This window comes from Zingiber officinale, chromosome 5B, assembly GCF_018446385.1.
Source record: "Zingiber officinale cultivar Zhangliang chromosome 5B, Zo_v1.1, whole genome shotgun sequence".
Lineage (NCBI taxonomy): Eukaryota > Viridiplantae > Streptophyta > Magnoliopsida > Zingiberales > Zingiberaceae > Zingiber > Zingiber officinale.
This window is the reverse complement of record NC_055995.1, coordinates 77503658-77575746: the sequence shown is the minus strand read 5'-3', so window position 1 is coordinate 77575746 and position 72089 is coordinate 77503658. Positions and strand designations below refer to the sequence as shown.

The 72089-nt window shown below is 35.9% G+C and overlaps 1 protein-coding gene across 2 annotated transcripts; it reads left to right on the top strand.

Annotated features, from left to right (window-relative positions):
* Positions 1–24903: 24903 nt before the first annotated feature.
* On the top strand, positions 24904–50132 carry LOC121984601 (myosin-6-like). 2 transcript variants are annotated; one of them, XM_042537607.1, is made up of 39 exons: positions 24904–25446; positions 25681–25809; positions 26058–26201; positions 26292–26437; positions 26528–26684; positions 26792–26850; positions 27003–27162; positions 28670–28819; positions 28905–29041; positions 29139–29285; positions 29436–29537; positions 31171–31228; positions 31348–31449; positions 34338–34375; positions 34468–34594; positions 35245–35415; positions 35497–35628; positions 38773–38882; positions 38958–39024; positions 40076–40253; positions 40370–40575; positions 40880–40999; positions 41863–41961; positions 42198–42410; positions 44199–44359; positions 44626–44731; positions 44817–44855; positions 44944–45027; positions 45111–45281; positions 47003–47158; positions 47284–47463; positions 48138–48266; positions 48344–48414; positions 48501–48600; positions 48682–48738; positions 49113–49169; positions 49289–49369; positions 49553–49632; positions 49778–50132. In XM_042537607.1, exons 1-39 carry the CDS (start codon positions 25444–25446, stop codon positions 49890–49892), a joined length of 4542 nt encoding a protein of 1513 aa, XP_042393541.1. In that variant the 5' UTR covers positions 24904–25443; the 3' UTR covers positions 49893–50132. The 2 variants fall into 2 exon arrangements, with proteins under 2 accessions (XP_042393541.1, XP_042393542.1); XM_042537608.1 differs by lacking the exon at positions 35497–35628.
* The last annotated feature ends 21957 nt before the right edge of the window (positions 50133–72089 follow it).

Genomic DNA, 72089 nt, shown 5'->3' with positions numbered 1-72089 from the left:
GTTTTCAAATTAAAAAATATTTCATAAAGTTATTTTTATAAATTTTATATTTTAGTAAAAACTTATAATATTCTCTGTCCAATAAAATATTTTTGAAATATTTTAACTAATATTTAATTTTTTATGAATTATTTATCAAAATTCTATTTTTTAATATTAAAAATTTTCCAATATTTAATTTTCAAAAATTTAATTTTTTTTCCAAAATATACATACTCTATTACATTCTCAAAAAAATTTCAAGATTTTTAGAACCTCTAAACTATTTTTGAGCATCTTATTATCAAAAATTCATCCTTCTATAGTAAATAAATTATTACTGCTTAAATTAATGTTATTTTCTTATGAAAATTTTATTGCTACTTTGGATATGCTTGTTTAACCCTCATAAAAATTTTTAGGATTTTTCAGCAAACAAAATAATTTTCAAAATAATTTTTATTGATTTTTTTAAATTCATAATTTCGAGAATAAATTCCAAAAAATTTTCATAAGTGTAGTCATTGTTTGTACTTTCCTTATACTTGAATTTTCATTTAATTTAGAAAAACCTCTATTTTTAATGTGATCAAAGGGAGAGAGTTAGAAGTTAAGTTTAAGGGGGAGGTAATTTTTTTTCTTCAAAATATTGCATATCCCTTGCATATTCGTTTAATTTAATGTATTTTGTTACCCTAACTTAATTTAGGTTGATTCAAATTAAAAAGGGAGAGATTGTAAATACCCCATGATGGTTTTGATGTGATCAACCAAATCAAGTTAAGTCCTATTGTGGTTTGATGCCCTGTGTTTAAGTGTGCATGAACTTAGAAGCACAAGAAGTCGAGCGAAAGACGCAGCTAGCGAGAATGACGGCACGGGAGAGAGTCGGCATGCTCGGTGCGTTCGAGGGACCAGGTGTCGTGGAAGAGTACCTTGGCGGGCGAGAAGAAGGCACACGACATTTCCGAGGGATGAGAAGCCGCAGCGGAAGGTTGCTCGAAAAGGTAGGAAAATGGGTTCGGGTGAACCTTATTCTGGATGGCCAAAATCACCCAAGCAAGCGGAACCGGAGCGTAAGACTCGGACAAAAAGTCAACTAGAAGTTAACTCTGCTCTGGGTGCCCAAAGCTATTCCAGGCGCCTGGATCACCTGAGACAGCCAGGGTGCCCCGAGCTCAAGCTTGGTCGCGGGCTGGTTCTGCCCGGTCTGGGCGCTTGGACCTAGTCCAAGTGTCTGGATTAGAAAACTTATCTTTTGCCGAGCTGTCACGATCCGTTGCATTGTGGATAAAATTTTATCCACCCCCAGGCACCTGGAACCCTTCCAAGCACCCAGATCAGCGCTATAAATACAGCCTTGATTTCAGTAGTAGAACAATACTTGTAAACGATTCTCTTTTATGTTCTACTACTTGTTTGTGAGCTATCAACGTTATAAGATGCTACTCTACCCTAAGGAGTTTTTAAGTGAGTTTTAACTGCCTTGGATTAGCAATCCTCTAATTGCAAACCAAGTAACTCTTTTTGTGCCTCTGTCTTTAGTTAATTTACTTCTTATTTCTTTTTGTACAAGTGTTTGGTTTAATTAAGCTATAAGTCGAGAAAGCTTTGCTTTTATATTTTTCAGGTAAAAATTTTTCCCTCCCCTCTAGCCAGACGCCAGGGGACAAACAGAAATGAATTCATGGAAAGAGGTTATCAAGTGTGCTAATTTGGAGAAAAATGAATGGTTGTCATTGATATATGAATTGTGGCACAAGTGGCTGCCAACATATTTAGGCATGTATTTTGTACTTGAATATCTAATAGTCAGAGATTTGAATGCTCACATTTATTTTTCAAGAGGTATGTCTCAAATAAGAACTCATTAATTGATTTTATCACCTATTTCAATAGGGCACTCAGACTCCAAAGACACAATGAATTAATTGATGATTATATTGATATGAATGAGCATCCTAATATTAAGACAAACTCGACAATGAAAATTCAAATGATTAAGTTGTAAAAAAAAAAAATTGGTAGAATTTCAAAGTGAAATGAGTGAGAGTCATGGTTATTATGTGCAGCAAGCATCTATAGGAGTTGACTCAATAGTTTACCATGTGATGAATTTTCAAAGTTGTTCTTCCTTCAAACCAATGGTGCTCACGTATGACAAACAGAGGGACTATATATTATGTAGCTATAGCTAATTTGAGTTTGAAGACATTCCATATAGACATATGTTAGCTTTTTTATGTCAATTAAGTATTTGAATTGTCTGATAAATATATATTCAAACTATGGATACAAGATGCAAAGGTTGGAGTAATATATGCTATAGGGGAGGGAGCAAAATTTCATCGATGATCTAGAAAATTTTTTGATGTCAAGATATTCAAGGTTATCTTATAAAACTTCAGTATTAATTGATGATGTATCTTTAATTGATAAGGGGATAAACTTCTTGGATGAACAATTCGATTGTATCTACAACAAAATTCAAGAGATGAACATTAGTAGAACATGCGGCAATGGAAGTCAAAAGAAAAAAATCCATGGATGAGACCCCTATATTATTGATCCTTCTTCAATAAGAACTAGTGTGATCGTGCACACGCGTTGCGTGTGTAATATAATAATATATAAATTATTTGGGTCTTTGAAAATCTGAATTGTTTGGATTTTCTAGTGTCATCCTTATAAACCAAGAATTAATTATTTGGGAAAGATTCGTCAGACCCATGCAATAGTGATGCTAGAGAATCCCAGCAATAAACTATTGTAACGGGCTTCCCTATGCAAAAAATTATTTTAATTTAATATTATACTTGTCTTAGTAAAAAAAAAACTAAGAAAAGTATATTTTTTAATATTGTCGGCCTAAAATATTTATAGAAGCTTCTTTGATCATAGTGTTGTCAATTCTAAGATATGAGACTAAAGAGAACTATATTTTTTTTTATATAAAACAACCAGAGAAAATTAATGATAAGAAAAATTCATAGTAATACGCTATAGCTGAGTCTCGAACTCTAGAGCACTGATTGTTTCGCTTGTGGAATTACTAATAAACCTTGGAATTATTTTTAGTGTAAATAGAAAAAAGGACATTAACGTAAATACATTTTAGACTTTACCAAAGTTAGTTAGTAAAGAGGGGAGATTTTTAATAAAATAGTAAGATAAAGAGATGTGAGAAAAGATTGAAATCATCAAAGAAAAAGTCAACCTCAAAGTCCAGGTTATATAATGGATGCAGGCATCGAGGTATATTGTTGGTGCAATATCCCTCAGGTCAAGGCTGACCTGGTTGACCAAGCTTGAGTCTTGGTTTGGGTTTCGATGTTTGACAATGTAGTTGTTCATTTGGAGAGATTGTTTGGTGCAATTCCCCTCTGATCAGAGTCTGATCAGGTTGGTTGAAGAAGAGTCAAGTAGGTCAAGGTTGACCGGACACTTGACTGGAAGTCCTGGTGAGTGAAGCCAGGCAGAAAGAAATCCTGGTGAGTGAAGCCAGGTTAAAGACCTAGTGAGTGAAGCTAGGCAGAAGGAAAATCCTGGTGAGTGAAGCCAGGTGAAAGACCTAGTGAGTGAAGCTAGGCAGAAGGGAAGTCCTGGTGAGTGAAACCAGGCACGAGGAAATCCATATGGATCAAGGTTGATCGGGCATCTGGTGTTGGGAAGTCCAAGTGGGTAATGGAGGACCGGACACTTGGCACAAAGAGAAAGTCCAAATGAGTCAAAAGTTGACCGAAGTCTTAACGGTCGTAAGTCCAATAGGGAGTTGGCATGGAACTAGGAAGTTCGGACGTAGTAAACTTCCGAAGACCATAACTTTTGACTCGGATATCGGAATGAGGTGATCTCGGATGCGAAACGAAGCTAATTTCAAGCTCTGCACAGATTTCTACTTCCCAATCGATTGGATGATCGATTGGGGGGTTGAATCGATCAGTGGATCGATTGGTTGACGCGAATTCATGCAGAAATGGGCTGAATCGATTAGGTAATCGATTGAAACTTCCCCAATCGATCGGTCGATCGATTGGGAGAGTTTCTGAGCGAACGGTAAGCTTTTGAATCGATCAATTGATCGATTGAAGCCTCCAATCGATCGGGCGGTCGATTGGAGCGCTGGAAATCGCTCGAGAAGCCTTGAATCGATCGGGCAATCGATTCAAGGCGATTCCAGAGAGCACAGGGGCGCTCTGGATCGATCGGTCGATCGATCCAAAGTCTCCCCAATTGATTGGGAGCAATCCAATCGATTGGGATTCGACCGTTGACGCAAATATAGACGTTGGCGAGCGTTTTCTTCGACATGGCTTCCTCTCTTCTCTACAGACGAACACAGAACTTCTCCACAACGATCTTTACTTCCTCACCGCCAGTTCTTGAAGGTTCTTGGAGGCTCAACCAAGTCAAGAGGCGATTTGCAACAAGAAGAAGAAGAAGCTAGGGTTTTCATTGTAATCTTGTAAGATTCATTTGTATTTTGCTTCTTTCTTTCTCATTGTTGTATTGTGAGGTTGTAAGGCTTCTCCGCCTTCGGTAGTTACCGAGAAGGAGTGTTTTCATAGTGGAGGGTGCGTGAGTGTGTGGATCCTTGGATTAGTCACCTTTTGTGAGGTGGATACCAAGTAAAATCCATTTGTTAGTATTGTTGTAGTGTTTCTTGTATTTCCGCTGCACATCTTTGAAGAAACAAGCAACGTCAAGCACGAAGATCACACCGAGCTATTCACCCCCCCCCCCTCTAGCTACATTTTGGTCCTAACAAGTGGTATCAGAGCAAGGCCGCTCTTCACCGGAATCATCGTCGGAAGGGGCAAAGAACTAGAGGGTGAAGAAGTTGGAGCAAAATTCTTCAAGTCAACGATTTCTTCAAGCTCAGCTTCAACATGGAATTCCAATACGGACTTGGATTCGACACAAGGGTGCCTCCACCATATGTATCTACAAGCTTCGATTCTTGGAGATCAAGAATTGAAAATTTCTTGATGATGGAGATAGAGCAATGGTTTGCTCTATTGGAAGGCTTCGAGGCTCCAAGAAACTCAAAGGGCAAAATCCTCAAGAAGAGCAAATGGAGCCAAGAACAAATTCAAAGGTGTGAGGCGAATAACAAGGTAACCAAATTATTGGTTAATTTATTGCCAAGCACCATTCTTTTCAAAATTGGAGAATTTAAAGATGCAAAGGAGCTTTGGAGAAAATTGGCATCAATCCATGAGATCCCCTCCACTGTACCGAATTAAGAGGAATCCAAAGAGGGCGACTCATTCGAGCAATACCAAGAGGAGGACTCCGAAGTTGAGAGATGCTCAACTTCTGAAGAAGAAGTTCAAGACGAAGCTTCATCTTCGAGGGAATGCAATGAAGGGAACAAGGAGGGAGCATACTCCTTGTTTCATGTACAAGATGAAGATGAAGAAGTCTCCACCTCTTGGATTGAGGGGGAGCAACTTTTGGTGACACCGGATCAAGAAGAAGGAGAAGTCTCCACATCCGGGTCAAGAAGAGAAGAGGATGAAGAAGCTTCCACATCCACAAATCAAGTCATGTCTATTGGAGGAGAATCATCATCGGATCAAGAGGAAACCTCCACATCCGGATCCAAAGGAGAAGAAGTCACCCCTACACAAGAAGGTATAAATAGTTCATTTAAAAATAAAAATCATATTATATGTTTTGAGTGTAGGGAAAAAGGGCATTACAAAAGTGAATGCCCTAAATTGGTCAAGAAGAAGGGCCAAGTGGCACAAAAGGGCAAGGAGAAGCCCAAGGAGATCATCCCCAATATAAAGAAGAGCAAGGAGCACATTGTGTGCTTCTCTTGCAATAAAAAAGGGCATTACCAAAGTCAATGCCCTAAGGGGAAGAAGGCGGTCAAGGCTCAAGGAGGAAGTACAACTCAAGGGGGAGCCTCCAAGATAAAAAGGAAGGTATCATTGATTGAACCTACTGTTGGTTTCTACTCGGAAAAGCTATAGGTTCCACCGTACAAAAAATTTGTACAAAGGTCTGAACCTTTTCCTAGCTACCATGTGTTCTTTTAAATTAAATTTTGGATCGCCTGCGGAACTTAACACGTTTGATCCAAAACTTAATCTATTTGTTCTTTTAGGTTTAGACTTGGATCTCCTGCGGAACTTAACACGTTCGACCCAAATCACCTTAAGTTATTAATTCCATTAAATATTAATTTCCATAATTGGTTCCCAGTACTGACGTGGCGAGGCACATGACCTTCTTGGATATGGGAGCAACCACCACCGACTAGACAAAACCTTTTATAGAAAGTTAATATTTAATTTCCTAAAATAACTTTAGGTTAACCAAAAAGAACAATCAAATCACAAGGAAAAATAAAACAAAAGAACACAACATCGAAAAACATATTCGAAATACTAGAATCGTAAGCCTCTTGTATTTGGTATTTATTTCCATAGATAACTAGTATGATGCGGAAAAGGAAAAACTACTAGTTATACCTTCTAGAAAAACCTCTTGATCTTCAACCGTATTCCTCTTCTAACCTCGGACGTTGTGTGGGCAACGATCTTCCGAGATGAGAAACCACCAATCACCTTCTTCTTCCTTGCAAGTTTCGGCCATCAAAACATCTTCTAGGATGAAGAGGTTCGGCCACCACCACCATGCTCCAAGGGATGCTAGAAACGAGGCTTGCTTTCTCTCCTTCTTCTCCTTCCTTGATCCGGCCACTAACAAAAGCTCCACCAAGAGATATGTTTCGGCCAACAAGAGGAGAGGAGAGAAATAGGGCCGGCCACCAAAACCAAAGAGGAGAGGAAGGAAAAGAATAGAGATCATTAACTTTGAAGCCTCCTCTACCCCCTCTTTTATAATCCTTGGTCTTGGCAAATAAGGAAAATTTAATAAAAATTTCCTTAATTATTTTTCCATTGAAAAGGAAAAATTATTTAATTAAAAATAATTTCCTTTTTCAAATACAATGGCCGGCCACCTCAAGCCCCAAATCAAGGAAAGTTTTAATTAAAACAAGAATTAAAACTTCCTAATTTGTTTCCGAAAATTTATAAAATTTCTCCAAAAATTTAATCCCTTCATGATTGGTTTATAAAAAGGAAATTTAATAAATTAAAATCTTTCTTTTAAACATGTGGATAAAAAGAAAGTTATCTCTAAAAATTAAAATCTCTTTTAATCTACAAATAAGGAAAGATATCAAATCTTTTCTTAATCTCTTGTAGAAACTTATAAAAGAGAATATTTAATTTTTAAACTTTCTTTTAAATCATGAACATGATTAAAAAGGAAAGTTTTCTTAAAATTTAAAATCCTCCTTTAATCAACAAATAAGGAAAGATTTCAAATTTTAAACTCTCTTTTAAACATGTAGATGATTTACAAATAAGGAAAGTTTTTACCAAAAATTAAAACCATCCTTTTAAACTACAAATAAGGAAAGAGATTAATCTCTTCTCTTAATCTTTTATAGAAAGTTATAAAAGGAAATTTTTAATTTTTAAACTCTCTTTTAAAAATCATGATATCCACATAAGAAATAATTTTAATAAAAATCCTTTTTAATATTCTAGTGGCCGGCCACCTAAGCTTGGGACCCAAGCTTTGGCCGGCCACCTACATGACTCATCCACTTGGTCTTGGCCGGCCCTAGCTTGGGTTCCAAGCTAGCTTGGCCGGCCCCATTGGATGGGTAAGAAGGTGGGTATGCGGTGGGTATAAATCTCTATATACTAGAGGCTACGATAGGGACCGAGAGGAGGAATTGGTTTTGGTCTCCCGATAAAATTAAGCATCCCGTGTTCGCCCCGAACACACAACTTAATTTTATCAATAATAATTCATTCCACTAGATAACTATTATTGAACTACCGCACCAATCCCAAATTACATTTTGGACTCCTTCTTATTATGAGTGTGTTAGTCTCCCTGTGTTTAAGATAACAAATGTCCACTAATTAAGTAAGTTACTGACAACTCACTTAATTAATATCTAGCTCCAAGAGTAGTACCACTCAACTTCATCGTCATGTCGGACTAAGTCCACCTGCAGGGTTTAACATGACAATACTTATGAGCTCCTCTTGGGGGCATTCTCAACCTAGATTACTAGGACACAGTTTCCTTTTATAATCAACAACACACACTATAAGTGATATCATTTCCCAACTTATCGGGCTTATTGATTCATCGAACTAAATCTCACCCATTGATAAATTAAAGAAATAAATATCAAATATATGTGCTTGTTATTATATTAGGATTAAAAGTACACACTTCCATAATAACTGAGGTCTTTGTTCCTTCATAAAGTCAGTATAAAAGGAACGACCTCAAATGGTCCTACTCAATACACTCTAAGTGTACTAGTGTAATTATATAGTTAAGATAAACTAATACCTAATTACACTACGACCTTCCAATGGTTTGTTCCTTTCCATCTTGGTCGTGAGCTACTATTTATAATTTATAAGGAACCGATAACACGATCTTCTGTGTGTCACACCACACACCATGTTATCTACAATATAAATTAATTGAGCAACTATATTTATCATAAATGTAGACATTTGACCAATGTGATTCTTATTTCTAGATAAATGTTTATACCAAAAGCTAGGCTTTTAGTATACACTCTAACAATCTCCCACTTATACTAAAAGACTAAGCTGCTATATCTGCTGCCATACATCTGATTCCCAACACTTCAACATGCCCATCAAAAGCTCTTGCCTTAAGGACCTTAGTGAAAGGATCTATAGGTCATCACCTGATGTAATCTAGGCGGCAACAACTTCTCCTCGTTTATACGATTTCTCGTATTGGGTGGTACTTGCGCTCTATTGTGTTTACTTGCCTTATAGACTTATGGTTTCTTCGAGTTTGCTACTGCACCAACATTATTACAATAAATTGTAATAATCTTTGGACAAACCAGAAATCATATCTAAGTCTATCTCGAGGTTATTGAGTCATTCAGCTTTTATGGCTACCTTAGAGGCTTGCCATATACTAAGCTTCTATGGTGGAGTCCAGAAAAACACCTATGCTTATCACTCTTCCATAGTTATGACTTTACCTCCTAAAGTAAACACAAAACCCCGAGGTTGACTTATTATTGTCCCTATCCGATTGGAAGTCAAAATCCATGCAACCCACTAGGACCAAATTAACTGCCTTGTAAGCTAGCATATAATTTCTAGTGCCTCTAAGGTACTTCGATATATGCTTTACTGCAGTCCACTGTCCTTGTCCAAGGTTACTTTGATATCTGCTAACTATGTCCTTGGCAAAACAGATTTCTGATCTCGTGCATAGCATACATTAGGCTTCCGACAGTCAAAGCATAAAGAACTGCCTTTATTTCCTTAATCTACTTTGATGTCATCGGAGACATCTCTTTAGATAAAGACACTCCATGCTTAAAAGGTAAGAAACCTTTCTAGGAGTTTTGCATGCTAAAAATGAGCAAGGATTTTTCCGATGTATTAAGCTTGGGATAAGTAAAATATATATATATTTTTTCTTGCGATCCCTTATTACTTTGATTTCAAAAATATATACATTCTCCCAAGTCCTTTATATCGAATTATTTGGACAACTATACCCTTACTTCTGACAATATTTTGATATTGTTTCCAACTACCAAAAATGTTATCTTCGTATAGTACAAGAAATACCACCACGTTTCCATCACACCTTTTGTATACACAAGACTTATCCGTTTACTCAATAAATCCATAGGTTTGGATTAATTTGATAAACTAGATGTTCCAAGACCTTGAAGTTTTGCCTCAGTCCATAGACTGATTAAACTTGCACATAAGATGCTCTTAGCCCATTACAATGAACCCTTCTGGTTGCTTTATATGGATGCTTTCTTCAAGACTTCCATTAAGGAATGCTGTCTTGACATCCACTTGCCAAATAGATAAAAGAATCCAGATAGACTTAAGCATGACTACCAGTGAAAAAGTTTCCTTTTTCATCAAGCCTTACTTTGAAAGTTTCTACCTTCCTGTCTATCCATCTTTTCCTATTGTAGACTTATTTTCACCGAAAGGCTTTTACACCATCTGGTGGTTCTACAAGCTTCCAGATTTTATTAGAATACATATATATTCTAATTCTGTTATTCATTACTCTTTGCCAAGATGTTGTATCTTTATCTTGGAGTGCTTCGTCATATGTCCGGAGATCAGGTTCATGTCCTCCAGGGATCGAGTCCAAAAACTCTCCCAAAACATGAATCTTTTTAGGTTGCCTAACAACCCTCCCACTACGACGAGACACTTTCTGCAATTGTATATCATTTGTGATACATGTTGCAGTTTCCTTGTGGTATCTCATCTTGTACAGTTGGTACTAGATTAGACATGTCTTTTATTATTTCCTTAAGAACAAATTTTCTTATGGGCACATGGTTTATTACATAGTCCTTTTCTAAAAATCGATCATTGATGCTAATAGTGACCTTTTGATTTTTAAGACTATAAACCTACTTTCATTTCTCTAGGATAACCCACAAACAAGTGAATTCTTGTCCAACTTATCATTGTCTCTCTTCAGCATAAGTGCTGGACTACCTGAATCCGAATATGCTTCAAAATAGGCTTACGCCTATTCAGCAATTCTATATGAGTAGAGAGTTATGACTTTGGAAGGTACTACGTTCACTTCCGTTTGCAGAGCTTATCCTTAAAATGAATTTGGTAATTCATCATCAATCTCCTTATTTCTATAAGAGTCTTATACCTTCTTTTTACTACACCATTCTGTAGGCATGTAACAGGTGCAGTTAGTTGGGATTGAATCCCTACTTCTGATAAGTGACTCCTAAATTCTCCCAAGAGGTACTTGCCACTACGATCTTACCATAGTGTCTTGATACTTTTACTTTGTTGTTTCTCCACATCAGCCTCGTACTCTTTGAACTAATCAAAGCACTTAGACTTGCGGCACATCAAGTAAATGTATCCGTATCTCAAATAGTTGTCTATAGACAAAATATTTGAAACAACATCTTGCCTGGATAGTCAAAAGTCTTCACAAATCAGAATGAACCTATTCCTATATATCTTTGGCTCCAAACCCCTTAGACTTAAAAGCTTCTTGGTTATTTTTCCTTCCAAGTAAGACTCACAGGTTGGAAAGATTTCCACTACCAATGAACCCAAAAGTTCATCAGCTACCAATGAATTCTACTCAAGTTAATATAACCTAGCCTTAGATGCCAAAGATATAATTGGTTCATTTCCGAAGGTTACTTTCTCTTAAAGTTAGAAGATGTGTTACTAATTTCCATTTGTTGCATCGTGAGAGTTATTGGATTTATAAATTGTCAACCAACATACCAGAACAGATGACTTCCCTCTTTTTCTTAATAACAACTTTGTTATTAAAAGGGGCAGAATATCAAGTTCTTTGAATAGTTTAGAAACTGAAAACTAGTTCTTTCTAAACTTGGTGCGTAAAGACAATTACTCAAAAATCCATGTTTTATTCTTATCAAAAGATAAACATCTCCCACTGCAACAGATACCATTTTTACAGTAGTGCCCATGTGGACGGTGTTTTAATTTTCATTTAGTTGCCGGGTTTCCTGGAACCCTGCAATGAATTGCGGTCATGATTAATGGCATCTGCATCTACACTCCAGGTTCTGGTAGATAACACCACTAAACATGTTTCAACTAATGAATTAAATACACCTATGTTGTTCTTAGTTCTAAGAAGACAGTCTACCTTAATGTCCAAGTCCTATTTCCAATCATTACAATTGGAACTACTAAGCCTTTTCTATAGTATGACTACTAGGGGATTGACAAATATTTAAATCCTAAGAATCACAAAAATATTTGGTCAAGATCAACTCCTTAAAATCCCCATGAATTTTGTATGCCACGATAGTGTGGACGTATACAAAATCAAAGAGGAGATTTTTATTCATTAATTTTATTATCTCGTCAACTTTACTTTATGACGAATAAAATTAATAATTGATCTGTCTTTGATTAAATATTTGGTCAAAAACTTTTGAATTTTAAAAAAATATTGATTCCTCAAACAATATTATTTAAATTCACCAACACCTCAAACACCGTGAATTTTGCATGCCACGTTAGTGTGGACGTATACAAATTCAACATTTGTAAAAGGAGGGTTTTAACCCATTAATTTTATTATCTTGTCAACCTAACTTTTTGACAAATAAAATTAATAGTTGGTATCATTTGGTCACACAAATAATAGCAGTGGCTCCGATGGGGAGGATACTATTAGATGTGTCTAAGTGTATACCATTACTTGACACTAAGTCCATTAATAAGATTATGCCCCTTCCGTTGGGGAAGATCACACGCTCTTAATTAACTTCCTATAGTCATCCAAAATGGAAGTCTGTTCTAGTGATCCACAAACAAGCTCATCCGTTATGGAGGAAGGCACTCGAGCCAACGCGCAAGCTTATTTGCATCACTTACAAACCAATAATGGAGACCATGGGATTTACTTAAAATCCCTCTCCCACTTAGTTATTTATAAATGAGGAATTTTAACTATGCTAGCCTACTAAATATGTAAACTAACATGCACAAGACAATATAAAAGCAATAAATAGAAAATCTAATTTTCAACTATTATGGCTTTTATCTCTAGTTGTCCTCCGTGTGTTGTCATCCCAAGTTGCTGCCATATTTGGCCACCGCCACCGGGTCTAGTTGTCATCCATCTTGCTCCTAGTTCCGCTGCGCCTCTGGTCCATAGAAGGTTCCACGCTTTGCAAGATTCGATCCGCGACATAAATAGAATTTTACATTTTTGATCCTATATTCCATAAAAGGAATGTACATGTATCTAGATCAAAAATAAAATCCTAATAAAACTAAATACAGCTCCTGCTGTATTTTAATACAATCATGCACACACATATAAATGCCCTTGACATGTCCAAGGGTCCAATCACACACATAATAATTAAAATCCATAATAGTTGGATCCTGCATCCACAAAGTTAGCACATCCTACTATTAACCTGCCTAAATTATGTATGACAAGTGCATAATTAACCTAATACCAAATACACAGAGGCAAATCCCTAGCTCTGATACCAAATGTTGGTTGCTACTCGGAAAACCTATAGGTTCCACTGTACAAAAATTTTGTACAAAGGTCTGAACCTTTTCCTAGCTACCATGTGTTCTTTTAAATTAAATTTTGGATCGCCTGCGGAACTTAACACATTTGATCCAAAACTTAATCTATTTGTTCTTTTAGGTTTAGACTTGGATCTCCTGCGGAACTTAACACGTTCGACCTAAATCACATTAAGTTATTAATTCCATTAAATATTAATTTCCATAATTGGTTCCCAGTACTGACGTGGCGAGGCACATGGCCTTCTTGGATATGGGAGCAACCACCACCGACTAGACAAAACCTTTTATAGAAAGCTAATATTTAATTTCCTAAAATAACTTTAGGTTAACCAAAAAGAACAATCAAATCACAAGGAAAAATAAAACAAAAGAACACAACATCGAAAAACATATTCAAAATACTAGAATCGTAAGCCTCTTGTATTTGGTATTTATTTCCATAGATAACTAGTATGATGCAGAAAAGGAAAAACTACTAGTTATACCTTCTAGAAAAACCTCTTGATCTTCTACCGTATTCCTCTTCTAACCTCAGACGTTGTGTGGGCAACGATCTTCCGAGATGAGAAACCACCAATCACCTTCTTCTTCCTTGCAAGTTTCGGCCATCAAAACATCTTCTAGGATGAAGAGGTTCGACCACCACCACCATGCTCCAAGGGATGCTAGAAACGAGGCTTGCTTTCTCTCCTTCTTCTCCTTCCTTGATCCGGCCACTAACAAAAGCTCCACCAAGAGATATGTTTCGGCCAACAAGAGGAGAGGAGAGAAATAGGGCCGGCCACCAAAACCAAAGAGGAGAGGAAGGAAAAGAATAGAGATCATTAGCCTTGAAGCCTCCTCTACCCCCTCTTTTATAATCCTTGGTCTTGGCAAATAAGGAAAATTTAATAAAAATTTCCTTAATTATTTTTCCATTGAAAAGGAAAAATTATTTAATTAAAAATAATTTTCTTTTTCAAATACAATGGTCGGCCACCTCAAGCCCCAAATCAAGGAAAGTTTTAATTAAAACAAGAATTAAAACTTCCTAATTTGTTTCCGGAAATTTATAAAATTTCTCCAATAATTTAATCCCTTCATGATTGGTTTATAAAAGGGAAATTTAATAAATTAAAATCTTTCTTTTAAACATGTGGATAAAAAGAAAGTTATCTCTAAAAATTAAAATCTCTTTTAATCTACAAATAAGGAAAGATATCAAATCTTTTCTTAATCTCTTGCAGAAACTTATAAAAGAGAATATTTAATTTTTAAACTTTCTTTTAAATCATGAACATGATTAAAAAGGAAAGTTTTCTTAAAATTTAAAATCCTCCTTTAATCAACAAATAAGGAAATATTTCAAATTTTAAACTCTGTTTTAAACATGTAGATGATTTACAAATAAGGAAAGTTTTTACCAAAAATTAAAACCATCCTTTTAAACTACAAATAAGGAAAGAGATTAATCTCTTCTCTTAATCTTTTGTAGAAAGTTATAAAAGGAAAATTTTAATTTTTAAACTCTCTTTTAAAAATCATGATATCCACATAAGAAATAATTTTAATAAAAATCCTTTTTAATATTCTAGTGGCCGGCCACCTAAGCTTGGGACCCAAGCTTTGGCCGGCCACCAACTGACTCATCCACTTGGTCTTGGCGGCCCTAGCTTGGGTTCCAAGCTAGCTTGGCCGGCCCCATTGGATGGGTAAGAAGGTGGGTATGCGGTGGGTATAAATCTCTATATACTAGAGGCTACGATAGGGACCGAGAGGAGGAATTAGTTTTCGTCTCCCGATAAAATTAAGCATCCCGTGTTCGCCCCGAACACACAACTTAATTTTATCAATAATAATTCATTCCACTAGAGAATTATTATTTAACTACCGCACCAATCCCAAATTACATTTTGGGCTCCTTCTTATTATGAGTGTGTTAGTCTCCATGTGTTTAAGATAACAAATGTCCACTAATTAAGTAAGTTACTGATAACTCACTTAATTAATATCTAGCTCCAAGAGTAGTACCACTCAACTTCATCGTCATGTCGGACTAAGTCCACCTGCAGGGTTTAACATGACAATCCTTATGAGCTCCTCTTGGGGACATTCTCAACCTAGATTACTAGGACACAGTTTTCTTCTATAATCAACAACACACACTATAAGTGATATCATTTCCCAACTTATCGGGCTTATTGATTCATCAAACTAAATCTCACCCATTGATAAATTAAAGAAATAAATATCAAATATATGTGCTTGTTATTATATTAGGATTAAGAGCACACACTTCCATAATAACTGAGGTCTTTGTTCCTTCATAAAGTCAGTATAAAAGGAACGACCTCAAATGGTCCTACTCAATACACTCTAAGTGTACTAGTGTAATTATATAGTTAAGATAAACTAATACCTAATTACACTACGACCTTCCAATAGTTTGTTCCTTTCCATCTTGGTCGTGAGCTACTATTTATAATTTATAAGGAACCGATAACACGATCTTCTGTGTGTCACACCACACACCATGTTATCTACAATATAAATTAATTGAGCAACTACATTTATCATAAATGTAGACATTTGACCAATGTGATTCTTATTTCTAGATAAATATTTATACCAAAAGCTAGGCTTTTAGTATACATTCTAACACCTACCCCCTTAAACAATGGTAAAAAGCATGATAGTTCTAATCTATATCATTTTAATGTTATTTACCATGAAAATAGGAGGCATGATGTTATCAAAGAAAATTATGTGGCTCTCCATGCTAAGACAACCAAACCTAGGTCTAGGAAGGTAGGTAAAAGTCTAGGCAATAACACTAAGGATTTTAGCTACAAGCCTAGAAACCAAAATGCTCATGGACTTAATGGGAAACCAAAAACTAAGAACTTAGCAATGGAGAATCAAGTCTTGAGATCAAGACTTGACAAACTAGAAAAGACCCTAAAAAGGATGGAAAATATCCTTAAAGGGCAAAATGAGCAAAATCTAGGTTTAGGGCAACAAGGGTCATCCAAGGGCCATAGAGGTTTGGGATACAAACCTAAAACCAAAAAGGATGTACCTACTTATCATAGAGTTCCATTAGTTATGGAACAAACCCTAGGTCTAGTGGTCAAGTCAAGAATACTAGGGAGGTCATCCCTAAGAGTATTTTTACAACAAACGTGTCTAAGACTTCTAAGAAGTCTAAGAGAGTTACAAAGAAGGTCACAAGGGAAGCAATCCCTAGGGTTGACCTAGAAAAGGTGACCAAGGCTTCTAAGAAGCCAAACAAGGTCACTAGGAAGGTATCTAGGGAAGTTATCCCTAGTGAGTACCTAGAGCATCCAAGGAGCACCAATAGATTTTGGGTTCCTAGGAGCATCTTCTCTACCCCATAGATGAGTTAGAGAGTGTCAACTCTAAGAAGAAGGGTAGTTAACCCAACTTTGAAGAAATTGACACTCAAGAAGTATTTTCAAGGTTATTATTAACCCTTTGAAAATGAAATGGGTTTATGATTTACTCTTTGAAAGAGTAAAATGTGTCAAATTTGAGAAGTATTGATTTTATTTTTAAATGACACAATTTGGGAAAGCATAAGAAATACCAAGTTGGGGCGTTGGTATTTTCTTAGTAATTTAAGGCAAATCTAAGCCTTAATTAAATGTGCTACTCTTGTGGAAAAATGAAATATGCCAACACTTGAGGAATATGCTTAATTTCAATCGGCATAAATTTTGTCAAGAGAATTAAAAATGTCAATTTAGATTTTGACATTTTCTTGGAGCGTTTAGAGGGCAATCTAGGTTAGATTTTAAGTTAGCTAAGGTTTAAGGACACTTAGATAGGTAATCTAGGTATTTTATCTATGCTAAACCTTGCCATGATTGTTTGCTCACTATATGCCATGACATCATGATTATTTTTGCATTCGTACCTTATGATGAAAAACACAAAAATACCATGTCATGACATACATACATCATGTAGTTATAGGAAATTTTCTTTTGAAAATTATTTCTTTTTGATGTATGCCATAACATTATCATGCATTATGTTTATTTCCTTAAAATTAAGGACAAATGGCATTTATCAACAGGTGGATGTCCAATATCTACAAAATGCCTAGATAAATATGCATGATCCCTAGATTAGGGCAAAACCAAACTTTACATCTCACAAAGACCTATAAGATGACTTGTATGTGTTTTTTGCACTTTAGATACAAGTGAGATGTTAGGATGATGAACAAAACTCAAGATGTTGATTTAGTGTATTCTTTTGGGTTTTGAGTTCATCAAAACACATAGTTATGTGTTTTCCCATCATTGGGAAAACTAATGTACAAGTCATGTGCATTAAGCCCAAGGAATATGATGGGATATTGATTTTGAAAAGGTTTTTAACATGATTTTGGAAAATCTTGGTGAACGCTATCTTTTGATAGTAATCACTATTGAATAGTTAGACACAAACTTGAAGAAAACACTAAAGTTTATGCAAGTTTTCAAGTTTGTGTCAATCTTTGAAAATATGATGTATTTTCATAGAAAACTATCTTTCCTTGAAAATATATACCCTAAATAATGTCTACACAAATTTTCACGATTTTTTGAATTTTGTAGAATTTTCTAGGGATTTCTGAAATTGGCTGAAATTGAATTTCAGCAATTTCAGGCCTTCAATCGATCAGTGGATCGATTGGAGTGCCTCAATCGATCAGCCGATCGATTGAGAAGGCATTTCTCGCGAGCAGAAGCTCGCTGGATCGATCAGCTGATCGATCCAAGAAGACTTAATCGATCAGTGGATCGATTCAGCAGGGTTCAATCGATTGGAACCCAACTCCAATCGATCGAAGATGCTGATTTTGGCTGGGAAAGCTTATTTTCAGCATTTTGAACCTATTTTAGTTTAGGTAACCATTCCTAACCCCTCAAAATACATGTGTATACATAAAAAGGGTGTTTTCATGTTAAAAATAAGGATGGATTGGTTAAGGAAGACTAAATTGAAGTTTAGGTTGAGGTTGTTTCAATATTGAATTTTTGAACCTCAAAACTTCAAAATTTGGGTTTCCTAAAGGTTTAGGAATTCCAAGTCATTGTTGGTGCAATGACAGAAGGTACGATCATGTCTTTAGGGGGAGTTACTCTTTAAGGACATGAAAATTATTTTTCATACACCTTGGGAGGTGGTTAACCTTCTTTTAGAGAACATGCTCAAGGTTGGGCATTGAAATTAATGGGGAGTGGATATCCTCATTGTTTAATTGGAGTTTGCTCATGGATGAGCATTTGATAAAAAATGAAGGGTATGAGACCTTCATTTGGGTTATTCAAGTGGTTAATGCTCAAGGGTGAGCATTGATGATAATGAAGGGTATGTGATCTTTATTATCGTGTTGATCACAACGAGTGAAGTTGTGAACAATGATAAGCAACTCTTCAGGGGGAGAGGTTGTGGTTGAGGTGTGCCCAAAGTTGGGGGCATGTTTATGATGTGTGTCAATAGGGGGAGAATGCATGGTTAAGTTAGGCCTTCAGTACCTAAAGAGGGAGTTTGCCCTCTAGAAAAGGAGAAGAATGGAGGGAACCATCATTCAGATATTGACATGAAAGGAGGTTGAGGCTATGGGATTAGCCTAACTTAAATGCGGTATTGTCAAACATCAAAAAGGGGGAGATTGTTGGTGCAATATCCCTCAGGTCAAGGCTGACCTGGTTGACCAAGCTTGAGTCTTGGTTTGGGTTTCGATGTTTGACAATGTAGTTGTTCATTTGGGGAGATTGTTTGGTGCAATTCCCCTCTGATCAGGGTCTGATCAGGTTGGTTGAAGAAGGTCAAGTAGGTCAAGGTTGACCGGACACTTGACTGGAAGTCCTGGTGAGTGAAGCCAGGCAGAAAGAAATCCTGGTGAGTGAAGCCAGGTGAAAGACCTAGTGAGTGAAGCTAGGCAGAAGGAAAATCCTGGTGAGTGAAGCCAGGTGAAAGACCTAGTGAGTGAAGCTAGGCAGAAGGGAAGTCTTGGTGAGTGAAACCAGGCACGAGGAAATCCATATGGATCAAGGTTGATCGGACATCTGGTGTTGGGAAGTCCAAGTGGGTAATGGAGGACCGGACACTTGGCACAAAGAGAAAATCCAGATGAGTCAAAAGTTGACCGAAGTGTTAACGGTCGTAAGTCCAATAGGGAGTTGGCATGGAACTAGGAAGTTCGGACGTAGTAAACTTCCGAAGACCATAACTTTTGACTCGGATATCGGAATGAGGTGATCTCGGATGCGAAACGAAGCTGATTTCAAGCTCTACATAGATTTCTGCTTCCCAATCGATTGGCTGATCGATTGGGGGGTTGAATCGATCAGTGGATCGATTGGTTGACGCGAATTCATGCAGAAATGAGCTGAATCGATTGGGTAATCGATTGAAACTTCCCCAATCGATCGTTCGATCGATTGGGAGAGTTTCTGAGCGAACAGTAAGCTTCTGAATCGATCAATTGATCGATTGAAGCCTCCAATCGATCGGGCGATCGATTGGAGCGCTGGAAATCGCTCGAGAAGCCTTGAATCGATCGGGCAATCGATTCAAGGCGATTCCAGAGAGCACAGAGGCACTCTGGATCGATCGGTCGATCGATCCAAAGCCTCCCCAATCGATTGGGAGCAATCCAATCGATTGGGATTCGACCGTTGACGCAAATATAGACGTTGGCGAGCGTTTTCTTCGACACGGCTTCCTCTCTTCTCTACAGACGAACACAGAACTTCTCCACAACGATCTTTACTTCCTCACCGCCAGTTCTTGAAGGTTCTTGGAGGCTCATCCAAGTCAAGAGGCGATTTGCAACAAGAAGAAGAAGAAGCTAGGGTTTTCATTGTAATCTTGTAAGATTCATTTGTATTTTGCTTCTTTCTTTCTCATTGTTGTATTGTGAGGTTGTAAGGCTTCTCCGCCTTCGGTAGTTACCGAGAAGGAGTGTTTTCATAGTGGAGGGTGCGCGAGTGTGTGGATCCTTGGATTAGTCACCTTTTGTGAGGTGGATACCAAGTAAAATCCATTTGTTAGCATTATTGTAGTGTTTCTTGTATTTCCGCTGCACATCTTTGAAGAAACAAGCAACGTTAAGCACGAAGATCGCACCGAGCTATTCACCCCCCCCCCCCACCCCCCTCTAGCTACATTTTGGTCCTAACATGTCACATGACAAGAACAGCTGTCCAATTTTATAGCAAGGGTATGTGTCGATTAATTCTGCAATTGCATTATATTTTTGTTTGCAAACCAATAAATTTTATTAAATTTTGTTAATATGACTATGTGTTGATTGTCATATCAACTATATATAATCATCAAGCAGCGATAATGGCACATGTATATGAATAAGATTTGACATCTATAGCTGGTACTATCTAAGTTTTATTTTATTAAATTATAGTGGTTGATTAAGGAATTGAAGTTAATAATTGTCTTTATTATTGTAGATTCTAACAGCATGCACTTGCACTTGGATGAATGAAGGTTTATCAAACAACTATTATTATTACAGATGGATTTGATGTACTTGTTAAAATTGTATTCGTTCTTATATATTAGTATATTATACTAGAGTCTATATATTTACCGGGGAGATGCCCTGATTAATTGTATTATGGTATTTCTGCGTTATATTTCTATTCTAGCCAGTGAGACTATGCATGCAGCATGTTGACCTTTTCTATCATTGGCCAGTGCAGTATTGTTGTTGTTGTGGTTGATGGTTGAGCTATTGGACTTCTATTTTGAGTATGTATTTTGATTCTGCGTTGTTATGATTTTACTGTATGTTCTATTTATGAGAAGGTCATGCCGGAATTTCTATATAATTCAAACTTAAATTTTTAAATATATATGATCATTATTTCAATGCATCCATTTTTCACCTCCCACACACCAAGAATTGTCAACAATATAGACTATAAATACAAGTTCCTGAAAGGATTTGTTTCTTAGATGGTTTTGGATTGGTCCTATGCATAAAAAGTATCAATTTGCAACTAGTTTCAAGTTTGAGAATGCATGGATTCTTCAGAAGCTGTTAGGTGTTTTTGAAACCTGATACAAGTTCCTCTAATAAACCATCTGCTTCAGAAATGAGCTATTTGAAATGTGCTAGTTTGTTCAACATCTTTAAATGTGAGACTTTGATTGACTGAAATTTAATCTTGTAAATTAGAGAAAAATCAACATTATTTTCCACTAGCAAGTCTATTTACTTTTATTTATTTATTTATTTTTTTTTTGCCAATCCACCGACTCTCTTGCATTCTAACAATTAGGGATGTAAATGAACCAAACGGTTCGCGAGCTATTCGAAATTCGATTTGGTAAAAAAACTCGTTCGAGTTCGTTTGTTTATCTTATCGAGCCGAGCTCGAGCTCGATTTCGAGCTCGACAGTTTTGTCGAGCTGAGCTCGAGCTTAAGGATATTCAGCTCATGAGCTCGCGAACATGTTCGTTTATAGGCTCGCGAGCCAAAAAAACAAGTCTTAAAACGAGCCTTAAACCGAGCCAAAAAACGAGTTCTAAAACCAGCAAAAAAATGAGCTATAAAACGAACCTTAAAATGAGCCAAAAAACGAGCTCTAAAACGAGCCCGAGCTCACTTAACGAGTTAAGCTCGTTAACTTTGATAATCGAGCTAATAACGAGCCGAGCTCGAATTGTTCGCGAGCTTGATAATTCTAAACGAGTCGAGCTCGAGCCTTGTGATAAAAACTCGATTCGAGTTCAAGCCGAGCTCGAGCCCGAATATAACTTAAATGAGCCGAACTCGAGCCCGAATATAACTTAAACGAGCCGAGCTCGAGCTACTGTTCGGCTCGGTTCGGCTCGTTTATATCCCTACTAGCAATTCACTTTTGCTTGGTTTGAATCTTATTAAACTTTAGTACTCCGGTTACCAATTGAACAAATCTAAAAAGACTTGAGAATCCTGTGCAATAATTTCATTGGCCGCTGGCAACATGGGTTCTTCATCCAAAGTGTTAGATTCCTACATTCACAATGCCCTTATCTGAAATGGCCTCCACCACTTCTTCACCCCTGATAAGCTTCATTTGGTTCATTAATTCCTTTCATTTGATTACATTAATTCCTTTCCTTTTATTCTTTTTTGAGCTATCTGAAATTCCTATTATAGCTTGGATTCACATATTTCACTTTCTTTTTGTTATCCCCACGGATTTATATAATTAGTACTTATATAAGTATTTGCTCCAATAGATCTTCTCCTAATGATGTAAAAGCTGTCTTAAGAACAGTAGATATGGTCACCGAAAGGATCGTAGTAACATAAGCTAGAGCATTGTTTCGAGTAGGTGAAACACAAATAAAATAAATAAGCTAAAACAACTCAGATAAATCATTATTTCAAGTATAAATAAAACAACATGTCTAATCATTACCACTAATATGTATAAAATCAAAATAAGACTTCATCTTTTTCGATACATCTTTTAACTTAGTTAACTTTTCAGACTATGAAATTCTTCTCCCTAAATTTGAACTTGAAGCAACACATAAACTTTCATTTCCACTCGATGTAAAAGAAGTGGGTGCATATTTTTTATCTAGGTGTGTCCGAAAATCTCTTTTTGCCTCCTCTTTACTCATAAAAGACTAGTGTATAGTATCCTTAAAACTATTAACTTTACTAGATGCTTCAGCTCAAATGTCATAAACACTAACATACATTTTTCTCTATATTAAAAGCAACGTTTAGAATACTGTATAAACAAAAGGTTATAATTCGAGTGAATTAAAATTTAAAATGAAATGACTTATTATTCAATGATATAAAGAAACATTATTTTGTAAGTTTTCTACAAATTGTACAAGAATAGAAGTTATCAAAAGAATTTTTTTTTATAATACTAATGACTATATGAAAACCTATTCCAAATTATTATCAACAAACTACTTAACCACAACACTTATATGTGTAATGAAGTGAAGCTCTGCATATTACTATATAGCCACAAAAATATTTTAAATCAAATAAACATAAAAGAGATAAATAAATCTTATATAAATCATATGCATCTAACAAAACTGAACAAAGTATTACATAGCAATATCAATAACCTTAACGATTGCCAAATTGAGTTCTCAAGTAATATTGTTGTTCAAGAAGTTACTGCCACCATGATATGACCTCGGCCTCAACTAAACGAAGATTGACACGGACAAACCTAAGAAAAGAGTGCATCGAAGGAAATCCAGGCTAGGGTTTGAGCACGACAGAGATTTCTTAAAACGAGATCACTATAAAAAAGAAGTGGTAGCGTCAACAAGGGACGGAGATGTAAGGGCGGTAGTGAGGTATCGCTACAACAAAGGACAGAAATGAGGACGCGACGGTGAGGGAAGAGAGATTGTGGCGACGATGAGGAATGTTAATGAGAGCAACAAGGAAAATCTAAACTCTTCTCTAGTAAAGGAAATATATATATATATGTGCATCTCGAAGGGAAACCTTGGCGCAACAATAAAGTTGTTGTTTTGTAACCAAAAGATCACGGGTTCGAATCATGAAAACAGCCTCTTATAAAATGCAGGATAAGATTATGTACAATGGATCATTCTATGGGACCCGTGGCGAACGACGTGGCAGTAGGGGGTGAGCCCCCCACCATTATGTCCCCCCCTCCCTCTCCTCAATTGCACAATGGAGGCGCGCATGTGAGAGCGTAACATAAAAGAACTCATATCCATATATGAATTCAAGGATACATGTTTGTGTACTATATACCATAATGAAGAAATTAGTTTAAATATTTTTTTTTTAATATGATGACTAGTTGAATGACTTAGGTGTCCTTAAGGAGTGTCCAATTGATCGGAAGATGTTAGATTTATTATTATTAGGTAGAGATCTATTCTCGTCATGTACATGTTTTCAGGGAAAATTTTTACCATCCCTAGTTATTTGACGGTCAACTATCAATTAACTTTATAATTTAGATTGACACTTGAGATGAACGTAATCATTTTTATTACTATAATAATTTTAATATTTTTTTTTTTAGTATACTGACTAGTCGAATGACTTAGGAGTCCAATCAAGAGACAACGTTTTCTTCTGAAAAACATACTTGAGCTTGTGAGTAGACTATGAATTTATGGTCAATAATTGATAAGCTCTCGAGTAGGACATGAGCTTGCGACTAGCCGTTGCAACGCTTGTGGGCAGGGATTGAGTTGATGCTTAGGAGAGCGGGAGCATAACTAAAATTACAATCCATTACTCGAATAATTTCTACGTTATCAAATAAAGATAAGTGTTTATAATATGACATGAGATATTTCAAATTTACACCCACTAATTTTAGGTGCGATCACTAATTTTAGGTGCGATGAGTTCGGTTCCATCATAATTTTTCACTAACCACTAATAAAATTTAATAAAAAAAATTTACTAAACCATAAATTCAGATTAATTCGGATCCATCAAGATCAATCCAAATCCGATTTGATGTCAACATAATTTAAAAACCCCTAATCTCAATCCCATCCCATTCTAACCTAATCTAAAAATTTTCAATTGGAATGAATTTGATCCGAAAATAAAAAATTTTAATTTTAATTTAATATTTTTTTGAATCATTCAGATCGAATTTATGAGTCTGAGTTCATTTTTAACGCCTCCGAAGTCACATCCAGTCGAAACAAATTGTATTATACTAATGTAGGGGTTAGAATATATAAATAAATAAATAAAAAATTTCCAACGCGACGCGCGAACGAGTGCTGCGCGACTTCTTCGCTACGACTCATTTTAACTCATCGGGAGAAAGGAAACGCTTGCGAGTAAAAGTAGGACAAGTTAAGCGACGACACGAAGAAATCTGAGCGGAAATCAAACGATCTTCGCCGTAGCAGCAGGCGAAAGGAGTCATTAGGGCTGCGATCGGAGAAACGGCTGCAAGACCTTCGCCACTCTGACCTCGGCGAATTCCCCTCTCGTTGTTTTTTTCGAGGCGCGGTCGAGTAGGACGACACGGACACGACGAGGTTTTCGGATTTTGTGTCCTCATCGGATCTTTTCGAGGTGAATCTTTGGAGTTCCGGTGAGCGGCGAGAAAGAGGATATATGAAATGGCCGTGAGGAGAAATATCTGATCTTCTTTCTGGTGGAAAGTTCGTTTTTTTTTTCCCCCGATATTTTGTGGGGATCTTCCCTTGATTGTTTTTGGGCATTCTCATTGGTACGATCTGGGATCCTGGAGGTATCGGGCTGAGGGAGAATTAAGAAGATAAGGCGTTCACCTGATTTTAGTGCGCGAAATGGTACGTTACATCGTTCTTGTACCTTATACTATCTCTGGAGATCTAGAATTTGGTTTAGTTTGTATAAGTTTAATGTATGTATAAAGGGTTCCATGTCTGCCTTGAACCAAGGTGGATTGGATGACTGATGAATGCCATTGTTCCATCATTAACTATCCTCTCTGCTGGTTTGTTTACTTACATGAGCTTCACTATTTATATGGTCTTGGATTCATTGTTCTCATTGCATAACAGAACAATCTCAGCAATGCCACAGTAGGGTCAAAAGTATGGACTGAGGATCCTGAAGAGGCTTGGATTGATGGGGAGGCCGTGGAAGTCAATGGAGATGAAGTGACAATCAACTGTACTTCTGGAAAGACAGTGAGTGATTGTGCCCTAATGAATGTTTCTAATTTCACTTCTTTTTTTGCTTGAAAAAATACGATTCTGGTTGATTCTCTTGGCTGCATCACATGCTAGAACTGTGAACTGTTCTTTGGTAAATATACATGTGGCGAACACGACCTCCCATCTCTCCATCAGCCTTCTCTTATCCTGTTTGCACGAACATTCTCCATCTTTCCCAATCATCAACTGTGATTTTATGATAATACTGTTTTTCACTGCAGGTTACAGCAAAGTTGAACAATGTGTATCCAAAAGATACTGATGTATCCTCATGTGGTGTCGATGACATGACAAAGCTAGCTTATCTGCATGAACCAGGTGTCTTGCAGAATTTGCTATCAAGATTTATGATGAATGAAATATATGTAAGTAGGCATTGGGGACTTGATGTATCTTCGCCATCTTTATTTTATGGCATTTTAGATAGAATGCTAATCTAATGTCCTATTTCTCAGACATATACTGGGAATATACTAATTGCTGTGAACCCTTTTCAAAGACTGCCACACCTATACAATGCCCACATGATGGAACAGTACAAAGGGGCAGATTTTGGCGAATTAGCTCCCCATCCTTTTGCCATTGCTGATGCTGCATACAGGTAATAGTAATACTCTCTTTTTCTCTAGGTTAATGCTGCTATATCTCCTTTCTAGATTATTAATACTTAGATTCTTTATCCTAAATGAAGACGCATGATGATTGATGGAATAAGCCAGTCAATATTAGTAAGTGGAGAAAGTGGGGCTGGAAAAACAGAAAGCACTAAAATGCTTATGCGCTTTCTTGCTCATATGGGTGGTAAAGTGGCAACTGAAACACGGTCAGTTGAGCAACAAATTTTGGAGGTCTGGTACATTGTTTTTTTTCTTCTTTGTTATGAATGATTGTTTTTGTTCCTAGAAAATAATGTAAACTTACTTGAATATCATTTATTGTCTTATCTTTGGTACAGTCCAATCCTGTGCTTGAAGCATTTGGCAATGCAAAGACAGTAAGGAACAATAATTCGAGGTAGTTAATCATTATTTCCTCACTCTTTCTCCCTTCCTCTGTTCTCTTTTGCCTTTTTTTTCATCCCTTGGGTCAAAAAAGTGGAAGAAAGTTTGAGGTTGTTGGATTGTTTGTCTTTTATGATGACCATGTTGAATTTCCTACCTTGTCAGTCGTTTTGGAAAGTTTGTTGAGATTCAGTTTGATGAGAAAGGAAGGATTTCAGGAGCTGCTGTTAGAACATACTTGCTTGAAAGATCTCGTGTTTGTCAAATATCTGAGCCTGAGAGAAATTACCACTGTTTTTACATGCTATGTGCTGCACCGCCAGAGGTAATTTCTCATCTAGGTGGCTATTAGTCCTTATAACAAATATTCATTCAGAGAAAGAGATCTAGTTATTTCTAATAAACAATTATTTGTGTAAAAAGATTGTTTATTAGTTTCTTCTCATATCATAAGATCTAGCATAATGGGAAATTAATCATACAACAAAAAACAGATGTATGTATAACTTGATCAAATTTATGGATATTGTTCCACTATTGTATCACCATGCAAGGCTTAATTTATCATTAATGCTATCTAAGTTTCATCTCAACATGGAAGAAAACTATCTTATATAGAGCTAATAGATAAAACCACTTAAACTTTGTTGTGTTGCTCACTACTCACAAGAGAACTTTTTTTCCCTTTTTTCATTTCCTTATTGAAGGGGAGTTTTAGCGCAACGGTAAAGTTGTTGCTTTGTGACCTGAAGATCATGGGTTCGAATCCTAGAAACAACCTCTTGCAAAAAGCAAGGTAAGGCTATATACAATGAATCCTTCCCTGAGACCCCGCATGGCGGGAGCTTTGTACACCGGGTTGCCCTTTTTTTTCATTTCCTTATTGAACCTGTAAAATTTGGTCTTTGGTGGCCTTATGGAGGGTTGCATCCATCATGTTTACTGTGTTCAGATTACTTCTGATTTAACATAGTATATTTTCCCACCTGAAACAACTGGGTAATTGGCCTCGCACTGTCAAGTATATTTATTTCATGTAAGGTCGTCTTTGTTTTGCACTAGTCTTCCTTGCAGAGATTATAATCAGCAAATTAATTTTCATAATCCAACATTTTGGCTGATCTGTTCACTATTTATACATATGTATGTTTTTGCTTCATTCTTTGGTGTATTTCTATTTTAATTTCTTATGCCTGGCGAGAATTGGAATGTTAGGAAAGAGGCTTGAGCTGGTTCATCACAAGTAGTTGTGTTATCTATAATTTAAATTCTTGAAATGCTATCCAAACCATAAAGCTTACAATAATGGGCTATTGCATATAAGCTATTTTCTGTTATGAGGATAAGTTCAAGTCTAAATGGTATCAAACTATGTGATATTGGAGCGTGTCATGTTGTTTTAGTCTCTGTCAACATCAGGTTTGCCTTTCTACTTGATGAAAGAGAGATCGTGTATCTCAAAGTGATACAATAAATCAAGGTTCATTGCACTTGATATTTTACTCCCACACCAGAAACCTAGTCCAGCATTCAGTCACAAGACGAACTGTCCATTGAATATCTTAAGATTTCTTACCCTCACATTCAATGCCTCTATGTCAGAGTTTCATGAGCACAAGTTGTTTGTTACTTACAATTTGCATGCTTACGTTTTCAAGTATAATAAAGCTAAGCGAATTATGGGAATCTTAGCAGAACCAGAGTGAGAAAGAAGTAAAAACAAAAGGATAATGAAGTGACTTGTTCCATTTCTTGTATCAATCTATGCACTCTGATATCATATGATTAATTGGTCAGCTAAGTTTCACTCAGTTGCTGCAATGGATAAACAGGACATTGATAGATACAAATTAGACCATCCTAGAACGTTTCGCTACCTTAATCAGTCAAACTGCTTTGAACTTGACGGCCTAGATGAGTCAGAGGAGTACTTAGCAACTAGAAGAGCTATGGATGTTGTTGGAATTAGCACCGATGAACAGGTACAATTTTATCCTGTTCTGCTCTCAAACATTTTACATTGTTCTATTAATTTTTATTTTTATTTTTCATGTGTGCTTTATTCAGGATGCAATTTTCAGCATTGTAGCTGCCATTCTTCATCTTGGAAATGTTGAATTTGCAGAAGGAGAAGAAGCTGATTCATCTGTACCTAAAGACGAGAAATCTTGGTATCATCTAAGAACTGCTGCGGAGCTTTTCATGTAAGCCCACTTCTTATCACATGCCGTATTCAGTGCACTATTATATTCTATAAAACAAATCTCTTGAAAAATCAAATCCAATGCTTTTAATTTTTAGGTGTGATAAGAAAGCTCTTGAGGATTCCTTATGTAAGCGGATTATCATAACTCGAGGTGAAAGCATTACCAAAAATTTAAATCCTGAAGCTGCAACTCTTAGCCGAGATTCTTTGGCAAAAGTTGTCTACTCACTGTTGTTTGATTGGTCAGTGTCATTGAATTGTTACAAACTTATGAGAATTACTTGTTAAACTGATGATACATACCTTCCAGGAATTTGTTCAAAATAATCCATATTCATTTTGTATGACAGTTTTATTACTATGCTATTAAGTTTTTTACATGTGTCATGCAGGCTTGTGAATAAAATCAACTGCTCAATTGGCCAAGATCCTGATTCAAAGATTTTGATTGGAGTGCTGGATATTTATGGATTTGAAAGTTTCAAAACAAACAGGTGCTAAGCCGGTATGCTTTTATATTCATCATTGAAGCTATCAAAAAAATTGTCATGATGTGCATCAAGTTGGGGGCTGCTGCATTATGACTACTCAACTGGTTTTTTGTCTTTTTCTATATGCTTCCTAAAAAATTAAGTTCCTCATTAACCCAGTTAAGACGACCAAATTAGCCTAGCCCAAGTATAAATTTGGTTCATCTTTAATTTTCTGGTTATAGTTTCAAATTGATCCTGATTTGGATCCATATGTCCGTAATGTCAACACTTATGTGATGGATTTTCCCAAAATTTAATTAGACTACATTAAATTCCAAAATCCAATAAATTGTTTTGGTTCAACTTAATTGGCAATCTAAAATTTAAAACTAATTACAATGAGCTTTTCGATAGGGAAAAAATTTGATATCTAACAGTGTGTCTCCTCATGAGCTCTCACTAATACTAACTTCTCTCCTTTCCTCCACATAGTTATTTCCTTCCCCCTCCCCATGCACTCCCTATCACATCTTCTCCATCTGAGCATGGAGTTGATCCTGATGTAGATTGTGTCACTCTCAATGTGGGTGGTGTTGCAGGACGTTTCAATGCGGATGCATGGCAATCTTCTACACCACCATAATAAGTCCTATGATCGATTCTGCATCTTATTTGTCAACCCTGTGGCATGTAATGATCTAGCTCTCATTCATATGTTGGCAACCTCCGTCACTGTAAATTCTAGTTTGGCATCCTTGTCATATATTCCACCTTGTTGCACAACCCTGACACAGTGGCAGAAACCTACCCTTTCTATTTTCCTTGCCTTCAATGTCCTGCCCTTGTCTTGTTCCCCAATCACCTGTCCTTCTGATCCCTGCAAACTTAGTGCCATCCTGTAAGGCACCAGGAGGAGGACAACAACATCTAGGGAGGATGAACACGTTGCTTATTGAGCCACACTACAACTTCTTTGCTAGGAACTCCATTCCATGTGAAAACTGGCCTCCATATTCAAGTTGTCCCTTGGTGTCAATTGAGTTAGGAAATGACTAGTGGTAGGTAGGATTAGGAAGTGACTCTTTACTGCCAAGTGCAGGATATGGAGCAATGTATGTGCAAAATGGGATATTCTCCCAAGTGGTTTGCTAAAGATTTTAGATTTGGTTCCTTCTATTCTCCATCACTTATCTTCATATGAAACCTAAGCTTCTTGTATTGAAATGGAAATAGATATTTTCCAACTTGTTTTTTCTGCCCATATAGCCTACCTCAAATAGTTGGGACAAACATGGCTTGTGGCTTGACAAGTATTATCTCTCTTTCCTTCACTTAGTATGTGGCCTTAAACATTTATACTTGATGCATATATTTGTTGAAATATGCTTTTGTTTAAAATATATACTTATTTCTGGTCGACATTATTGCCACAGACCGTCTATTTCTCAGGATTGAGACCTCTCCAATCCTGGAGGATAGATATTGATGCAGATTGTGCTGTATATATTCATGTTGGTTGGGACGTAAATGCTCTTCTACCTATAATTGTTGTATTTTCTCTACCTATAAAACCACAAGTAACTAATCATTACTTGTTTCCCTCCTATCTGAGCTTAAGGTCCCTCCATCAGGCTAACATGTTTATCATTTGCAGCTTCGAACAGTTTTGCATCAATCTTACTAATGAAAAACTGCAGCAACATTTCAATCAGGTTTGAGCACTAGAATTATCATAAGCTGGATAGCAATTCCTACTTAATATTCTATCGAGAATACAACATTTTTATATCTACAAGATGATAATAGATCTATTTTCCGCTTACTGCAACAGCATGTTTTTAAGATGGAACAAGAAGAATATACAAAAGAAGAAATAGATTGGAGTTATATCGAATTTATTGACAACCAGGATATTCTTGATCTTATTGAGAAGGTTTGTTTTGAGTTTCAACAAAGTTAAAGTTTTTTTTTCAATAAATTCTTTTGGCTTAACTGACATTGTTGAGCAAGCTTCTTTTTTACGTCTGCAACATGCCAATCCATCAATATGTATTGCAAACTTCTTTCTGATAATTTTCCTTCTTTTTTCAATACAAAATTACCCAAGTAAATAAATTGCAATACCACTGTAATGCTTAATTGCTACTGTGTATCTTGTTACAACTTCAATAGTTTGCATAATAGAGATGAGTTGTAAAGGAAAACAATCTCCTTTTTAGTAATGATGATTGCTCATCTCCCATGCATAACAGTTTATAACTAACAATCGAAAATGTTCTTGAAGTGACTGAAGAATTAGGGGTGTAATCGAGCCAAGCCGAGCCGAACTCTTGAATGATTGAGTTTGGCTCGTTTATAATCGAGCTGAGCTCGAGCTTCATTTAACGAATATATTCATGGCTCACGAGCTTATTCGAGCTTTTATTGAGCCTAAACGAGCTTAATAAATATAAATTATAAATTTAAATATTCATTAAAAACTAAATTATATATTTTTTAAAAATTATAATATTCTTGTTAAAATTTATAATTTTATTCTAATAAATAAATTTAATATATTTATCTATGTTTTTCATAAGTAGAGTGTAAAATCTATAAATTTAATATCAAAACTATTATTTTTTTATTTAAAAGTTGATTCATGAGCATAACAAACATGTTCACGAGCTAACGAGCCGAATATTGTGAAGCTTGAGCTTGGTTTGTTTATCTTAATGAGCCTCATTAAACGAGCTCAAACGAGCTTTTATCGAATCGAGCTTCGAATAGCTCACGAGCGGCTTGTCTCATTTACATCCCTATGAAGAATTATGAACTTTAATGTTTTTATTTAACACTAAAAACTAGAAAGAACTACTATTGCCTTTGTCAACAATGAACAACAGAAGTTGGAAGAGGCTTTCTAAGAATTTTAAAAATATTGATTTCTATCAAGAATCTATCCCTATCTTCCGGAGGTGGAGAAACCTCTTAACAAGATTGCAAGGCAATCAAACACAATAACAGAAGTAGTAGTGAAGAAATAACAAACAAACAAACTCGTGGATCTATCTAGAAGTCCTGAGTGCGACGGTGCTCATCCTGGATCTTTCTGGATCATATAGGCAGAACTTGGATGATCTTTTTCGGGCACAAATTGGAGAGCTTTGACAATGAATTGATTACTGAGCCTCTGCCATTGAGTCTTCTTTTATAAGACTTTATCGATCGACCTATCACCATTATACTGATCCAGATTCGATTTCGCCAAATCAACGCTTGATTTCTGCCTTTTACAGTCGACTCATCCTTCAAATCGGTCGACTAAACCAAAACTTTCCTTGTAGGTTTGATCCGATCCTCTTTTCTGGTCTATTGATCCTCCAATTTGCTTCCCGGTCAGATCGCATTGGGCTCGATCGGTTGATCGAATTTGGGTTCGGTCCACATTATCGGTCGACTGATCTTCTTCTCTCCTTCCAAAGTCAAATCGTATCCATGTCTGATAACCGGTCAACTGAACCTCGACTGAACTAATCTGTAAAACTCTGTTTCCTGCAACACAGAGTTAGTACAAATAGATAATAGAAATACTAGTGAAAAATAGTATTAGCCACACTATTCAAACCTTGTTTCGGTCGCTCAAACCTACTGGCCACACTTACTTGGAGTTCACTCTCCAACACTTCTCACTACCTAGAGTTTACTCCCCTAGTGTTTTTCCTCCTGCCAAGCATCCGGTCACCCTTGACCTACTTGGATTTTTCTTTTGCCAAACATTCAGTCATCCTCGACCTGTCTGAACTTTTCCTTTGATAGACATCCAGACTTGCTTGGACTTTTTCTTGCTAAACATCCGGTCAACCTTGACGTGCTTGAAATTTTCCCTTGCCAAGCATCCGGTCAACCTTAACCTGCTTGGACTTTTCCTTTCCTCACTTGCCTACGTCAACCTTGACCAATCAGCACTTCTCACTTGACTACCAAGCATCTGGTCAACATTGACCTGCTTGAACTTCTCACCAATTCATTTCCCTTTGCAGTCATCCAGTCAATCTAGTTGGATTTTTTCCTTGCCTAGGTCAGCCTTGATCTGTCAGGACTTCTTATTAACTTAGTCAACCATGACCAAATTTCATTAAACATATTGTCAAACAAATATCAAAACCTTAGAGGTTAATTGCACCAACATGTTTAAGAGCATTATGTGAATTACCTTTTATGTGATGATACACCAATAAGTAGATTTGAGTATGCACTTCAAAGATAATAGTAAATCTATAGAAAACTAATTTACTTAACTTTGAGAATTGGCAAATTTTTACATCACTAATTATTGTAATTAACTTGTAAAATGTCATAATCGATCCACAGTTCTTAGTGTTTGGACCAGTATATGTGCTAGATAGCATGTTGTAATACACGGAACACCATGTCATACTTGATGTGTACTGTTATGCTAGGATTTGAGACATTGACGGTCTATTTTCTTATACTAAATTAGTTTTCTTTAAATATTAATTAGAGTTTACATATTTTGTAACAATGACTGGGAAATAAAGAACTGTACTAACTAACAAAATTCTAGATACACCTGTGCATATTTATTGTTGTATGTGTAATTTCTACACTAAAACAAGATAAAATTTATTTAAGTATAAATGATGATATAGTAGGGAATAAAGTCCAATGGTGTAAAAGAATCTATATAGCCAACCCTACCCGGTGGGCTAAAGCTTGGTTGTTGTTGTTGTAATTTCCACACTAATTGCACTTTGTTGTAATGTAAATTAAATTTTCAGTATAACAGTATATTTCCACTCTTCATTGAACAATTTTCAGAAACCAGGTGGAATAATTGCTCTTCTGGATGAAGCTTGGTATGTATGATATTACCACTCCAATATTTCCATTTTATTACAGTTAATATTTTCCAGATTTATCAGCAACTGATGTATATTCCTTTTTATAGTATGATGCCAAGGTCAACCCATGAAACATTTGCTGAGAAGTTGTATCAAACATTTAAGAATCACCAGCGGTTCACAAAGCCTAAATTTTCACGCTCCGACTTTACAATCCGTCATTATGCTGGTGATGTAAGTTGACAATCTCTGTTTGGTTGAACCATCCAAATCCAACTGGACTGACTAAACTAAGAAATTTTTGTTGACTTCTTGGTAGATGGTTCGGCTTGAAATGCAATTTGAATTTTGTTTGTAAATGATATTAGTCTACAAATTATCATTCTTCTACTTCAGTAGTTTATACTTCTATTCCTTTACATAGTAAATACTGGTAGCCATAAGAAAAAATCGCTTTGTTATTTGTGATTTGTACTGTTCTTATCTCTACCTTATTGTAAGACAGGAAAATAGAAGGTGTGTATACTGAGTAATCAGTATGAGCATTGAGTTGTATGAGTAGACATATAAAGTATAAACCATATTGAAAACTATATAACACCCAATTATTTTGTTTGATTTCTCTAGTTAGGTGGTTTGGTTTAACTTATCTACTTTTGGATGATATAATTTGTTTGGCCACAACTTTTGAAATGTATCAATCTAGCATAGAGACACTATTTGGCTTGTCAATTTAAATTGTTGAGCATCATTGAATAGATCCAATTTCCACTTGAACCATAGTTCATATTCCACAGTCTAGATGTGATCTCTTAAGTTTCTTTCCTACTTTGAGTATTTCATTGTGCGTAGTGAGGAATATCATCTTCCTTTATATCTTTCAGGTTACATATCAGACAGAATTGTTCTTGGATAAGAACAAAGATTATGTTGTTGCTGAACATCAAGAACTCTTGGGTGCTTCAAGGTGTCCCTTTGTTGCAGGTCTTTTCCCACCACTTGCAGAGGAATCATCCAAGTCTTCAAAGTTTTCATCAATTGGTTTAAGGTTTAAGGTGAAATATTTGTTTTTGTTTTGTTTTCCCATTCTGCTAATATAGAATATATATGTATTACTTGTGCACACTTCTTTGCAGCAACAACTGCAAACATTATTAGAAACTCTAAGCCATACTGAGCCCCACTACGTGCGGTGTGTAAAACCTAATAGTCTCCTGAGACCAGCAATTTTCGAGAACAGGAATGTCCTACAGCAGCTTCGTTGTGGGGTAATTTTGCATCCTTTTATATTATTGTATATGTGTTTGTTCATATCTACTCCGTGCACAAGTTTGTTTATGCCGGAGTAGTATTTACTTGTAAGATCAAGCATTTTGGATGGATCATACTGCTGGGTAACCCTTGTGAGCACTTCTTTTGTTGCTTTCTTAAATGAGTTTATATTACTTGTGTTGGGAGTATGATCAAAGATCATGAGTTTAAAAGATGAAAGATATCTCCATTTGAATGAGGTCTTTTGGGTAGAGCCCAAAAACAAATTCATGAGGACTTAGGCCTAAAGTGGATAATATCATACAATTGTGGAGATATATGAATTATTTTGGTCCTAACAAGTGGTATCAGAGTCATGGTCCAGATTGAGCCATGTGGGTGGAATAGTGGCCTTGAACAAAGGAGGTGAGGCTCCTAGAGGAGTGAACTCTAAGTGAAAAGTCCAAGTAGGTCAAGGGTGACCGGATGCTTGGCGAAAATTTTGGGGAGTGAACCCTAGGTGGTAAAAAGTTCAAGCAAATGTTTGGCGGAAATCCTGGGGGAGTGAATTAAAAAGTCTTAGAGGCCTGGAGTTAGTCAATAGTGATCGGATGTTTGAGGGGAGGCCTGGAGTTAGTCAATAGTGATCGGATGCTTAAGGGGAGGCCTGGAGCAGGTCAAGAGTGATTGGATGCTTGGGGAGAGGCCGGACCATTCGAATAATGGTGGTCCTTCGTTTGAGGGAAGGATTGTTGGGAATACAATCAAATCCCACGTTGAAAATACATTGAAAAGATCATGAATTTAAAAGATAGAAGATATCTCCATTGAATAAGGCCTTTTGGGTAGAGTACAAAAACAAATTCATGAGAGTTTAAGCCTAAAGTGGACAATATCATACCATTGTGGAGATCTGTGAATTCTTTTGGTCCAAATAACTTAGTTTACTATTCGTCATTTCACTGTCATATGGACTTTAAAAGTAGTTAAAAAATTGGTACTTAACTAATTTTGAAATCTTGGCCTCCATCTTGTTGAAGAATCCTGTTGCTTTTGTGTGACATGTTCATTCATGCCAAATGGCATGGTAAGAGCATGTCGAATTATAGCCAGAAGTATAATTTACGATTCATATGATACAATACCTTATGATTCAAATATACAACAATAGGATTCTTCAAGGAATCAAATACCGCGTGCCGCCCGGTCGAAACCGGCACAGGAGACGGGGACGTCTCGAGGAGTCGCGGACGCCTCCGGCGGCGCAGGAGGAGACGCGGGATGTCTCCGGCGGCGCTGGAGAAGTCGCAAGACGCCTCCGGCGGTCTCGCGAAGCCTTCGGCATCGAAGGCAGGTGTTGAGCGAAGTCTTCTGCGACCCGAAGGCGTCGCTAGACGACCCTTAAACAATTCCTAAAGATCGGTGATATTTCGAACAGGCCTTTATAAACCCTAATTAAAGTATCCTAATAAAATATATTTAAAATTAAAATAAATTCAATAAATTTTATTAATTAATATTCTGATTTTTTAATGTTTTAAATTTCATTTAAAAATTTCTACTATATATTTTTAATATTTTGTATTATTTTAAATTTCATTTAAAATTTTTTAAAAATTCTTTAAAATTCTATTTTTTTTTTTTAAATTCTTTAAAATTCTAATTTTTTTTAAAAATCTAATAAATAATATTTATATTCTGATATTTTTTTATTATTTTATATTTTTTTACTCGATCTTTTTTACTATTTTAAATAAATATTATTTAATAAATAGATAGTTAATTTATATAATTATTATTATATATAAAGTAATATCTTATATTAATTTTTATACTTATTACTATAGATAGATCCATTTAATTCGAATTATTGATCTATCAATTTTATTTAAATAAAACTATTTTTAATTATTTTTTCTAACAATGTTAAATTGTTTAATAATTAAAAATTTATACAAAATCAATATACAACTTATTTTTATATATAGACCATAATTATATTTATCTTATAATTATTATATATAAATAAAAAAAAATACCGAAACTATATCGGCACGGCACGATACGATACCGAAACCGTATCGTTCCGGTCTGAAACCGAAACCTCGGTACGGGTCGAAATTTTAAACCTTGGGATTCTTATCATGCAATACAAAACGATTCAAATATACAATAATAGGATTCTTGGGTATGGATCAGAAATGAAAAGTACCATGATAATTCAGTTTAATTCAATAGAATTTGATACAAATATTATTTAATACAATTTTAAAATAAGAAAGAAACTTAAAAGTTAAACTCAATAAGAAATCAAATTAAATTAAATATACTAGAAGTTAAATCAACTCTATTATAAAAGAAAAATAATAAATTTTATATTTTACATTTATACAATATAAGTATAATGGCTAAACAAAGTGAAATATTGAAGATAATTATGACATAGAAGAAAGATCTTCTAAGTATAGACACAGTTAATGATAGCCAATTTGAACTTGGATCCAAGGATGATGAATATGAATAAATTTTGTCACATTTGTACATAAAATGATAATAAAGACAAAATTGATAGCTACTTAGAAGTTTTGTCATGGCTGAGATTATTTCCATTTGAGCACAAAGGTTTTTGATGTAAAAAAAAAATTATAAATAAGTTTTCTATACAATTTTTTTTTTAGTTTTAAATCAAATGAAATAAACAAAATTCTTTACATTGTAAGAAATTGAATATGAAAAGTATTTCTTTTACAAATCGACATCAACTTCTTTAATCTATTTTATTATGCCATTAAATGAAATATTATAATGTTTTATTAAAACTATTTTAAATAGAGTAGAATTATGTTTTAACATATATTTTATAATTGTTTATGTGAACCTTACCATTCACAATTTGATGCAACAATAATAACAATCAAGCCTTTATCCTACTAAGTGAAGTTGGCTATATAGATCCTCCTACACCATTGGGCTCGATCCCTAGTATATCCTTATCTATATTCAAATGAATCTTATGTTGATTTATGGATTTGATAATTCATATCAAAATGATTCACTATGTGAACCTCAATGTGACAACCTTAGGTTGCTAGTCTTTTTTGTTAGTATGGTTTTAGAGTCGTACTTACGCACAAGCGCAATTTACTTTCTATGGCATATAGGGTGTGTTGGAGGCGATCAGGATAAGCTGTGCTGGATACCCAACACGGCGCACATTTGATGAATTTGTAGATCGGTTTGGCATTTTTGCCCCTGATTTATTGAACGAGAGGTAGTTGTTGATCTATTTCTGGAAACTAAACATCCTGGCTTATAATTGATTACATATTTTTTTTCTTATGCACAGTGGGAATTTTGATGAGGTAACTGTTACTAAAAAACTGTTAGAGAAAGTGGGGCTCAAAGGTTATCAGGTAAATACAGAAGTTGGCAGTAAGAAACTTGATATTGTATTGTCTCCTTGAAAAGTCCACTTATTTGCAGGTTCATCCAGCATCATATATATGCTCCATACTATTTGTTGCTAACTTTTTATGCGTGCATTTGGTGCTTAATTTTGAACTGCTTTGTTACTTCACTATGCATAAATAATACTGCATGAAAGTTTTAACTTACAAACAGCTGCTACACTTTCATAATGAGCAATTGCAAGATAACAGGAATGCCAAAGATTGAACAACAAAAATTCAGGTTAAGTAGCTGGAAAAGGTTACCATCAATGGATAGGTTATCACAAAGGCCAACCTACTTTAATTTTCAGGAATGGGTATATCCACGTTCATAGGAACCATTCTTTACGAAACAGATTGCCGAGAATGTTTACATTTTACTGCATCCTCTAAATTCCTTTTTCAGCTATGTGAATAAAAGATTAAATCATGGTCTCACAGAAGTTATAGTGCCGAATAGTAGTCATATTTTCCTTTTCTAAAAGTGCAGAATGGTAGCCATATTTCAACTCTTATTTAATTTAATATAAAAATTAGATCAAATAGCTGGGACTCGTTGCTTATTTTTCTGTACCATACACTAATTCAATAGTATGGCCAGAAAATAGTCATAAATTCTCTAATCTACTTGTCTTTCACGAGCATTTTACGAATTTGAAAGGATTCTCAGAGACAAAAAATAATGCTAAAAAAATTTCTCATTGTTCTTTCTTTGTCGTTAACCATTATAGTTTCACATTCCATGTTATAAGTATTAGTGGTGGATAGGAATGGTAGAAGATTTTGTGCTTGTTTTGGACTTTTTTCAACACTCTTGAAAATAACTTTTTTCTTAAAAAAGTGCAAATAGATTTGCTCTTATATGTTTTTCTAATTGGTATTTGTAGTGGGTAAATTGTGCCCATATACTTTGATAGTGGAAATTTTTTTACATTTGTCGAACTACATATTCTTGCTAAGATTTACCAGTTTTAATGCTATAACAAATTTTTAATTGTAATGTATGCACTTCTAGATAGGCAAAACAAAAGTGTTTCTTCGTGCTGGTCAGATGGCTGAATTAGATGCTCATAGGAGTGAAGTTCTCGGACTCTCTGCCAAGAAAATTCAAAGGAAAGTACGATCTTATTTGGCTCGCAAACATTTCATCTTACTCCAAAAATCAGCTATACAATTACAGACTGCATGCAGAGGTAATATCAAGCACAATACTTTAATTTGGTTGGTTTACCCCTCTATATTTCTGCATATTTGACGTTCAGAAGGATAATATTATCACACTGAAAGTAAATTTGATCCTCTCTTGAAGGTTGCAATGCACGCCAATATTATGAAAGCATGTGTAGGCAAGCTGCAGCCTTGATAATCCAGGCATATTTTCGCATGCATCTTGCAAGGAAAATGTACACCAACAATTGTCTTGCATCTATTACCATTCAATCTGGTTTACGTGGGATGGTTGCTCGTGAGGAATTTCATTATAGGAAACAGACAAGAGCTGCAACAATTATTCAGGTACAAGAAAATTGTGTTTTACCTGTCAACAAAAATTAGCAATATATATTTCAGTTTTGTTCTATTGGTCTATAAAAAAAAGTGGCGCTTCTCAGTTCCATGCCTCCATCCATATTCATAATTAATTTTTCTAGTTAAACATTTGTTTTCTCATGTGTATTTGTTGATCTATCCGATCAACCTATTTCCGGCAGAGGTATTTGTTTACACATGCATATTGGCTGTACACTATAGTTTTGAACAGTACTTATTATCTTTTTCCATGTTATTGTGGTAAGTCCAAATAATGTTCTCCTTTTTCCAGAGTTACTTCCGCAGACACTTAGCATACTTATGCTATTTGAGGCTAAAGAAGGCAACAATCACGATGCAATGTGCTTGGAGAGGAAGAGTTGCTAGAAGGGAACTACGGAAACTTAAATTGGTAATTTTTTTCTAGTTTAAAAATGCGCCTATATGATCTCATATTTAGTTTTGCTTTATTAGATCATGCCACGAGAAAGCAGCTTGTATTTTCAAGTATTTAGAAGCATCTGAATTTCTTGCTTGGATAACATTTGCATAAACTATGTATGCGATACAATTGCAGTTTCATCCCTGAGAATGACTATTTTTGCTTGAAAGGGCATCGTCTTGCATTGGCCCTGCCCAAACCGTGTCAACTTCTTTCTTATACTGGCATTTATTGTGCTTGTCCACTATCAAGTCAGGACACTCTCCTCTCTCTCTCTCTCTCTCTCTCTCTCTCTCTCCATCCTTGTGTTTTGCCAACTTGTTTTATCATGTGAATCGGTCGTCCCAGGTTCAGCGTTGAACATTTTTTTTTGTTTTATCATGTGAATTATGCATCATGATGTTTACTCCAAAATTCAAACAAAGGAATCTTAGCCTATCGAACTGTCTTTCCTGTTAAAGTGATTAAAGTTAAATCAGAACCAGGGCCTTATTAAGGAAAAAAAGTTTGTGATTTTAGTGACCTGATAATTTACAGTGATGGTTTATGAATCTATAAAATAGATGAAAAAACTTCAGATTTCAAGTACATAGCAATATGACATATCTTGAGTAGTTAGCACACTGAAGGATTGTAATAGATAAAGAGAAACTAATGTGCAATTATTTATGTAAGAGTTTAGTGGACAAGTACAGAATATTGGTGTCAAATGTCTAATGTTCTCTGTTATTCAGGTTTACTATAGATGAAAAATCACTTATTTGAGCAAAACATTTGTGCTTGCACATTTTACTATTTTTTGCATCTCCTTACTCTTGTTCTCATGATTTTAGGCTGCGAAGGAAGCTGGTGCACTCCAAGAAGCGAAAAATAAGTTAGAGAAGCAAGTTGAAGAACTCACATGGAGACTACAGCTGGAGAAACGCATGAGGGTTAGTGTGGTGTTAATTTTCAGTATTCTTTATCAAAATTTTGAAAAGCATATGAATATGGTGACCAACCAATGTAGCGGTGCATAAGTCATACATGATATGCTAGCTCTTTATGCGAGCGATAGGGAGAATTCCAAACAATATTTGATAAGTGCATTTTGTGAATGTAATTTATATTCAGAGCAAGTGACTACAGATGTTTAGATCGTTCTCATACCATTGACTTGTATTTGCAGCTTGACCTGGAGGAAGCTAAGTCTCAAGAAATTACAAAGTTGCAAATAGCCTTGCAGGATATGCAACTACAGGTCAAAGAAACACAAACTAAGCTTGTAGTGGAGCAGGAAACTTCCAAGAAGACTGCAGAAAATGCTTCTTTGGTACATGAGGTCCAAGTTATTGATATAGATTTGATGAATAAAGCCACAGCTGAAAATGAGAAACTAAAGGTGAGTTAGATCCCATAGTTGATCCCTCATAAATTCTTCATTTGCCTCTGTTTCTTAGTAAATTAACTTATATCGCTTTCAAGTTGATGCTGGCTTATCTTTTCCAGTCATCTCTACTGACAATACTTATTAGTAGGGCTCAGAGACTTCCGTTTACTACTGTCATGTGCCTACTATCCGTATGAATTTGCATACTATACATGAGCATGTAAAGCATTGCTAACTTGGATAAATTTTTGTGTAGCCACACAATTCTACTCTCTGTATTTGTATTATGTAATAATATCTTCTCGATATACTAAGAACAAATAATTTGTACTATGTAAAACTAAAACAAAGAGTTATATTTGCATGTTCATATTAAGAGGATTGAGGAAAGATGTAGAACTAGCAAAGTAGAGTCAGGGAGGGAGATTGATTGGGTCAGACAGTAATTTTTTTCCTTCAGCGGTATAAGTGAATATTACTAAGATTGTAAATAATGAAATGGATTCTGCTTCATTTGAACATTTGAGTACTCAGTTAATGTTTAATGGCTAAAATCATTGTTGAAACCAGGGATGAGGAAAGCTCTGATGAATATCAAGGGTTATTTTTTTGGTTGGGTTGGGTTGACTAAAAAATATAAAAATGTGAAAAAATGGCCAGAGGTAGTGGTGAGGTCATTTTTACCAATATTGGCTTGGACCACATGAATCATGGGTATGTCAAGTTATGGTCCACTTTGAAAAGACACAATCTTGTAGTTTCTCAAAAGGTACCACTAGTAGTGAAAATCTCTTCAAACTTATAGCCTGAGACTCAACTTCCTGCTAATGCGAGACTAAAGTCCCTTTGTCCAAATTGTAAATATTCCTCCTTAGCATTTACTTATGCAGCAATTGTGTATACATAAATTTATCAATTATGATTTGCATTGATAAACATAAAGCGTATGTATGCTACAATAATGACTTGCCTTGTCACACCTTGCTTGGGGCAATCCACCAAGCAGTCAAGTGTTAGAGCAAACTATCTCACCCCATGTGAGTCTCGTGGCCATTGGTATGTCATGAAACTCATGATGATCATGTGACAATTTCTTCGACACCTACTAAATACATTTTATCTATGTGCTTCCAGGTAATTTTTGAAAACTAAATCTAGGCAATTCATTTTGGATTACTGAGAAGACTTTAGTTGCTGTGGTCGTTTCAGAGAAAACTTCCCCATATTTCTATTTTCCTTCAACAACTGTTTATGAAATATTTATATTTGATAATATATATTTTTTCTTATTTTTGTGGAAGGTAAGTATTCTGTGCATAAAAAATCAAATTTATTGTATAGAAAAATAATTTTTAAAAAATGATGCCAATGTTCTTTATATGTTCTTTTCGGTTTCCAAAATTTTCTCTAGAAAAGGAAATCTGGTAAAATAGAGCTAGAAAATTTTGTAGGAAGCAAACACACCGTAAATAATCCAAATGGATCTTGCAGCAAGTGCATATTGATCGAGCATCAGGTTAGGTTAAAGTTACAGTTAGGACAATATTTCCATTTTGTAAACTAAGCATTTTTTTTCTCTAATGTAAAATAAAGTAGAACAGATTTGTCTGAATTTACTCTATTCCTTATTTTCTACATGAGTGTTTTATATGCCTTCCATGACAACTAGCCATTGTCCTCTTTGCTCAAGGGTTGGGTAATTGGGATTGGCATTTTGTGGGTGTTGGACCGAGGACTGATGTGATATGCTAGTGTTCAGTTTTTTTTTGTGCTTGCATAATGTTTTGGTATAAATTTCAGGCTTTGTTGAGTTCTCTAGAAACACAAATTCAAGAAACAGAGAAAAAGTTTGAAGACAAAAGTGCACTAAGTGAGGAAAGACTAAAGAAAATTCTTGAGGCAGAATCAAAGATTGCCGAGTCAGAGGCAAAATTAATTGATCTAAAAACATCAATGCGAAGGTTTCTATATTTTTATTTTTGTCTTAGTATGGCATATGATTAAATTTGAATTTAAGAATCAAGGTACAACTCTGAACTTAATTTCAATCCTTTTCATTTATCAAAAAACAAAAGGTTCGAACTTAAATTCAGAATTGTACATTAATTCTTGGATTAAGTTTGTACATTGAAAAAATAAGGTTTGAACTTAAGTTCAGAGTTGTAGATTGATTCCTAAGCACATTGTCTATTCCACAATGGATTAAGTTTGTATGTTCCTACTGCAGTCTTCAAGAAAAGTTGTCTAACATGGAATCTGAGAATCAAGTACTACGACAGCAAGCTTTAATGCTTGCATCTGCCAAAAATATACCTTCTACCACATCAAAACAAGTACTGTATTCTGAATCATCTCCACCATATCTTTGCACGTTTCTTTTTTCTGTGTTTTTCACTTACATGTTGCTATTACTTGCAGAATATGGATAATATTTCCCACCAACTTATGGATCATAAGGTCTGCAACAGATCCATGACATTATCAATCTCTCTTTTGTGACTTCTTCCATGAGTTGACTTGTGCTAATCCTGCATTGTTTTTGCAGGATCTACCAAATGCTCCTCCTCCTATTAAGCACATTGCCAAGACTGATTCAAGGCTGAGGAGATCTTATGTTGACAGACAACATGTAATGAAAATTCTTATGAAGGTTAAATTTATGTTTTCCCATTCTTATGATAGGACATTTACCCAACTGGCTTTTTCTCTCAGGAGAATGTTGACATACTGATCAAATGTGTGGTTCAAAACATTGGTTTTGATGAAGGAAAGCCTGCAGCTGCAGTGACTATATACAAATCTCTTCTTCACTGGAAATTATTTGAAGCAGAGAAAACGAGTGTTTTTGACCGTCTTATTCAGATGATTGGTTCCGCAATTGAGGTTCTTATTTATGAAAGACAAATTTATATTTGTTTAGTTCCCCAACTACAACCTTTGCTAGTTGATCTGTTTTTCCTGTTAAGCACATGGCTCTCATCTGTTGACTACTGGAAGTTAGATTTAAGATTGTTTAGTAAACATAATTTTTTGTGGTAATTTTTTAAATCTTATTTATAATGCGAGAGAAAGAGTTTTTTTTTTATTAGAGATAGCAAAACTAGAATAATAGGAGGAAAAGGAGACACGAATTGGGATATCCAAAAGAAGCTGAACAGCTGGCTGATATGTAAACTTGGGGGTTTGGGGATTGTTTTTTGGTTTTGATATTTGAACCCCCGATCTGACTGTTTTATTTAAAAATAAGTAAAATTCACATTCAACTGTGAAAATATATGATTAGGACAACAAATTGGCCTAATATGGTTTGACTCAACTTGATTTAGTCTTTGTGAAACTCAGATTTGATTTGTAAAAGAACATCTGAAGGTCTCTTTATAATCTAATCTTCTAATATATTTTTGTTTATTTCATTTCCATTTTCCCAGTGGACATTAGACATCCCAGCAGAGCCTTGATTAGATTTCCTAGTAGAACTCAATTGTTCAGGAATCAATTTTCAGCAGACCTATCAAAATTAAGGAAATTCAATTGATCTAATTTTAGTTAGCTACTTGATACTGATTGCTATGAGTCAGTCCATGAATGAGATGCGTCATAAACATATTGTTGTTGGTAAATGATGAATAAATGCCATCCCATCCTTCCATATTAAATTGCTGTTTTATATAATATATATATATATATATATATATATATATTTCTTGTATCATCCTGGACTTTGCTCCCTTTGATCAAGCAGTTTGAACTTTATGTAGGTAAAACCAATTTTTATGATTGACTTTCTTTTGACAATGTTTGGTTTAAACCATTAATAGACACTTATTTTTGTCACGTGTGCAATACAGAAGTTTTTGAAACTGTGCATGGTAACTGATATTCTGTTAGTTCATACTGATTGAATGTACCCTTTTGGTGATATTTCGTAAGAATTTTAAAGAGCCAAACTATGTTTCCAATTACTTAAATAAAACATTTTTAGTTGAATGATCCATTTTGATGGGTAAATCCTTCAAGCAAGGACATACAGTATGTTGAAGCATCTTGTGGTAGAATTTTCTGAAAACATCATTAGGAGATTTTTTAGACCATGATTTTAAGAAAAAAGAAAACAGGATAGGATCTGGATAGGATGACTACTTGATTAGTTTAAGGGCATCAATTTAATCCATGCAGTCTTTTGTTATAACTATTTCTTTTTGTTTTATCATTTGGTAGATATTTCTTGGACAATATATTTCTCTTTCTAACTATACATTGAATGGAGACCAGAACTTAATCTAGATTTTCTGGCACTTGTTCTTTTTATGAAATTATTTTGCAGACACTTTTTAGTATCGGTTGGTTCTTCACTTTCTTCTGCAATAGTATAGATATTTTACTTGTGTAGATGTATGTTAAAATAAATTTAGATTTTCAGATACTTAATGCATGATTTTGCTAATGAGTCTGTTTCAGTATTACTGTTAAGTTCCTTTGCTCTTTGTTTTTTTTTTGGTATCATCTGATGTTGCTAGTCAGCTACTTCTCTTTTACTTTCTAAGAATTGCTCAACTGTAAGCCCCTTCCCAAAGATACTCAACCCAACTGAATGTGTGACACAGGATGACCAGAGCACCGATCATCTAGCTTACTGGTTGTCAAATTCATCTACTTTGTTACATCTGTTGCAAAAGAGTCTAAAAGCTTCTGGTGCAGCTGCTTCTACACCACGAGCTATACCTCCAACGACAACATCATTGTTTGGGCGAATGACACAAGTATGCAATTCATCAAGTCTTTCTGTTGCTATGAGAATTCTGTTGTAAATCATACAGGGTTACTGAAACAATTCTTCTGAAATTGTAAAGTTCATCAACTCCATTTCTTATGAAATGTGTTGCAGGGGTTTCGCTCTTCTTCAAACCTTCCTGTGGATGGACTTGCCTTTGTGCGCCAAGTAGAGGCCAAATACCCAGCATTGCTATTCAAGCAGCAGCTCTCAGCTTATGTTGAAAAAATTTTTGGGATCCTTCGTGATAGTACAAAGAAAGAGTTGAGCTCATTAATTTCACAGTGTTTACAGGTGATATGATTTGCATTTGTTTCTATGGTTGTGCATTCTTTTAAATTTTTGCTGAGCAGTCACTCATCCCCAAACCAAATCTCTCATTCATACTCAAAACTAAGCTCGTATCGATGGCAAAATGCCAGAGTTTACAACTTCATGCTCTTAATGCTTCCTGTTCATGATTGTAAGCTGTACACATCTTTGATTGCACAGGCACAGTTTAAAAATCATCAGACATTAGGAAAAGTACAGTTCTATTTTTATTGTTATCATATTCTAATCGCCACTATAATTTGATTATGCATAAATTCCTTGATTATTGTTCTACACTGCCTGTAATTGTTGCACTTGCCCTTGATTCTTCTTGAGCTTCATTACTTGACCACTATTACACATTTTCTAAAGAGGTTCAGTCAGTTTTCACTGCATATACTTTGTGTTTAGGAAAAGGTTTAAATACACTAACTTGATCATTCTGGTATGGCCAGCTCTGGTATACTCAGAGAAGTATAGGAATCTGTACGAATTTGTTTCTAGGAATACAATCTTTTAAATGATACTGTTAGTTCTATCAGATGCTACGAGGGCATGACTTTTAATTGCACTCGGAGTGATAAACACGTTTGATGGTGTTTTAATACGTTTAGTACTCACTTTTAATTTGCTGATTGTGGATTTTTAAACTAAAGGTAACAAAGACAGTAAGAGCAAAGACTATGCTAAGAGGACGATCCTTTGTAAGTAACACTCAGAACAGCCCGTGGCAGAGTATCATTGACAACCTTAATAACCTGTTGGCAATTTTGCAAGAGAACTATGTAAGGATTCTTTTGTCATGTATAAATTGTGAATAAATATTTATTCTAGCAATCAGATTACCTTTGTCAATATTTAGGTACCTGAGATTCTTATTCAGAAGATCTTTGTTCAACTCTTCTCTTTCATCAATATTCAACTTTTTAATAGGTGAGATTCCCTATCTCTCTCTCTCTCTCTCTCTCTTCTCAAATTAAGTTACATGCCATTAAATTGGAGCGTATATATTGTTCTAGTCTTCTCCTGCGCCGAGAATTTTGCTCCTTTAGCAATGGAGAGTACGTTAAATCTGGTTTGGATGAATTGGAATTGTGGTGCACTAAATCAAAGCCAGAGGTAAGTATTATATATTTATATGCTTGTTTTAGTAAAAAAGTTCTTATATATATCTAAATCTTTTCTGTTTCTAAATTATAGCTTGTTGGTTCATCATGGGATGAACTTAAGCACACAAGACAAGCTATTGGTTTCTTGGTAAGTTAACTTTTTTATACATGGTGGTTTGCCATTCTACATGGATAAGTTTTCTCTTAGATATATGTAAATTCAGCATGTACAATTTTCTTGAATCAATCATTGACTAATATTTATTAGCAAGGACACCATTTCATAGCTTCATGATCTTGACCATAACAATTATAGTTTATCCATTTGATCTATTTCTGTTGTATATTGACTTGATTGAGTTGGGTTTTCCTAGCAAGTACATGTTATTTTTGAATGTGGAATTACCTCCTAGAAACCTATCAAGAAACATTATTTTTGTTGTTTAATTCTCTTATCTACTATTAGTTTGGGGGGAAAAACCAGTCTTGTCTTCATCTGATGGTTCTTGGTGCCATGTGCAGGTAATATTCCAGAAGTATAGGATTTCGTTTGATGAGATAGTCAATGACCTCTGCCCGGTAAGCTTACTCTCCGGTTTATTCAAATCTATAGGGTGTGCATTGAGATACTGAAAGCATTCGATACTAACAATTCAAATATTTGCAATAGTTACTAGTCCTTTTTTCTATTTATGCAGGTGCTTAGTGTTCAAGAACTGTACAGAATTTGCACCCAGTATTATGATGACAAATACAACAGTCAGAGCGTCTCTCCAACTGTAAGTTCAAACAACTAAATCTTAGCATTCTTCAAGTCTTCGATAAACGAAGTAGTACATTATGCATTTCTTTGTTATTGTAATCTTCTTTTTGAACGTTCTTGTAATCTTTTTCAACATCCTTTAGGTACTATCATCTTTCCATTTCAGAACCAACTATATCTTCCATTCATTCTTCTACAGGTACTTTCTGACATGAGTAAATTACTGGTAAATGATTCCGAGGATGGTGAAGTCACATTTTTGTTGGACGATGATTTGAGGTACAAACGATGTTATACAATATATTGTAGTTGTTTTAAAGTTATAGAGCAATTGATATTAATTAGTTCGAATTTAATATATGATAGTTGTGTTAATGTTATGGAGCAATGCATGTTAATTTCTCTTTCACTTCTCATGATACAGCATTCCTTTCTCACTGGATGAAGTTTCAACCTCCGTGCACGACAAGGATTTACTCGATGTCAAACCACCCGAGGAACTTCTCAAATACACAGCATTCCAATTCTTACAAGACTAAAGCTTTGCCAATCCAAGCGTGCATATACTTTTCGATAAACCAAGGAACATCAAAATTCTTTTAGATTATTTTGAGTTGTTTGTGATGAATTTTGGTCCCTATTTTCTTGTAGTTTTGGTTCAATTCTTTGTTTGATTTAAAGAAGAAATATCCTTCTTCAGAATAGCAGTTTATTCTTCAGAATAACTTACGATAGAAATATCCTTCTACAGCAATATAAAGATTTGATTTCAGTGCCAAGAACAATTGTACAACAATATATATTCTGAATTAGTTTTTGTCGATCCAGAAGAATAAGATATGATTAATGTGAGAGATTTTGAGATCTTTTATTGTCGAATATTTATAAATCAATTAATTAGTTAACTTGAACATCTAAAAATAAAGAAAGAAAAGAAAAGCGAAACGAATTATTTGTTTGATAAATTTTAATGGAATCATTTTTCATAATATAATTTAACTGGAATTTGAAGGAAACTACAATTCTTTCTTCTAATATGATTTAACTGGAAAAAAAAATCAAAAGATTCTTTTATTAAAAAATAAAGTATTATTTACCAATGCTCATTACATGATTTCCATTAATAAAAAATAAAACAAAAATCAAGAAAAAATAAAATTGATTTTCTTGATCTCTCTAATTGATTTCTCCTGCGGTAGCTGGGTCGTCGTCGCCGCCGTCGTGTAGCCACTGGTTGATCGGGGTGCTCCTCCGAGCGCTTTCGCTCAACGACCGGCTCCTCGTCCAATCCGGGCGACCATCATCGGATGCCGATCACACCGTCTCTTAATCGTTCCCATCGCCCTCGACGCCTTAATCCTCCGCAACAGGACTTTGCAGGAGGTCAACAGACCTCAGGGGCGACAGCATGGCGATCCGGCCGGACTCCTCCGCGCCGCTAAGATCAGAGGAAAAACGCGGCCGAATCGCGAAGCGTAGATGGCGGCCGGAGGAGAACCTGCCGATCAAACAGCGGCAGACACGACGAATCGAAAACCTAATCGGAAACCCTAACGCTACATTTAGTGGAGAACGGAAAGGGAACTATGACATCGAAACGGGGGAGGGCAAGTATTTATAGAAATTAATGAATTAAATGAACGGTCGGGATCAACGATGGACAAACATGATGCAGTATAAATTGATATTTTTCTTTTATTCATTTTTAAAATTAGAATTCATTATTATTTTTAACGGCACTTAATACTATTATTTTCTCTCATTTCCTATCAATTAAAAATTCGAGAGAACAAGGAACGAAATCATCTCCCGATGATTAATATTTATCCATTAAAGACTGAGAACAAAATGCAACAATTTATAAAATATAAATAAAAATATTTATCTCCTCCATATATATTGTTCAAAAGAGAAAACAAAAAATTAGATGCTAATTTATCTGACTTTAACTTTAAAATAAATATAAAAGTTTTAGAATCGTCAAATTGTTTTTTTTTATTTCGAATTATTAAGATTTATAGGAAGGTTTTGATAAGGTATTGTGTGATATAATTTTCCTACAATGAGATTTTTAGAATGTTACAAATTATTTTTTTAGTAAGGTATTGGATACTTTCTCCCCAAATAAAATTAAAATGCAAATGAGTCTAACAAACTTGTGTCTTGGCCCAACCTAATATGATTGCGGCTAACATAAAGAAATTCAGATTCTCAAATTACATCATTAGGTATATTTAAGATAAAAAAAAATAAAATAGTAAGGCTTATGGTATATTTAAGATAAAAAAAAATAAAAAAAAATAGTAAAACTAAGCCGAGTCAAATTTTGTAATATTTAAATTTATTTAACAAGTTAATTGAGTGGAGTAAAATTAAATTTAAAATAAATCAATCTATTAAAATAGTTGTTTAAATTTAATTTATTTGTTTTTTTTTTTTTTTATTATGAACTTGAGTTTGATTTATGTTTTGACTTCAACTTAGTTAATTTATATATTATTATACTTATTAATCGCAGAACTTTTTAACGTGAGGTCATTTGATTGATTATAATTTTCTGTCATATTTTAATCAATTTGGACTTCAGCTAGTTCCTTCTGTTATATCTCGGTCCTTTAGACCCATCAAATTTATATCCTACACACTTGATAGACAGATTACACAAACACAACATTTAACTTTAATTTATTTATTATTCATCAAAACTCAGATTTAATCATTGATGTCAACTGCACCAACAAAAATAACTTGTTAGCATTATTTCTATCATTCATCTTTTTCTTTCTTTTCGTTGCGTTTTTTCTTTACTCGTTTTCTGGAAAATGTGAAAAATCTATAAACGTTATTTAACTCCTCTAGTGCTTTCTGCTACATAAATAAATCTAGTGCTTAATTACTCATGTTCATTAGAATTCTTTCATAACACTTTTTTTTTTATGGATTACATATCTCAGACCATTGATACAAGACTCTGATTATTAACTCAGAAGTAACAGGTCACATGACTTCTTCCCAAGTTCATCTTATAACATATTCACCTTAAGCAATAGAAAAATTATTATTATTGATGATTTTATTATTACAGTGGTGAGTGTTGGTCACATTCAGTTGAATCTATCCTTAATCGTTTGATATGAATTGTAATATTTGATTTTATCCGATCCGTCTCATTGTGTATTTCATGATAAAATTTCAGGAAAGAGAATTTGGCTTGCTTAGGAAAAAAGTTGTCTCAACTGTCTCAATCTATAACCACATATCCCTTTACCGCCGATTATATTTTTGTTCAGAATCTTAGTTGTTTCAAATAATAATCTCATTGTTGTCCTGATCATCCTTCATTTGGTTTGTTTCTTCACCAATGATTGAGTCTCACAAATTTCCTTTTCAAATATAAATATGATGTTACTACTATCCTTCAAAACTTTTTATATTTTAAAATTTATTTGGTTCATCATTAAGCTCATAAAAGATGAATTATTTCAAAATAAACAAATTATGTACAGCCCTACAAAAAAATATTACTAATAGTTTCAAGAAGCCGGATATTAAGATTCGTTTGTTGAAACAATGAATTATTATTTATCAATGCTCATTACATTACATGCTATCCATTAACAAAACCAAAAAAAACAAGAAAAGATACAGTTGAATCGATAATCTTTATTGTTTTATTTTTACAATTTTTTTTCTTGATCTTTCTAATTAACTCATCATCCGAGCACTGCAGTTTCTAAGCATCTGTTCGTTGTTGCTGGGTTGTTGTCGCCGCCGTCGTGCAGCTGCTGGTTGATCGGGGTGCTCCTCCGCACGCTGTCACTCGACGACCGCTCCTCGTGCCCAATCGGCGAGCATCATCGGAGGCCGATCACGCCGTCTCTTCATCGAGAAATCGCCGTCGACACGACGTCTCTTCATCGAGAAATCGCCATCGACGCCTTACTCCTCAACAGGGACCTTCCATGAGGCAGAAAGATTGGAATCAGAATAACCTCAGGCGCGACGACTCGACCAGAGAGGCGATCCCGTCGGACTCCTCCGCGCCGCTAAGATCGGAGGAAAAGCGCGGCCGAATCGAGAAGCGTAGATGGCGACCGGAGGAGAACCTGCCGATCAAACAGCGGCAGACACGACGAATCGAAACCCTAACCCTACAATTGGTGGAGAACGGAAAGGGAAACAATGAAACCGAAACGGGGGAGGGCAAGTATTTATAGAATTTAGTGAATTAAATGAACGGTCAGGATCAACGATAATTTAAATAAATTATTTAAATTTATTTATTTAATTAATCTCATAGTATTAAATAAAAATAAACAAGAAATATTACTAGTAGCTTTCAAGAAGGCAGATATTAAGTCCCCTCAGGATGAATCTGGAGTTCAAATTTCAGTAAAATCGAGGTAAATATCTTATTTATGTATTAGTCATTATTTCAAATGTTAATAGTCGTCCGGGTTAGCTGGGCACTGAGGCAAACGTATTCGCCTTTTGCCACATAGAAATCGGATATTAAGATTTTTTTTATTGAAAAAATAAATTATCATTTATCAATGGTCATTACATGATATCCATTTTAAAAAAAAATTTAAAGAAAAAAAAAGAAAAGATACACTTGAATCGATTATCTTTATTATTTTTTATTTACAATTTTTTCTTGATCTTTATAATTAATTCCTCATTCAGTAGGTTGTTGTTGTTGTCGTCACTGTGCAGCTGCTATTTGATCGGGGTGCTCCTCTGCTCACTTTCGCTCGACGACCGACTCCTTGCCCAACTGGCGACCATCATCGGAGGTCGATCACGCCGTCTCTTCATCAAGTAATCGCTGCCGATCGAGTAATCCTCCTCAAGAAGGACCTTGCAAGAGGGAGGCAAAAGATGGGAATTCGAATAATCTCAGGCGTGACAGCCGACCACACGATCAGAGAGGCGATCCCACCGGACTCCTCAGTGACGATGAAGAAGATCGGCGGAAAAATGATGTGATGGTGAAGGCGGTTGAATTGCAAAGAACCCTAAGATTGCGGTTGGAGGAGGACCTGTCGATCAAACAACGGTTGACACGACAAAGAAATCTTTCGATTCGCTATTGGAAACCCTAACTCTACATTAGAACATAGGAGCATTGAAAGGGAAGCAATGATATGGAAAAATAGGAGAGGATGACACATATTTATAGGGATTAGTGGATTAAAGGAACCGACGGGATGATCGATGATGGACGGACGTGATGCAATATAATATTAACAAATGTGGGAGCTAAGTTGGTATTTTATTTAAAAAACAAAAAAAATAGAATTGTTGTTTCTTTTACCGGTACGATTTTAATTTATTTTCTCTTTATTTTAGATAGCTTTTGTATATTAATGCTTTATATTAAAATTAGTTTAGCCAATACCAATAAACGTAAACAGCAAGTTAGTAAATTTAAACGTAATCTAATACAAAATATTATATATTTAGTTATTTAATAAAAACAATTTGATGATGTCATCATTTTGTCTAAATCTCTCTCGCGCACTCTCTCTCTCTCTCTCTCTCGATTCTTCACCATCGTCTTCCGTTGAGCTCGCTCTTGCCGACAGGCAAAGCAAAGGCACTGCAAGTTAAGTACAACTTACAGTCGCATGATTCTTCTCGTCCTAGCTGGAAGTTCTCCAATTGTTACCGAAAACATAGCCGATGCTGCTTTGCATAGCACCCCTATTCATTCTCGATCGTAAGTTTCTTCACTCTACTATCTGTCTTTTAGATTTATACAATATTTTTTAATTCTAATATATCCTACAACGTACAAGCTCTAGTTGCTTTCTTACTAGTTTTTACTTATATAATTTGCAAGGAATTTACCAAACATCAATTCTCACATTTCATAACCAATGGTAAGTCGTTTCATTTTAAGTTCTAATTCTCTCTAATCCTAATATATATTAGAATGATTTATGCTACAACTACCAGGTCGACACCTTCTACAACGTGTAGCAACCACTTGGACATTTAGCTGCTACAGAAATGATGCAGCTACTTGGACACTTAGCTGCTATACGCTATAGTAGCTACTTGGTAAGTCGTTTCATTTTAAGTTGTAATTCTCTCTATTCCTAATATATTATTTATACGTGATTCTAAATGATTTATTTAATTAATATAGGAAAAAAATATGTTGTCTTTATTGAACGCCAACCAGGTGTTTATGACACCTGGATAGAAACATCTATACAAGTTAATCATTTTAAGGGCATTATACACCAGCCCTTCGAAAGTAAACAAGATGTAATAAGAACTTTTGAAACTTACAACATACTATCTTCAAATAGTAATAAATTTTTTTTTAATAAAATTTAATTTTTTAATTATATAATTTGCAACAAACTTACCAATTTGGAGAGCTCCAACTTTTCACATTTCATTCGATGGTAAGTCGTTTCAATTTAAGTTGTAATTCCCTCTAATGTTGATATATTATTAGGATATATGTCACAGTGTAAAATCTGCTACAACTTGTAATAGCTACTTGGACAATTAGCTGCTACAACTTGTAGCAGCTACTTCGACAGCTTGCTGCTACACGTTGTAGCAGCTACTTCAATAACTAGCTGCTACACGTTGTAGCAGCTACTTTGACAATTAACTGCTACACGTTATATCAGCTGCTTCGACACTTAACTGCTACAACGTTGTAGTAGCCACTTGGATAGTTAGCTGCTACACGTTGTAGCAGCTACTTTGACAGCTAACTGCTACACCTTGTAGCAACTACTTTGACAGTTAGCTGCTACAACTTATAATAGCTACTTGGACAATTAGCTGCTACAACGTTGTAACAGCTACTTGGATAATCTAAACAACCTTTTCTTATCATTTTTTGATTATATAATTTGCAAGAAACTTGTCAAACATCATTTCCCACAAATCATTTGATGGTAAATCTTTTTAATTTAAGTTGTAAATCTCTTTAATCCTAATATATATTATTAGCATTTATACTACAATGTACAAGCCCTAGCTACCACAACGTATACAGTTACTTGGACAATTAGCTACTTAGCTGCTACAAATTAGTTAATAGACATTTATATTTATCTTTTGTCATTTTTATATCCAATATTATTGTTCGCATGTTTGATACATTTTAATATATTATAATTCAAGTTGTAACTACTACAACGTATAGCAGCTACCCATTCGGTTAACTATTACAACTTATAGTAGCTACTCGGCTGTAGCTGCTACACATTATAATAGCTACCCTACATTAGTTTTTTTTTTTTTTTATGAAAAGGTAAATATATATCATTAAAATGAACAAACATACAAAAGTGATCCTGGAACCCGTTATATAATGTCTGACAAAGTAGCAAATCTAAAAGGGGGGTCATGGTCGCGTACATATGCTCACTCGTGTACCATCTATTCCTGTCTCCTCTACACATGCTGGCTGCAAGCTCACCCTCAGTACCAGATACTGAAGTTGAGGTATCATCCAACACTGCCTGCTATCTCTGTCCATGCTACTTATGTGTCTACATCATTATTAGTGTTCACACTATGTCTCGTGTCTCCTTCAAGAAGGTGCCCCACACCTCCTCCATGCCTCTCACATCTCCCATGTGACAGTGAGTCTCTAATGGCCAAGGCCCCATGAAGTCACTTTGAGCAAGTGACCAGCTATCAATGGATTTGATGCGCCTTTACCGTGAGTCGTTTGCTGCGGTCTAGATAGGTCTTTATGGTGGACCTATGCACCCTCCTAGGCCTCTTGGCAAAGCCCCAGACATAAACGGATTTGATGTTGTCCTTACCGCGAGCCGTTTGCTGTAGACTAGATAGGCCTTTATGATGGGTCTATTTACCCTCTTGAGTTTTTTGGAAAAGCCCCAAACATAAATAGATTTGACATGTATTTACTGCTAGCCGTTTACTGCAGGCTAGATAGATCTTTCTGTTGGTTGCTACTCGGAAAGCCTAGAGGTTCCACTGTACAAAAATTTTGTACAAAGGTCTGAACCTTTTCCTAGCTACCATGTGTTCTTTTAAATTAAATTTTTGGATCGCCTGCGGAACTTAACACGTTTGATCCAAAACTTAATCTATTTGTTCTTTTAGGTTTTGACTTGGATTTCCTGCGGAACTTAACACGTTCAACCCAAATCACCTTAAGTTATTAATTCCATTAAATATTAATTTCCATAATCGGTTCCCAGTACTGATGTGGCGAGGCACATGACCTTCTTGGATATGGGAGCAACCACCACCGACTAGACAAAACCTTTTATAGAAAGTTAATATTTAATTTCCTAAAATAACTTTAGGTTAACCGAAAAGAACAATCAAATCACAAGGAAAAGAAAAAAAATAAAAGAACACAACATCGAAAAACATATTCGAAATTCTAGAATCGTAAGCCTCTTGTATTTGGTATTATTTCCATAAATAACTAGTATGATGCGGAAAGAAAAATTACTAGTTATACCTTTTAGAAAGACCTCTTGATCTTCTACCGTATTCCTCTTCTAACCTCGGACGTTGTGTGGGCAACGATCTTCCGAGATGAGAAATCACCAACCACCTTCTTCTCCTCCTAGCTAGGTTCGGCCAACAATAAGGAAGCTTCACCAAGGAAGAAGATCAAAACATCAACCAAGCTCCAAGAGATGCTAGCTTTCTCTCCTTCTTCTTCTTCTTCTTCTTCTCCAAGTAGTATCCGGCCACCACAAGAACTCCAAGAGGGATGAAGTATTCAGCCACCACAAGAGGAAGAGAGGGAGAGGATGATGGCCGGCCACAACACCAAGGAAAAGAGGGAGAGAAAATAATAGAGGTTGTCTCATGAAGGCACCCTCACCCCTTCTTTTATATTCCTTAGCCTTGGCAAATTAGAAAATTTATTTATAATAAAATTTCCTTAATTTTTCTTGACAACAATTAATTAAGAAAAATTAAATAAATTTTCCTAATTAATTGTATGTGGCTGGCCACCTCATGTAGAGCACATAGGATAATTTTAATCAACAATTAAAACTTCCTTATTTGTCTTTGGAAATTTTAAAAAATAAAATTTCCTTTTAAAATCTCTTCATGGTTGATAAAAAGAAATTTCCATAATTTTAATTTTATCAACATGTGGATAATTTTAAAGAGAAAATAAAACATCTCACCAATCTACAAATAAGGAAAGAGATCTAATCTCTTTCTTTAATCTTTTATAGATCTTTTACAAGAGAGATATTTTAATTTTAATTCTCTTTAATAAATTATTTCTTCCGCATAATAAAAATTAAAATTAAAATTCTTTTTTAATTTAATTTGGCTGGCCCCCACTAGCTTGGGTTCAAGCTAGGGCCGACCACCCCAATTTATACCTAGGCCGGCCCTAGCTTGGTTCCCAAGCTAGCTTGGTCGGCCCCCTATTGGTGGGTATAGAAGGTGGGTATAGGTGGGTATAGTACTCTATAAATAAGAGGCTACGATAGGGACCGAGAGGAGGAATTGGTTTTGGTCTCCCGATAAAATTAAGCATCCTGTGTTCGCCCCGAACACACAACTTAATTTTATCAATAATAATCCATTCCACTAGAGAACTATTATTGAACTACCACACCAATCCCAAATTATATTTTTGGGCTCCTTCTTATTATGAGTGTGTTAGTCTCCCTGTGTTTAAGATATCGAATGTCCACTAATTAAGTGAGTTACTGACAACTCATTTAATTAATATCTTAGTCCAAGAGTAGTACCACTCAACCTTATCATCATGTCGGACTAAGTCTACCTGCAGGGTTTAACATGACAATCCTTATGAGCTCCTCTTGAGGACATTATCAACCTAGTATCTCTAGGACACAGTTTCCTTCTATAATCAACAACACACACTATAAGTGATACCATTTCCCAACTTATCGGGTTTATTGATTCATCGAACTAAATCTCACCCATTGATAAATTAAAGAAATAAATATCAAATATATGTGCTTGTTATTATATTAGGATTAAGAGCACACACTTCCGTAATAACTGAGGTCTTTGTTCCTTTATAAAGTCAGTATAAAAGAAACGACCTCAAATGGTCCTACTCAATACACTCTGAGTGTACTAGTGTAATTATATAGTCAAGATAAACTAATACCTAATTACACTACGACCTTCTAATGGTTTGTTCCTTTCCATTTTGGTCGTGAGCTACTGTTTATAATTTATAAGGTACTGATAACATTATCTTCTGCATGTGACACCACATACTATGTTATCTACAATATAAATTAATTGAACAACTACAACTAATTTGACCAAATGTGATTCTTTATTCATAATGAATGTTTACAAAGCTTAGGCTTTCAGTATACACTCCAACACTTTCTAAGGTGGATCTATGCACCTGTACATCACTCTCATCCTCTACATGTTCTCCCACATACATTCCTCATGCTTTACTACATGACTCCACCCGAGGTGGTCTCTCCTCACATACATTTCCCTCATCCCATAAAGCGACCCACATGCAGTCCTCATGCCTTACTGCATGACTCCATCTACTCTGGTCGCACCTCTCTCCTCCCCTCATCTCACACTTAGACTGTGGTATCATCTGTAGCTCTCCATCTATGGCGTTCGTGTGCTCTTGTAGTGCCTAGCATCCCATCAGCATCTTACTCCAGTAGTCGTTAGCATGTCCCTCCAGCCAGTTGCTAGAGGGTGTCTCTGTATCCAAGCCATCTGCAGGTGGGCGTATCTGGATAGAGGTATCAGCCACCATGGTGGTGTCGTAAAATGATCAGGTACTCACTTTTTTTTTTTCCTTTTGACCAAGGTGGTGCTTTGGCTTGACAGAATGTCAGCTAGAGTAGTGCTCCAGTTCTATCTCTGTAATAGGGGTATATGTGTGGCCGACATATCTCATGACTAATGCCAAAATAAGGTGGAGACCTCTCCTCAAAACTCTGATGTAGATGCAACATGAGACTAACTACTCTCTGATGGGTTTGTCAGCATCCTATCTACATGTAGAGTGACTATGTCCTCAAAATGCATACCCTCACCAAGTGTTCTTAGGAGCTACACTCAAGTGGTACCAAAATGCATGCTCTCCCTATGCTAATCTACATGTATGCTATAATGTATGCCCCCAAATGGGGTCAATCTATGCATGTATGCATGAAATGCATAGCCGACCAATATCCCAAAAAAGCCATCATGACTTGTGAAGTATCAATGATGTCCAAGTACTTGATCCACTAGTACCCCTAGCATCCTAAAGACATGTATCTGTATCTTCCTGAAGACCAACTTGGCATCAAATCTCTTCCCCTCAAACATGCTGTGATTCCTTGCCATCCATATGTGGTGTACCATCACTGACATGGCAAGGTGGCGAGCCTTGGCCAAGGTGGAGGTTCCCTAGTACTATCGCCTGGACGTCCTCAACATGCACCGGTAGGTGGCATCTGAGGGCGCATTTGTAACCAACCTCTAACTCTTCCCCATAGCTTCTAGACTGGCAGCCATCTGAAGAAAACATGATTTATCATCTCCTCATCATGCCTGCAGAAGGTGCAAAATCTGTCCTCTAGGTACTCCTATCCAGCACGCACCTATAGCTTCCCATGTGCCAGAAGCCACACCGTGAAGGTCTCTCTTCCATACTGTAGTCTCCCAGGGCTTCATAGCTCTGGTGTTTCTAAAATGATCATATGCTATCTTTGGGCTACCTGCTGTGCTGAGAATGCTGTCCCGAATCTATACCAGTTGCTTGATTGGTGGGGAGTCTGTATGCCTGCTCTGCCACTCCCATACCCCCACCTGCTGTAAATATATATGATGTACACAGCGTATCCATAGTGTGTCTTTCTTGTCCTGTATGAACAATAGAACTTTTACCATAAGCGCCTGGTTCCATGCCCGTAAGTCCCTTAAGCCAAGACCACCTTCCCGCTTGGGCCTCAACTACACTAGTTGCTACATGTTGTAGCAGCCACCCGAGACCAATTATTTTATGGCAACTTATCAATTAATTAATGGCGATCTAACTACTCTGGTTCATGGATCCGTCACTTCCATAGAATGACCACTCATACTTGTTATAAACCATGGTCTGTGAATACAAGTAAAATCTGACTTTGTTAGAAGGGAAACTATGGGCGCGTGATACTCCTTCTATTCCCATATTTTATAGCGGTCTTATCTGCCTATAAATTGATGGTAGAGGGAGACTTCTCATTCTCACTTCAGTTTTATTCCTCTTTTAAGAGCCTCCTCATTTTCTTTGCCATTCCTTTCGTGACACTTTTATGAGTATCATAACTATGGATTGACGCCATCTTCCTGGCACCACCTTCGTCATTCCTTTCATGGTATCTACTATCTATGTTCGAAATCTGGTAGTGTGTCTTCCTCCCAAATCAGAAGTCTAGTTGTACGCAGTTAGCTTGGGGGTTCAGAAAAGGAATATTTTTATTGCGAACACCATTCCATATGCTATTATTTCATTTTCCAAACAGTGTGCCTCTATGAATTTTAAGATGGCTCTTCTGTTGATCTTATCGCCCAAACTTCTCTTACCACTACGCAAGGGAAATGGAAAAGACAAGAAGGCCAATCTGTTAGTCGACTAGCATATTCTTGGAATGTCATGGTGGCATCTATAAGGCTCAATTAGATGCCAATGTTCACACATCCACACTTGCAATACAATAAGACAAGAAGTTATCCGTCTCTCCATTTAATTATCAAACAAATACATCAGATCTTGTGATAATCTTGATGATACATTAAAATGCCATTTTTCAACGTGTAGCAGTTAAACTATCTAAGTATCTGCTACACGTAACAGCTAGGGATTGCACATTGTGTCATTGAAGTTTTGTTATCATTGTAGAAACTAATTGGACAGTAAGTTATTAGAATTGTTGGTTGGTCCTAGGAAGATCGTACCGGTTCCACTGTATAAAAATTTTGTACAAGTGTCGAACCTTTCCTAAACAATCTATTGTGTTCTTTAGAAGTTAAATTAGGAATCGCAGACGGAACTTAACATCATTGATTCCAAATTTAACTTATCTGTTCTTGATGGTTTAGATTTGGATCGCAAGCGGAACTTAACACTATTTATCCAAATCTACCTATGTTATTAATTCCATTAAATATTAATTTATAAAATTGGCTTCCAGGATTGCATGACGAGACACATGGCATTCTTGGATATGGGAGCAACAACCACCGCCTAGACAAAGCCTTTTAAGGAAAGCTAATATTTAATTTCCTTAAATAACTCTAGGTTTAACAAAAAAGAATAATCGAATCACAAATTCAAAAAACAAAGAAAACACAAACTCGAAAAATAAATTCGAAAAACTAGATCTAATGCCTCTTGTGTTTGGAATTCATACAAAGAAAAATAACTAGCATGATGCGGAAAATAATTGTTAATTATACCTTTCCTTTGCAAGCTAATGACCTCGAGATCTTCTGCCGCATTCCTCACCTCGCCTTGGACGTCGTGTGGGCGACGATCCCCCAAGATGAACACCACCCAAAGAGCTTTCTTCTTCCTCCTCTAATATTCGGCCACCACCACCACCAAGGAAAAGAGAGCAAGGGAAAGGAGAGGGAGAGAGGGGCCGACCACACCAAGATCTCCAAGCAAGAGAATAAGAATTGTTATCTCATGAGGCCTCCCCTCCCCCTTCTTTTATATTACTTGCCCAAGGCAAATAAGGAAAGACTTTTTACAAAAATTTAAATCTTCCTCTAGTTTTTCCTTTTTCCTTTTTATTTTTTCCTTTTCTTTCCTCTTGATTGAATTAATCACCAATCATTGATTGAGTTTAATCCTATTGACTGGCCCCTTGCTTGGGCACCAAGCAAGGTGGTCGACCACCTCATCAAGAAAGAAAAAAAATATTTTTTTTTAATAAAATTTTATAATTCCTTATAAAATTTTACAAGCTCTCTTCTAATTTCCTAAAGTAGGAGTTAAAAAAGGAAAGTTTTAAAAATTAAAACCATGTTTTAAAATTTAAAACTTCTCTTATAAAATTTCCTTTTTTAACATGGTGATAGAAAATTTAAATTTTAAAACTTCTCTTCCTTTTTTTTCTAAACCATGAGGATGGTTAAAAAAGGAAAGTCTTAAAACTTTTAAACTTTCTTTTAAAACATGTGACCTAATTCAAATAAGGAAAGTTTTTAAATTTAAAATCTCTCTTTTAAAACTTGTAGTTTTCTACAAAGAAAAGATTTTAAAAATTCAAAACACCCCTCCTTGTTTGAATTATTGTGGCCGACCCCTACATGCTTGGGCACCAAGCAAAAGGTCGACCCTTTAAGAGGAGATGGTGGCCGACCATTGCTTGGTCACCAAGCAATGGGCCGACCTCCTTTCTTGGACACCAAGAAGGGCTTTTAATGAGTGGTTTATAAGGCACTAATGAGGCTACGACAGGGACCTAGAGGAGAAATTAGTTTTCGCCTTCCGATGAGCTTGAGTATCCTGTGTTCGCCCCGAACACACAACTCAAGTTCATCAACAATAACTCATTCCACTAGAGAGTTATTGTTGCACTACCGCACCAATCCCAAATTACATTATGAGCTTCTTCTTATCATGAGTGTGTTAGTCTCCCTGTATTTAAGATAACGAATGCCCACTAATTAAGTAAGTTACTGACAACTCACTTAATTAATATCTAGCTCTAAGAGTAGTACCACTCAACTTCATTGTCATGTTGGACTAAGTCCACCTGTAGGGTTTAATATGGCAATCCTTATGAGCTCCACTTGGGGACATTCTCAACCTAGATAACTAGGACACAACTTCCTTCTATAATCAATAACACACACTATAAGTAATATAATTTCCCAACTTATCGGGCCTATTGATTTATCAAGCTAAATCTCACCCTTTGATAAGTTAAAGAAATAGATACTAAATATATATGCTTATTATTATATTAGGATTAAGAGTACACACTTCCATAATAACTAAGGTCTAGTTCTTTTATTAAGTCAGTATAAAAAGAACTTACCTAAAATGGTCATATTCAATACACTTAGAGTGTACTAGTGTAATTTATTAGTCAAGATAAACTGATACCTAATTACACTATGACTATACCAATGGTTTGTTCTTTTCCATCTTAATCATGAGCAACTGTTTATAATTTATAAAGAGCTGATAACATGATCTTCTGTGTGTGACACCACACATCATGTTATCTACTTTATGAATTAATTGAACAACTATATTTAACAAATAAATATACACATTTGACTAATGTGATTCTTTTATTTTAAAAATAAATGTTTACAAAAGTTTTAGTATACATTCCAACAATCTCCCACTTATACTAAAAGACTAAGCTGCCATATCTGTTGCCATACATCTGATTCCCATCCCTCCCACATGCCGATCAAAAGCTTTCGCCGGAAGGGCCTTAGTGAAAGGATCTGCCAGATTATCTGCTGATGCAATCTTGGCGACGACAACTTCTCCTCGCTTGACGATGTCTCGTATCAGGTGGTACTTGCGCTCTATATATTTGCTTGCCTTATGGGCTCGTGGTTCCTTCGAGTTTGCAACTGCATCGCTATTATCACAATAAATTGTGATGATTTTGGGCAAACCAGGAATCACATCTAAGTCCATTAGGAAATTCCTGAGCCATACTGCTTCTTTGGCTGCCTCAGAGGCTGCCACATACTCAGCTTCCATGGTTGAGTCTGAAACGCATTTCTGTTTAACACTCCATGCAATGGCTCCACCTCCTAAAGTAAATACATAGCCTGATGTAGACTTACTGTTGTCCCTATCTGATTGGAAATCCGAATCCGTGTAATCCACAGGGAGCAAATCGTCTGCTTGGTAAACTAGCATATAATCTCTAGTCCTTCTCAGGTACTTCAATATATGCTTTACAGCAGTCCAATGTCCTTGTCCAGGGTTACTCTGATATCTGCTAACCATGCCCACGGCAAAACAGATATCAGGTCTCGTACACAGCATTGCATACATTAGTCTTCCCACAGCCGAAGCATAAGGAACTGCCTTCATGTCCTTTATCTCCTTTGATGTCTTCGGAGACATCTCTTTAGATAAGGCTACTCCATGCCTAAAAGGTAAGAAACCTTTCTTGGAGTTCTGCATGCTAAAACGAGCAAGAATTGTATCTATATATAAAGCTTGAGATAGACACAACATTCTTTTCTTGTGATCCCTTATAACTTTGATCCCAAGAATGTGTGCACATTCTCCTAAGTCCTTCATATCAAATTTTTTGGACAACCATACCCTTATGTCTGATAATACCTTGATATTGTTGTCAATTAACAATATATCATCTATGTATAGTATAAGAAATACCACCACGTTTCCGTTACACTTCTTGTATACACAAGACTCATCCAGACACTGAATAAATCCATATGACTGGATTACTTCATTAAATGGACCGATTGAGCTTGCACACTAGATGCTCTTTGTCTTTTTCAATGAACCCTTCTGGTTGCTTCATATGGATGTTTTCTTCAAGACTTCCGTTAAGGAATGCTGTCTTGACACCCATTTGCTAAATCTCATAATCTATATGAGCAGCAATAGATAAGAGTATCCGGATAGACTTTAGCATAGCTACCGGCGAAAAAGTCTCCTCATAATCGATTCCCTCTTTCTGAGTATACCCTTTCACAACAAGCCTTGCTTTGAAGGTTTCTACCTTCCCGTCTGTCCCTCTTTTCCTTTTGTAGATCCATTTACATCCAACGGCTTTTACACCATCTGGTGGTTCTACAAGCTCCCAGACCTTATTAGAATACATAGATTCTATTTCAGAATTCATTGTCTTTTGCTAAGATACTGCATCTATATCTTGGAGTGCTTCGTCATATGTTCGGGGATCAGGTTCATGTTTACCCGGGATCAACTCCGAAGACTCTCCCAAAACATGAATCTCTCAGGTTGCCTTACAACCCTCCCACTATGATGAGGCACTGTTTCTGGTTGTGTATCATGTGTGACACGTGTTGCAGTTTCTTGTGGTACTTCATCTTGTACTGTTGGTACTAAAGTAAACGTGTCATCTCTTATTTCTTCTAGAACAATTTCGCTCATGAGCTTATGGTTCATTACATAATCTTCTTCTAAAAATCGAGCATTGGTGCTAACAATGATCTTCTGATTTTTAGGATTATAAAACAAACCACCTTTCGTTCCCTTAGGATATCCCACAAACAGACAAACTTCTGTACGTGATTTCAACTTGTCAGTATCTCCCTTCAGCACATGTGCTGGACTACCCCATATCCGGGTATGATTCAGACTAGGCTTACGCCCATTCCATAATTCCATGGGAGTAGAAGGAACTATTTTAGAAGGTACCATATTCAGAATGTACACTGCTGTTTCCAGAGCATATCCCCAAAATGAATTTAGTAATTCTGAATAACTCATCATTGATCTAACCATTTCCATAAGAGTCCTATTCCTTCGTTTTGTCACACCATTCTGTTGGGGTGTACCAGGTGCCGACAATTGGGATTAAATCCCGACTTCTGATAAGTAATTCCTAAAATCTCCAAAAAGATATTCGCCACCACGGTCAAACCGTAGTGTCTTGATACTTTTACCAAGACGTTTCTCCACATCATCCTTATATTCTTTGAACTTATCAAAACATTCAGACTTGCGGCGCATCAAGTAAATGTATCCGTATCTTGAATAATCATCTATAAAGGAGACGAAGTATTCATAACCACCTCTTGCCTGGATAGACATAGGACCACACAAATAAGAATGAACCAGTTCTAACGTATCTTTGGCTCTATATTCCTTGGCCTTAAAAGGTCTCTTGGTCATTTTACCTTCCAAGCAGGATTCACATGTTGGAAAGTTTTCCAACTTTAATGAACCCAAGAGTCCATCGGCTACAAGCCTTTGAATCCTACTTAAGTTAATATGACCAAGCCTTAGATGCCAAAGATATGTTTGGTTTATTTCCAAAGGTTCTTTTCTCTTATTAGAGTTAGAAGATGTGTTATTAATTTCCATATTTTGGTTTGTGGGAGAAATTGAATTTAAATTATATAAATTTCCAACCAATGTACCAGAACAGATAATCACCTTATTTCTCTTTATAGTGACATTGTTACTAAAGGAAACAGAATATCCATCTATATACAGTTTAGAAACTAAAATTAAATTCTTTCTAAACTTGGGTACATAAAGACAATTTCTTAAAATCAAACTTCTATTCCTATCAAAAGATAAGTAGACGTCTCCCACTGCAACAGCCGCTACCTTAGTAACATTGCCCATGTATACGGTTATCTCTCCTTCAAATAGTCGTCGGGTTTCCTGGAACCTCTGCAAAGAATTGCAGACATGATCAGTGGCTCCTGTATCTACACACCAGGTGCTGGTAGATAACACCTCTAAACATGTTTCAACTACTAGAGCATGAGATATACCTTTTGTAAGGCCCGAAAATCCTCAAAATAATTATTAGAAATATCCTAGTATTTTTCTGGAATTTTAGGATATTTTTACAGAATTTTTAGAGTAGCGGAAGTAGCAAAAATAAATAGAAAATGAAAATAGCCTACGCGGGAATTGAACCCGAGACCTATTGGGTCCTACAACTTATAGCGGACTCTAGTAACCAAGTGAACCCAGCAGGGCCGTGCTGAAAGGAAAGAGAATCAATTAAATTTATATTAGAGTTGGGCGAAATTACCCACTTAATATAAATAGGGAATTAATAAGTGAGGAGTTATTAGATTTATTCGTAACTTTTCTCCTCTTCACCCTAACCTCACGCCGCCTCCTCCCTCCTCTTTCTCTCTCGGCGCGCCAAGCCCTAAGGGCTCTAGGAGCACCTTTCCGGCGATGACCTCAACACGTGGACACTCCCCTCCGCGAGAGGAACGCTTAGACGCGAGAAGATCGTCGAAAGGATCGTCTCCTCCAGAAATCTAACGATTAGAATCGTAAGAAAATCCGAACAGGAGGTAAGAAACCCTTCACCTACAGTATAAGCAGCTTTCGTATGAATTTCATGCTTCAGTTTAGTAGTACGTAGACTTTCGGTACAAAGGATGCGAATTAGCGCACACCACGTGTTCGATTAAATTATTAGCACAGTTAAAATGCAACTTAAGCATTTGATTAGCTTAGATAAATGCGATAGAAGCATTTTACAGCTTATTAGTCTTGCTACAGCTATTATGGGACTAGACGTCCAAAGGGTGGGCTCCCACAGTCATCTCTAGGTTCAGACAACCTAGTTCTAGGTTCAGATAACCTAGAAAGAGCAAGACAAGTAATAATTAGCTATGTTCAGTATTTTACTTTCTCAGTGGCACTGTATTGGATTAGATATCCATTGGATTGGGCTCCCATAGTCGTCCCTAGGTTCAGCTAACCTAGTAACCCTACTAAATTCGGGACTTGCAAACCCGGGTCTAGTTAGGGATGCGCGCACAGCAAAGTACAGTTGTCGGGCCCAAACAGTAGCATGATTATGTATTTTCACTTACTATGTAAATAGTTTTCAGAACCTCACAAAATAGCTATGTGAAAGTAGTATAATTCTAGCAATAGTTTAGCATCAGCTTAGTTCAGTCCATGCTCTGTTTAGTTTTCTTATGGAGGCATGTGATAGTCTTATGATCAGTTTTGATTTCCATATCTTATGAACTTGTATGCCATGTTTTAGTATTCATGTGTAATGATTTCAGTATGCCATGTTTCTCAAGTTCAGCATATGATTTTAATAGCATGTTTTAAAAGCATATTGCATCGAATGCATGTTTTTGTGAGGTAGATGGTTTCTTACTAAGCGAAAGCTTACAGATACTTTTTCCTTATACTGCAAATAAAGGTAAAGGAAAGATGGACTAGCGGAGGCTGGAGGGCAATGCGATGAAGATGTGTGTGGATGGAACTTGGAATAAAGATCTTAGGGAATTCAGCAAACTTTGTGTTAAACATTAGAACCTTTTAGCATTTCATTATTTTGCACCTTGGTATGTTAAATGCTATGGATTAGTAAATCATGCACCCTATCATGCTTAGAACCTTAGTTGTGTGAGATTAGAATGTTTTTCAATTATTTTAGAACTCATATATATAATCCTGGCACGAAACAGTGCTGAAATCAGAGTGTTGGTGCGAAATCAGAAATCTCAATCGATCGGCCGATCGATTGGAGGCTTCTCAATCGATCAGCCGATAGATCGGGAAGTTCGTACCGCGAACAGTAGGCGTCTAGATCGATCAGCCGATTGATAACCATGATTTTACTGCATTATTTTGATTCATATATGCATGGTTTGATGTGGATTTTATAGGTTTAAATCATGGTTACATCACATTTTGTGCATTGTGTGTATTTTTGGACTTAATTGCAAATTATCTTATTTTTGTGCTATTTGATGCTAATATTTGATTATTATTTTGTAGGCATCAAAGGATCTTGAATTTGGATCTATTTGGACCGAAATTGGGCTCGAATCGGAGTTCAAACAAGAAGATCAAGCTTTGGAGCATTATGAGCCGTTCATCAAGAATAGGACAGATCTGGACCATCCATTGAAGATCTGGCCGATCCAACCTAATGGGGAGCAGATCTAAGCCATTGATGAAGATCCAGAAGTTTTGATCCAGATCTGAGTTCATCCAGCCATTGATCCAGCCGGATTAATCTGGGCCGTTCATTGAAGATCGGCAGATCTGGGCCATCCAGTGATGATCTGATCGATCTGACCTAAGGGAGGGTAGATCCAGACTCTAGATCAAGATCAGTACCTTCGGATCGGATTTTGGGCAAGTTTTCACCGTTGATTTAGCTCCAAATTGATCCCAGCCGTCCGTTCAGATCTGGAACAGATTCAAAACAGAAGCTACAGTGTTCTTTCTGGTCGTCGATCCCCAGCGCAGCAGCCTCGTCCTCGCGGCAATCTTCCGGATTTCGGCCCCTTTCCTTCTCCTTTCAATCTCCCGAGCTTCAATCTCGGTGGAGAGCTTCTCGGCGGTATCATCCCGATCTTCTAGAGCCATTGGAGGGTGTTCTCTCCGGTGGAATTTGGCTCGCGGCATCTCCCCGTTTCACCTCAGATTTGGAGGTGGTCCTCCAAATCCGAGCTCCGATTCTCATCAGAAGCGTTCGGCGGTGGTCCTCCGGCGTTGCTGAACTCCATCCGACGTTCATCCGCGTTCCACAGCTTCCCATCAGATCCAGAGACCAGATTTTCATATTTCGGCCATTCTTGGGATTTTGGGATGTTCTTAGCTCGCCGGGGGTGGTCCGTCGGTGTTCTTGAACATTCCTTGAACTGATATGTCACTGAGATGCTCCACTGAGGTCCAAAGTTGGGTGGTCTCGACTTTGGCACTCTTGTGTGATGGCAAGAGTGTGAAGTTTGGTGAGATTGGTTGTGAGTTGGATTGGTTAGGGTTTTATTTCGTTTTGTTACTGTTTTATAGCTTAGACATATTTCTTTTAATGTTCGTTATATTTTTATGCAAGTATTTAGCATTTCATTACCTTGTTGAAGCTTAATTGTGTTTAATTTGTGCTTGGTTAATTGTTTAGAGTTTAAGTACATAGTTAGGGTTTACATCTTGTTTTAGATTAGATTTATTTCTGTCTTGTAATTTCATATGTAGTTTAAGTGTGGTGATGATTAAATTATAATGTAGGGTGACAATGCATTATGGTTTGATTGTTGGCACACAAGTAGATTTCATTTATGCTTTAGATTAGTTTCTTAATTGCTTGTTTTCATTTGTTAGATTTAGATTCAAGCTTAAATTTCCCCAATTCCATTTTTATATCGAAAACCCCAAAAATAGGAAATAAAGACAATCCTAAATTACATTCTACCGTTGGTTCCTCGGATCGATCCTGGGCTCGTTACTACAACATTATTGTTTAATTAAGGGGTTCAGTGAAATATTAAATTGTTAATTTGATAAGCCTATTTGTGACATTTAATATAGATTCTCGCTTATCAAATTTTGGCGCCGTTGCCGGGGATTTTATAAGCATTGTAGTAATTTTAGGATTGTTGTTTTGATTGATTTCATGATTATATATTCATGTGTTTGATTTTATTTGTTCCTGAGTCTTCTGATTTAATTTGCTAGTTTTTCAGCATAAGAACAGGAAATTTATGTGACCATGGATCCATATTATCCGTATTTTGGAGATTGGAGGGAGAGTAATTACTATCAGCCTCAGACTCAGTCCTACCTACCTATGGAGCAACGGAATAGGTATGAGGATGCACAAGAACAAATTGAAGAATCAATGTGGAAATGCAATGAAGTTTTGCAACAAATGAGAGAGCATCAAGAGCAGCAATTTGTAAGGATACAGAATATACAGAGTCAGTTAGATCAGATTGCATCATCCATTAATCAGTTACAAGCACAGAACTCCAGTGGAGAGATGGAGAGTAGTGATTTTGTCAGGCCTGACCCTATTCCCATTTATTCATAAGATTTATCTAATTTTATTTGTGATGATGATGTAGTTGTTCAGATTTCTGATTCTACTGATAGTGTTGCTTTAGATGTTGTTGAAGATGCAGGTATTGTTGCAGAAGATGATTTATGTGTAGGGGAGTGCTTACTGGAAGCATTACCTCAAGAATCACCAAGAATGGAGGATGTAAGTGTAGGGACTTGTGCTATGGAGCCAAGCACCCAAGAATCACTACATGAAGTTGAACATTCGCCAGAA

Excerpts from the sequence above, each read along its gene's own strand:
- LOC121984601 (XM_042537607.1), top strand. Across the intron at positions 29,286-29,435 it reads TACTCACTGTTGTTTGATTG|GCTTGTGAATAAAATCAACT; the intron begins GTCAGTGTCATT and ends TGTGTCATGCAG. Across the intron at positions 48,601-48,681 it reads GCACTAAATCAAAGCCAGAG|CTTGTTGGTTCATCATGGGA; the intron begins GTAAGTATTATA and ends TCTAAATTATAG.